The sequence below is a fragment of the Symphalangus syndactylus genome, chromosome 4, assembly GCF_028878055.3.
Source record: "Symphalangus syndactylus isolate Jambi chromosome 4, NHGRI_mSymSyn1-v2.1_pri, whole genome shotgun sequence".
Taxonomy (NCBI): Eukaryota; Metazoa; Chordata; class Mammalia; order Primates; family Hylobatidae; genus Symphalangus; species Symphalangus syndactylus.
Window position 1 is genome coordinate 61,892,303 of NC_072426.2, and position 72,089 is coordinate 61,964,391.

The 72,089-nt window shown below is 38.0% G+C and overlaps 1 protein-coding gene across 1 annotated transcript; it reads right to left on the reverse strand.

Moving 5' to 3' along the window:
* Window positions 1–248: 248 nt before the first annotated feature.
* FAM241A (family with sequence similarity 241 member A) lies at window positions 249–54,500 on the reverse strand. The gene is made up of 2 exons (XM_055274865.2): window positions 54,175–54,500; window positions 249–6,719 (listed from the first exon to the last, which is right to left on the reverse strand). The coding sequence occupies exons 1-2, from the start codon at window positions 54,325–54,327 to the stop codon at window positions 6,474–6,476; spliced, it is 399 nt and encodes a 132-aa protein (XP_055130840.1). The 5' UTR covers window positions 54,328–54,500; the 3' UTR covers window positions 249–6,473.
* Between the last annotated feature and the right edge of the window lie 17,589 nt (window positions 54,501–72,089).

Genomic DNA, 72,089 nt, shown 5'->3' on the forward strand with positions numbered 1-72,089 from the left:
GAAGAAAAACATAGCTTGGAGGCAGAGGTTGGTCTTGATCTTGGTTTTCCCACTTCTCCTTTCCTGGGAAGCCATACATGTTATGTCTTGGCATTCTGTTCCGGCAACAGGGATGAGGAAAAAAGATAACCTCTGTTCACCCTCAGATGTTTGTTGTTGCTTTGGTCGTTCCAAACTGGATGTGGCAGCCATTAACTGATAAGTACAACATGTGATAGGGAGTCGGAAGAGACACTCAGAAGGCAGAGTTGTAAAAGAGTATTATTTATTAGAAAGAATAACAAGGTATATACATGTCATTTAACACATATGTCTGGGCTACTAGGACACTGTAATCGTGGATTTCTTCTGGAGCCTAAAATACCACACGTCGAGACTTGAGAATTTCTGCTCACAAAAAAGCTTAAGAGTTTTTTGTAAAAATTAAAATGTAGGCCGGGTGCAGTGGCTCACGCCTGTAATCCTAGCACTTTGGGAGGCCGAGGCGGCGGATCACGAGGTCAAGAGATCGAGACCATCCTGGCCAACATGGTGAAACCCCATCTCTACTAAAAATACAAAAATACAGGCATGCTGGCACGTGCCTGTAATCCCAACTACTCCTGCTGAGGCAGGAGAATTGCTTAAACCCGGGAGGCGGAGGTTGCAGTGAGTCGAGATCGTGCCACTGCCCTCCAGCCTGGCAACAGAGTGAGACTTTGCCTCAAAAAACAAAACAAAAAATTAAAATGTAGTAAATAAAGGTCTATTAAAAAATACTGAGCAAATGTGAAGTTTTGGTAGTATCAGTGACCGTACGTATTGTTAAAATATCCTTTTTGGAAAAATAGTGAATCAACCAAACACTGAAAATACATTTTCTCCTAAAATACACAAGTGTATAGTGGAAATACTGTATATGTATCCAAATAACAGCAGTATTCTTTTATCAAAAGTGAATAGCTTTATAAATTATAATGTATACATCAACCCATGCTCTTTGTGCACAGTAAGTATACTTTTGGAGTCAAAGAACTTCAAAGTACAACAAGCTCTAGATCTTTTTTGTTAGTGGTCTATATGAAGAGCATGAGTAGATGAAGTGGGTTTACTTGATAAATATTTTGACGGCCTATTATGTCCCAGGCATTATGTTAGGCACTAGCAATGCAATTATAGAATGACAGACATGTTCTCTTCCCTTGTGAAGCCTATTAATTTAATAATTAATCAATTATTAAAGCAGCAGCTGACAAATAAGCTATTGCAATATAGCATGAGAAGTGCTGACTTGGAAAGCACAGGGTTGCACATGGGAAACCAAGCCATAATGAAGAACCAAAACTGGATTTAAAGGAGTCAGAGAAGTTTCCCTGGAGGACATGATGTCTCACTTGAGGTCTTAAGGCTGTGTAGATGTTGGTCAGTCTGGTGGGGAGCAGTTAAAGAAGTAAAGCATGTACAAAGTTCTGGAAGTAAGAAAGCATGTCTCTTTAAAGGAACTGGGGAAAAGTTCAGTATAATTGAATCTTGGAAATGGAGAGTGGCAGTAGAGAGAGATGAGGTATGGAAGAACCAGTACATGAAGAGCCTTGTAAAACATATTAAGGCATAAGGACTTTATCATAATGAAAACAGAAAGCCATTGAAAAGATTTAGGTCAAGGATATCAGAATCGTGTTAGAATAATGCTTTAGAAAGATCTGTAACTACAAAGTGGAAAATGAAGGTAGGGAGGCTAATCAGGATTCTCAGCATGCCAGGTCTACAAAGTGGAAAATGAAGGTAGGGAGGCTAATCAGGATTCTCAACATGCCAGGTTCTCACCTGATGGCAGAATGGACTCAGTTAGTGATGCTAGGAATGAAGAGAAGTAGAAAGATTGTATTTTTAGAAGTAAAATAGACTTGGTACTTGGTTATAGGTAGGTAGTGTAGGAAACAGAGTCAAGGATGTCACCTACGACTCCTGCTTGAGCAGTTAGGGAAAGGATTGTGTCATTTGCTGAGATGGGAAACAGGAATTAAAGATTTGGGAGAAGGATGCTGCGCTCGTTTGGACATGCTGAATCTCGAGTACTATGGGATAACCAAGTGCAAATAAATATTGGGCAAGCAATTGAATGTATGAGTCTTAAATTCTGAACAGTGCTCTGATCTAGAGATGCAAATTGGGGAGCTGTTAGGATGCAAATGGTAACTCTGCAGCCATGGGAGTGGTGACATTGCTGAGCTGCTGTGTGGAGTGATGTGAGAGCAGGCTGTTGGACTGAACTCCAACGCATACCAAAAATTAGATGTTGGGCAGAGAGACAGGAGTTGCGAATGACCTCAAATCCACCAATACTACTGAAGCCATAGTTTGTAAATAAGTTTATATTCTTCTCGGCCAACTCTATTACCAGGCATGAAAGTCTTAATTTTTTTTTTTTTTTTTTTTTTTTTGAGTTGGAGTTTTGCTCTTGTTGCCCAGGTTGGAGTGCAAGGGAGCAATCTCGGCTCACTGCGAACTTTGGCTTCCGGGTTCAAGCGATTCTCCTGCCTCAGCCTCCTGAGTAGCTGTGATTACAGGCATGTGCAACCACACCTAGCTAATTTTGTATTTTTTTTTTTTTTTTTTTTTTTTTAGTAGAGACGGGGTTTCTCCATGTTGGTCAGGCTGGTCTCGAACTCCCAACCTCAGGTGATCCGCCCGCTTCGGCCTCCCAAAGTGCTGTCCCAGCACTTTTATAGGCGTGAGCCACTGCGCCCAGCCGTCTTACATTTTTCTTCTTCTCCCTTCAATTGTAAAGCCATAAACTGGTAATGAAAGCATTTAAAATGCCTGAAATAAACATTGTAAAATAACTATTAAAACATAATCTATGAACCACACAAATAGCCTTTGATTGCTCCATACCTGGCTTTGACTATTTTGAGCTTTCTATATTACAGCAGATCTTTACTTATACTGTAATTTTTCCTCTATCATTCTGTAAGTTTTGCCTTTCCTGATTGCCTGGATAGTCTTTAGTGGATTTGCAGCTTGCTGACAGCCTAGAGAGATTTTCTGTGGTCAAAACATGATTAAATAGAGATTTGTTGGTCAGAAGATAACCATGAACCATAATACCCACAAGGGAAAGATCCAGATGCAGTTTTGGGTGGGTCGATGGGGATTTACCTCATATGCTTTCTTTTATTTCACAAAATGTGTTCTGTTCTTTACTTTCGTATCTGTAGGAATAGAAATGGGAATGTGGCCTCTAGGGTGTGCTGATGTATGTTTAACAGCTGGCTTTCAAGGAAAAAAAAAATCTGATTTGTAGTGTTTACTAATTTTTTTGGTGTAAATACTCCCACCATGGCCAATTTCAAACTACCAACTTGACAGCACTGAAGGCAGAAAAAATGTTCACAGTTGGTTCTTGTAAGCCAGTGCAAGCTTGCTCCAGCACACTAATGGACTAAGAATGATCTGCCTGTAGCCAGGAATGGGAAAATACCTTGCCCATGACAGCTTAAGGTATGAGAGAACAGAATTCTACAAAATACAGAGTTTTATTTTAAGAAAAATGGATTTACTCATCTACAGTCCGTTTATTTGTAGACTTCGACCTTTTTCTTTTGAATTACAGTAGGACTGGCTGTATGAGTATGCATTATATAATAACCTTAGCATTGTAACTTCTATTTCTTTATTCATAAGCAATAACAGTTTCTAAAACTGGCTTGTATTTGAGATTGAAATGATGAGAATCATTTTCAATCTAATTTTTTTTTTTTTGAGATGGGGTCTCGCTCTGTTACCCAGGCTGGAGTGCTCACTGCAAGCTCTGCCTCCCGGGTTCACGCCATTCTCCTGCCTCAGCCTCCTGAGTAGCTGGGACTACAGGTGCCTGCCACCACGCCTGGCTAATTTTTTTGTACCTTTAGTAGAGACGGGGTTTCACCATGTTAGCCAGGAAGGTCTCGATCTCCTGACCTTGCGATACACCTGCCTTGGCCTCCCAAAGTGCTAGGATTACAAGTGTGAGCCACTGCGCCCGGCCCATGGGTATACCATGAACCAAATAAATTACCAGTTTTATTTCAGGATATTAGTATAATCTGCATTCTAATATATTTCATAAAAGAAAATATTTTATTTCCATTACATAGGCAAAGTTCGTTTTTTCCCATATCAAAGCCAAATATTTGATGGTATACTGTACTAACCAACAATATATGTAGAAAGAATAACAGCAAAATATCTTATTTCTTTATATAATTTAATATATACCCTATTAACACCAGTATGCAGATATACAGTATTGACAGTATACTAAATAGTTGGTATTAAAAATTACTTTAAAAATGTTTTCAACATTAGGTACTGGTGGAACCAGAGCTGTTACTTTGTACATCGTATCGTTTATGTGTTCCAAAGGAAAAGTAAAGTTTCCAGTAGCATTAGAAAAAAATGTACTTATATTTTATGTAGATATACAAAATCTCATGACATCTACTGAAAACCTCACAATTCTACTGTGCACCAATAAAAACACCTTTTCAAACAACTTGCACTTATACTGAGTTCATAAAGGTTACTATAAAAATATTGCAAACGCAATAAAAACACAATATCATACGAAGTCTTTTGTTTTTTAAAAGTCAAATTTTTTTTTTTTTTTTTTTTTTGAGACGGAGTCTCGCTCTGTCACCCAGGCTGGAGTGCAGTGGTGCAATCTCGGCTCACTGCAAGCTCCGCCTCCCGGGTTCAAGCCATTCTCCTGCCTCAGCCTCTCCAAGTAGCTGGGACTACAGGCGCCCGCCACCACGCCTGGCTAATTTTTTTGTATTTTTAGTAGAGATGGGGTTTCACCGTGGTCTCGATCTCCTGACCTCGTGATCCGCCCGCCTTGGCCTCCCAAAGTGCTGGGATTATAAGAGTGAGCCACCGCGCCCGGCCTAAAAGTCAAATTTTAAAAGGCCTGTATTTATATAAATGCGCAATACTTTTTAGTAACCTTGACTAACATTTTTGTTTAGGATTATCTGATTTTAGAAAACTAAGTTAAATGTTTTTCCTTATTTTCTGTTTCAGAATGAGAAGACACTGAGAATGCACAGAGGTTTAGAAATAAGATTGGGTAAAAGCTTTATAAAGTGGGATAGCAAGCACTCTACATGTTTTACTTGTTGCCCTACCAAAGATAAAAATGCCTGACTACCCCAATTTTCTGAAATTTAACTTGAATTCTAAATCTTAACTACCTCTTTACTTTATAATCTTTGAGATGAAAGTGTAAAGGTTTTAGGTTCTCTAACAAACCCAAAATATCACTAAAGCCATTTTCCATTTTCAAAGAATATTTAAAGAAATGCGTATTTCAATATAAAACCTGAAAATGCTGAATTAAGACACCTTAATAACATGGCTAGCCAATTACTGACGTGACTTTAGCATTAGAAAAATATTATCAAAATTGGCTAAGTTCTAAATTTAAGCATTTGGTTTTATACTGTTAATATTGTAGCTTTCTGATATAGATATCAAAGAAAAATGATCTGATTTTTTTCCTGAAAACAACAGTAAAATATAAATTTTTTGTGAAAAAATCCATGTCAAGATAGCAAATACATTGTTTCAAAATTCAGAATAATTGTTATGAAAGAACTATAAAATTATAAATTTCTAAAAAAAATACACTGAAAATGTCTCTCTAGGAAAAAATATGTAACTTGTTAGACACAAGAAAATATGGCATTACCATAGGGTGCAGTCAACTAGGCTATGAGACTTTAAAAACTCACAAAAAGTAATTAGCACCAAAATTGTCTGAAACTTCAAATGATATACTAAAGTAGGTCTAGGTCCAAATGCTACATTTTAAAAACGTTATATTTAACCTGGGAGCTTTCCCCAGCAATAATAAATATATTATTTTCAACCTTTAGAAAACATTCTATCTTTACTGATTTTCATCACAATATTAAGGTAGTGTATGCTAATTATCATTTACCTTAGTTTAGGCTGGGTAAGGACAATTGAAATCCAAATATTTCCCAAATAATATGAGATTATTTGGTGGGGAGGGTGAATGGGGAGCAGTTTTCTAAGTGAAACTTACTTTTAGCTTGTTTCATACTTTTTCTTCTAAAATGTTTTATTGGAACTCTTTATAAGAACTATATTGCTTGATTTGAATTCCATGTCCTGTTATTTTCCCTGTTCAATTTCTGGTGGTGTTACTTAAGATTTGGCATGGGGATATAGGTGTATAAAGGAGACAGAGATCATAGTAGTGAAACAAGAGTTTTGAATAAGCTAATGTATATTCAAAATATATATTCAACCCTGTTATGATCAAGAGTTTAGTTTTAAGTGACATCCATGTATAAATTTACTTACAAAACAGCCAGCACACAATTTGAAACAAGGCAAACTTTTTCGGTTGTCAAAAAGTGAAATATATAACTTCTTCAATTACATATATGGCTACCAAATGTCAAACAATTCAATTCGGCCATGTTTTACTGTTGCACATAAATAATAACAAGGCAAAGAACAGCAACAAGCCCAAGGGCTTGCAGGCCAAGGAACCACAGCATAACCCAAAAGAAAATGACTATTACTGGTTCCACAATTCGTTCTCCAAAATACATCCTTGTGAAGCCCATGTTGATAAGGTTTTTGTTCAGTTCACCAAAAAGTGTTCCCATTTTCTTGTAGTCATCTCTAACAGGCTCACCAGTGTGGTTTTGTGAGTCTTCAACATCCTTTAAAAAAAAAAAAAAAAAAGACAAAACATGAACATAACATGAGAAATATGTAAACGTCTTTAAGAACCTTAGTTCTTCATCTTCCAAAGTGTTGGGCATGCTTCTGATAATTATTCTACAAGTACCTGTTAATACAATCGGAATGTTCTTTTTGATCCTGGAATTGCACAAAAATGACTGCTTAAGTGAAGAATCATGTTTGTATTTCTCTTGTGAGTGACCATGATTTCAGAACACCCTTTTCTGCCACCCCCATTTTTTGTTTTTGTTTTTTTTTTTTTTTTTTTGGGACGGAGTCTCGCTCTGTGGCCCAGGCTGGAGTGCAGTGGCGCAATCTCGGCTCACTGTAAGCTCCGCCTCCTGGGTTCACGCCATTCTCCTGCCTCAGCCTCTCTGAGTAGCTGGGACTACAGGCGCCCGCCACCACGCCCGGCTAATTTTTTGTATTTTTAGTAGAGGTGGGGTTTCACCGTGGTCTTGATCTCCTGACCTCGTGATTCGCCCACCTCGGCTTCCCAAAGTGCTGGGATTACAAGCGTGAGCCACCGCGCCCGGCCTGCCACCCCCCTGTTTTATGAGGCAAGGCCTGATTGCTCTGTCCTGGTAAGATTCTGTTTAGACGGTTTCTTTGACACTAAGACTTTAAGAAACCGAGCCTCAGTTGACCAAAGCATGTTTGCTGTTACTATTGAGCAATCCTCAGCCACTACTGCTGTGATCTTTGTCTTAGGCTCAGCTAAGCAGACTTCAGCGCAGGCCCCTGCATAGTTTCCTGTTCATTATATAGATGCCCTAAATGCCTCTTATTAATTTCATCAGGAGAAACAAATAGTTTTAATACAAAGTTTTTTTTTTTTTACAATAAGGCCAAATGTCTACCCAGTAGTTAATATCCCAGAAAATGTCTACATGCACCCAATTATACATACCAAAAGTATTATTTCTATTATCTTCTGGTTGTATTACAATTAAGGCCATGACAGTTAGTAAGCTACTGTTTCTTGGCTTCAAACCCACTCTTTGGAACTCTGCAAGCATTTCTGTCTCCCTGTTACGCTCTGCCAATAGAGGGACCAACGTGACACTTCACAGGTAGAGAAGGAAGAAGGAATTTGCTGTTTTCTTCAGATGGGTTTCTTAATCCTGTTAAGTCTCACTCTAGCAATAATTCTTCACTCTGACAGCAATAGTGCCTGCTAGTAGTAGCAGCTGATTGCAATTTGGGGGTTTTCCAACACTTGTAGAACCGATCTCAATGTGCCTTCTTGAGATGCCAGCTCCAATTACTCGGTGCTTCTTCCTCAGATACCCGTTCCCAGGTCTATAGGCTCCCTCCTCTGAACTCAGAGAAATCAGCACCAGACAAGCAGTGACCTGTTCTTGAAAGTCTGAATTTCAGCTCCATGGGGGCCTTTTTTAAGCTTCTCAGTTTCAGTAAGTCCATCTATCTCTTTTTCTTTCTGCCCAGTCCTATGAGTGGTTGCCTTGGTGATATTTTAGTGCAGTGGTTTTTAAACTTTAGCATGCGTTAGAATCCGCTGGAGGGCTTGTTAAAGCACAGATTTCTGGGCCTACTACTAGAGTTTCTGATTCAGTAAGTCAGGTTGAAGCTTGGAGTCTGAGAATTTGCATTTCTAGGAAGTTTCTAGGTGATGCTTATGATGCTGGTCTGGTGACCATGCTTTTCCAATACCCGGTTAACAATTACTTACATTAAATTATCTTTGTTAAAATAATTGGTATAGTTTCTCCCCTGCCCCGACCCTAGCAGAATCACAAAAGAAAAACTATGTCATGTAGGTGAGATAATTATAATTTATTAAATCTATTTTATTTAGGAGGCATGATTCAAATAATTATTCAATTATTTGCTCATAGTATGTACACGATGGATAATTTATTATATGTTTAAAAAGCCTTTAGATATACGCTTCACATAATAAGTATTAAATACCATTAAGTATGCTGTATAGGCCAACAGAAAGCAAAATTAATTATCTTATAAGGGAGTGTCACAAAAATCACCTGCCACAAAGAGCCAATGAATTTGAGGAAGTTTTAAGACATTCTTCAAACATCTGAATCAAACTTACATTCTTTTAGTAGAAACCAAAGCTTGATCATTTCAGTCATCAATCAGTAAATAATTAAAAATATTTTTTCATTAAATAAATGAGGGCTATATGAAGCCTTATTTTCTATTGTACACATAGAGTTTAAAATAAATCTTTAAGGGAAGAGTGAAAAAAATCTAACTTTTGTTTAAAATAGAAAATCAGACAAAATGATTTTCAGTATGACTTTAAGAAATGGGCTTTTCCCATATACTAGTAATTTATGTACAGTAATGAGTACCAAGGGGGACTGATGAGGTAGTAGAAAAATGAGACTCACTGGGGCATCTTTATTGAGTCTACATCGTGTGTTCAAGCCAGATTTACTTTTGAGCTATACTTTTATATAATTTTTTTTATTATTATTATACTTTAGGTTTTAGGGTACATGTGCACAATGTGCAGGTTTGTTACATATGTATCCATGTGCCATGTTGTTTTGCTGCACCCATTAACTTGTCATTTAGCATTAGGTATATCTCCTAATGCTATTCCTCCCCACTCCCCCCACCCCACAACAGTCCCTGGAGTGTGATGTTCCCCTTCCTGTGTCCATGAGTTCTCATAGTTCAATTCACACCTATGAGTGAGAACATGCGGTGTTTGGTTTTTTGTCCTTGCAATAGTTTACTGAGAATGATGTTTTCCAGTTTCATCCATGTCCCTACAAAGGACATGAACTCATCATTTTTTATGGCTGCATAGTATTATATAATTTTTTTTTTTGAGACAGTTTCGTTCTTGTTGCCCAGGCTGGAGTGCAATGGCACAATCTCGGCTCACTGCAACCTCCACCTCACACTTCAAGCAATTCTCCTGCCTTAGCCTCCCAAGTAGCTGGGACTACAGGCATGCACCACCATGCCTGGCTAATTTTTTGTATTTAGTAGAGACAGAGTTTCACCACGTTGGTCAGACTGGTCTCGAACTCCTGACCTCAGGTGATCCACCTGCCTTGGCCTCCCAAAGTGCTGGAATTACCAGCATGAGCCTCCGTGCCCGGCCTATTTTATATAATTTTTAAAATTACTTTTGGATTTTCACTTCTATCAGAAAAAGAGTGAGAAAAACAAAATGTTGTAGAGTTATCCAGGGAGTTCACATCCAGGCTGCAACACTTTAACTGAGTGACATGACCTTAGCCAAATTACTTCACTTTTCCTGAACTTCAGTTTTCTAATCCATAAAATGATTTATGTGATCTTTTTTGATATTGATAGTTTTCTCTTAAGTTATAATTTGTGGATCTTTTCTGTTTTTAAAAAATTGATTTCTAAATTATTTTTTCCTTCACTGACATATTACGACTGGGTCAATTTTATGTTTCTTGTACTTTGATATGATCCATAACATTATATTACATTTAAAAAAACCCCTTATTCTTGCCTAATATTGAAGCTTTCTTTTCTTTAGGGTAGAACTTGAAGAGTCCTCAATTTAGTATGTAATTCTGCTGATCCCTCATCCCTCCCTATTTCACCAGTGTTTAGCATGTTGATACTGTTTCTGGCCTTTTTTTTCTTCATTTTTTATTAAAGTTTAAAAAAAAAATTTTTTTTTTTAACTCTTCCCAATTTCTTGTAATCTATGCACTCATTGTACTTTGGGGTTTTTTTGTTGTTACTGAAGCTTTTTAAGACTTTTTTTTTTCAGTACTTTTGTGGTTTTAGTACGAAGAAAGTACCCTAATCTGGTGTGGTAGGTACTGTCTGAAGGTTTAAATTCTTTGTAAAATAAATTAAATCTACAAATGCTTGTGGGTTTTTCAGGGGAAGAAGGAGGTGTTGCAACACTTAAATCAAAACAGAGAGTTACTAAATCAGGCCAGGCGAGGAGACAGCAATGCTCACATTATCTCAGATCTTGAGATCAGCTGGTGGGATTGAGACTGGAAGCTGAAGACCCAGTAAGGACAGGTCTGGGCAAGCTGTGGCTGTCGCAGCCTGCTTCTTCTTCTTCTTCTTTTTTTATTATAAAAAAATTTAAGCACATACAAAACTAGAGAAAATAGTATAATAAACCTATATACGTATCAACTAGATTCAGTAATTTCTAAAACTTTGCCACCTTACAGAAATACTTCTTAATCTGGGTAATCTGATGAAGAAGAAAAAAGTTAAAAAAAAAATCACTAGGCTAATGCCTAAAAGTAACGTATCTTCACAAATGAAGTTCTGTAGAAACATCAAATATATCCAGCAATGAATTGGATAGGGGGTTCAAACAACCCTAAAGGAAGACATTTAAGAATGTGGAAAGGGTGTCAGTTTCCAGGCAGGCAAAGGAAAAAAAAAAAAAAGAACGTGGAAAAGGAAAATGAGCAATATTCTTCAATCAGTGAGATTACAGTCAATCTCATTACAGTATTTTATGCATCTAGGCTATCCTCTCAAATAACACAGTTCTAAAGGATACAAAGACTGGTGTGTTGGTAAATGTTTAACAATGGGCTTTGTTGGGGGTTGGGGGAAACTCTATTTTACAGTGTTTGCCAATTCTGTTGTGATTTCCAATTTCTGTAGTGTTAGTACTTCCACCGTGGCCAATTTCAAACTATTAACAGCCAGCTCACAAAGTTCCTGAAAATTTAACAACTTGTTCTTTGAGGACTGGTAGGAGCCAGCACCAGCACTTCACTGTAGGAATAAGAGATACTTGAAGTAAGTTGAGGTAAAGGCCTGCATGGTTATAGTCAATGAGTTTGATCCCTCCCTTCTTTCCGTCAATTGGTGCATTTCTATGTGTGTGTGTTTTTTTTTAAGTTTACAAAATTGACAAGCTGAGATAATTAAGTAGAATTAACTTATTACAAATATATTGCAAGTGGGTAAATTGTATTAAGGACTATATTATGACTTGAGTTATGAGATACAATGAAATGCATGTGGTGTCACAAAACTACTACAAGTAACAACATATTGCTTTTTCTGGATTGTCTCATGCAGCTATCAAAAGGTCATCCAATTCAATTATTTTTAGAAGTTCTTGTTTACAATAAAATTTAAGCCATCTGGCTGATTTGTGAGGAAGAGGGCTCTCTTGATGCTCCCTAGGTCAGTGAATGGCACCATCATCCATATGTCAGATCCAAAGGTCAGAACTCTAAGGCATTCTTGACCCCCTCCCTCTCCCTCTTCCCCATGACCCACATCCAGCTCATCACCATATCCTCTTTGTTTTACCTCCTAAATATTTCTTTAAAGTGTATATACTATTCCATCTACTGCTATAATCCTAAGAGTCTACTAAGATCTCTTGACTATTCCAATAGTTTCCTAACACTGCTACTGCACAAGTCCATTAGCTCCCCTATAATCTATATACCACAATGTAGCCACAGTGGTTCTTTCCAAGTGCAAATTCAACCATGCCACTTCCATCCTGCTTTTAGGATCAAGGCCAAAATCTTTACATGATCTATGAGGCCCTACTTAGTCTGGCTTCTATCTAGGTCTCTGGCCTCATTCTGTCATCAGCCTTCCTCTGTCTTTATTTCAGCCACAGAGGTCTTTCAGCGCTTGCTTGCCACAGGGATTTGCACATGCTCTTTTCTCTACTTAAAAAACTATTTCCGGGGGGTGGAGCCAAGATGGCTGAATAGGAACAGCTCTGGTCTACAGCTCCCAGCATGAGCGACGCAGAAGACAGGTGATTTCTGCATTTCCAGCTGAGGTACCAGGTTCATCTCAAGTGGGGAGTGCCAGACAGTAGGTGCAGGACAGCGGGTGCAGCGCACTGTGCATGAGCCGAAGCAGGGCGAGGCATTGCCTCACCCGGGAAGCGCAAGGGGTCAGGGCATTCCCTTTCCTAGTCAAAGAAAGCGGTGACAGACGGCACCTGGAAAATTGGGTCACTCCCACCCTAATACTGCGCTTTTCTAATGGGCTTAAAAAATGGCACACCAGGAGATTATATCTCGCACCTGGCTCAGAGGGTCCTACACCCACAGAGTCTCGCTCATTGCTAGCACAGCAGTCTGAGACCAAACTGCAAGGCAGCAGTGAGGCTGGGGGAGGGGCGCCCGCCATTGCCCAGTTAGTTGTTTGATTAGGTAAACAAAGCAGCTGGGAAGCTCGAACTGGGTGGAGCCCACCACAGCTCAAGGAGGCCTGCCTGCCTCTGTAGGCTCCACCTCTGGGGGCAGGGCACAGACAAACAAAAAGACAGCAGTAACCTCTGCAGACTTAAATGTCCCTGTCTAACAGCTTTGAAGAGAGTAGTGGTTCTCCCAGCACGCAGCTTGAGATCTGAGAACAGGCAGACTGCCTCCTCAAGTGGGTCCCTGACCCCCGAGTAGCCTAACTGGGAGGCAGCCCCCAGTAGGGGCGGACTGACACCTCACACGGCCGGGTACTCCTCTGAGACAAAACTTCCAGAGGAACGATCAGGCAGCAGCATCTGTGGTTCACCAATATCCGCTGTTCTACAGCCACCACTGCTGATACCCAGGCAAACAGGTCTGGAGTGGACCTCTAGCAAACTCCAAGAGACCTGCAGCTGAGGGTCTTGTCTGTTAGAAGGAAAACTAACAAACAGAAAGGACATCCACACCAAAAACCCATCTGTACGTCACCATCATCAAAGACCAAAGGTAGATAAAACCACAAAGATGGGAAAAAAACAGAGCAGAAAAACCGGAAACTCTAAAAATCAGAGCGCCTCTCCTCCTTCAAAGGAATGCAGCTCCTCACCAGCAACAGAACAAAGCTGGACGGAGAATGACTTTGATGAGTTGAGAGAAGAAGGCTTCAGATGATCAAACTACTCTGAGCTACAGGAGGAAATTCGAACCAATGGCAAAGAAGTTAAGAGCTTTGAAAAAAAATTAGACGAACGGATAACCAGAATAACCAATGAATACAAGTCCTCAAAGGACCTGATGGAGCTGAAAACCAAGGCAAGAGAGCTACGTGACGAACGCAGAAGCCTCAGTAGCCGACGCGAACAACTGGAAGAAAGGGTATTAGTGATGGAAGACAAAATGAATGAAATGAAGCGAGAAGTTTAGAGAAAAAAGAATAAAAAGAAACGAACAAAGCCTCCAAGAAATATGGGACTATGTGAAAAGACCAAATCTACATCTGATTGGTGTACCTAAAAGTGACGGGGAGAATGGAACCAAGCTGGAAAACACTCTGCAGGATATTATCCAGGAGAATTTCCCCAATCTAGCAAAGCAGGCCAACATTCAAATTCAGGAAATACAGAGAATGCCACAAAGATACTCCTCGAGAAGAGCAACTCCAAGACACATAATTGTCAGATTCACCAAAGTTGAAATGAAGGAAAAAATGTTAAGCACAGCCAGAGAGAAAGGTCGGGTTACCCACAAAGGGAAGCCCATCAGACTAATAGTGGATCTCTCCGCAGAAACTCTACAAGCCAGAAGAGAGTGGGGACCAATATTCAACATTCTTAAAGAAAAGAATTTTCAACCCAGAATCTCATATCCATCCAAACTAAGCTTCATAAGTGAAGGAGAAATAAAATACTTTACAGACAAGCAAATGCTGAGAGATTTTGTGACCACCAGGCCAGCAAAAGAGCTCCTGAAGAAAGCACTAAACATGGAAAGGAACAACCGGTACCAGCCACTGCAAAAACATGCCAAATTGTAAAGACCATCAAGGCTAGGAAGAAACTGCATCAACTAATGAGCAAAATAACCAGTTAACATCATAATGACAGGATCAAATTAACACATAACAATATTAACTTTAAATGTAAATGGGCTAAATGCTCCAATTAAAAGACACAGACTGGCAAATTGGATAGTCAAGACCCATCAGTGTGCTGTATTCAGGAAACCCATCTCACATGCAGAGACACACATAGGCTCAAAACAAAGGGATGGAGGAAGATCTATCAAGCAAATGGAAAACAAAAAAAGGCAGGGGTTGCAATCCTAGTCTCTGATAAAACAGACTTTAAACCAACAAAGATCAAAAGAGACAAAGAAGGCCATTACATAATGGTAAAGGGATCAATTCAACAAGAAGAGCTAACTATCCTAAATATATATGCACCTAATACAGGAGCACCCAGATTCATAAAGCAAGTCCTTAGTGACCTAGAAAGAGACTTAGACTCCCACACAATAATAATGGGTGACTTTAACACCCCACTGTCAACATTACACAGATCAACGAGACAGAAAGTTAACAAGGATACCCAGGAATTGAACTCAGCTCTGCACCAAGCAGACCTAATAGACATCTACAGAACTCTCCACCCCAAATCAACAGAATATACATTCTTTTCAGTACCACACCACACATACTCCAAAATTGACCACATAGTTTGAAGTAAAGCACTCCTCAGCAAATGTAAAAGAACAAAAATTATAACAAACTGTCTCTCAGACCACAGTGCAATCAAACTAGAACTCAGGATTAAGAAACTCACTCAAAACCACTCAACTACATGGAAACTGAACAACCTGCTCCTGAATGACTACTGGGTACATAATGAAATGAAGGCAGAAATAAAGATGTTCTTTGAAACCAACGAGAACAAAGACACAACATACTAGAATCTCTGGGACACATTCAAAGCAGTGTGTAGAGGGAAATTTATAGCACTAAATGCCCACAAGAGAAAGCAGGAAAGATTCAAAATTGACACCCTAACACCACAATTAAAAGAACTAGAGAAGCAAGAGCAAACAAATTCAATAGCTAGCAGAAGGCAAGAAATAACTAAGATCAGAGAAGAACGGAAGGAAATAGAGACACAAAAAAACCCTTCAAAAAATTAATGAATCCAGGAGCTGGTTTTTTGAAAAGATCAACAAAATTGATAGACTGCTAGCAAGACTAATAAAGAAGAAAAGAGAGAAGAATCAAATAGATGCAATAAAAAATGACAAAGGGGATATCACCACCGATCCCACAGAAATACAAACTACCATCAGAGAATACTATAAACACCTCTACGCAAATAAACTAGAAAATCTAGAAGAAATGGATAAATTCCTGGACACATACATCCTCCCAAGACCAAACCAGGAAGAAGTTGAATCTCTGAATAGACCAATAAGAGGCTCTGAAATTGAGGCAATAATCAATAGCTTACCAACCAAAAAAAGTCCAGGACCAGATGGATTCGCAACCAAATTCTACCAGAGGTACAAAGAGGAGCTGATACCATTCCTCCTGAAACTATTCCAATGAATAGAAAAAGACGGAATCCTCCCTAACTCATTTTATGAGGCCAGCATCATCCTGATACCAAAGCCTGACAGAGACACAACCAAAAAAGAGAATTTTAGACCAATATCCTTGATGAACATTGATGCAAAAATCCTCAATAAAATACTGGCAAACCAAATCCAGCAGCACATCAAAAAGCTTATCCACTATGATCAAGTGGGCTTCATCCCTGGGATGCAAGGCTGGCTCAACATACGCAAATCAATAAATGTAATCCAGCATATAAACAGAATCAAAGACAAAAACCACATGATGATCTCAATAGATGCAGAAAAGGCCTTTGACAAAATTCAACAACCTTCATGCTAAAAACTCTGAATAAATTAGGTATTGATGGGACTCATTTCAAAACAATAAGAGTTATCTATGACAAACCCACAGCCAATATCATACTGAATGGGCAAAAACTGGAAGCATTCCCTTAGAAAATGGGCACAAGACAGGGATGCCCTCTCTCACCATTCCTATTCAACATAGTGTTGGAAGTTCTGGCCAGGGCAATGAGGCAGGAGAAGGAAATAAAGGGTATTCAATTAGGAAAAAAGGAAGTCAAATTGTCCCTGTTTGCAGATGACATGATTGTGTATCTAGAAAACCCCACTGTCTCAGCCCAAAATCTCAAGCTGATAAGCAACTTCAGCAAAGTCTCAAGATACAAAATCAATGTGCAAAAATCACAAGCATTCTTATACACCAATAACAGAGAGCCAAATCATGAGTGAACTACCATTCACAATTGCTTCAAAGAGAATAAAATACCTAAGAATCCAACTTACAAGGGATGTGAAGGACCTCTTCAAGGAGAACTACAAACAACTGCTCAATGAAATAAAAGAGGATACAAACAAATGGAAGAACATTCCATGCTCATGGGTAGGAAGAATCAGTATCATGAAAATGGCCATACTGCCCAAGGTAATTTATATTCAATGCCATCCTCATGAAGCTACCAATGACTTTCTTCACAGAATTAGAAAAAACTACTTTAAAGTTCATACGGAACCAAAAAAGAGCCCACATCGCCAAGTCAATCCTAAGCCAAAAGAACAAAGCCAGAGGCATCATGCAACCTAACTTCAAACTATACTACAAAGCTACAATAACCAAAACAGCGTGGTAGTGGTACCAAAACAGAGATATAGACCAATGGAACAGAACAGAGCCCTCAGAAATAATGCCACATATCTACAACTATCTGATCTTTGACAAACCTGACAAAAACAAGCAATGGGGAAAGGATTCCCTATTTAATAAATGGTCCTGGGAAAACTGGCTAGCCATATGTAGAAAGCTGAAACTGGATCTCTTCCTTACACCTTATACAAAAATTAATTCAAGATGGTTTAAAGACTTACATGTTAGACCTAAAACCATAAAAACCCTAGAAGAAAACCTAGGCAATACCATTCAGGACATAGGCATGGGCAAGGACTTCATGTCTAAAACACCAAAAGCAATGGAAACAAAAGCCAAAATTGACAAATGGGATCTAATTAAACTAAAGAGCTTCTGCACAGCAAAAGAAACTACCATCAGAGTGAACAGGCAATCTACAGAATGGGAGAAAATTTTTGCAATCTACTCATCTGACAAAGGGCTAATATCCAGAATCTACAAAACTCCAATAAATTTACAAGAAAACAACAACCACATCAAAAAGTGGGCGAAGGATATGAACAGACACTTCTCAAAAGAAGACATTTATGCAGCCAAAAAACACATGAAAAAATGCTCATCATCACTGGCCATCAGAGAAATGCAAATCAAAACCACAATGAGATACCATCTCACACCAGTTAGAATGGCGATCATTAAAAAGTCAGGAAACAGAAGGTGATGGAGAGGATGTGGAGAAATAGGAACACTTTTACACTGTTAGTGGGACTGTAAACTAGTTCAACCATTGTGGAAGTCAGTGTGGTGATTCCTCAGGGATCTAGAACTAGAAATACCATTTGACCCAGCCATCCCATTACTGGGTATATACCCAAAGGATTATAAATCATGCTGCTGTAAAGACACATGCACACGTATGTTTACAGCAGCACTATTTACAATAGCAAAGACTTGGAACCAACCTAAATGTCCAACAACGATAGACTGGATTAAGAAAATGTGGCACATATACACCATGGAATACTATGCAGCCATAAAAAATGATGAGTTCATGTCCTTTGTAGGGACATGGATGAAACTGGAAACTATCATTCTCAGCAAACTATCGCAAGGACAAAAAACCAAACACCGCATGTTCTCACTCATACGTGGGAATTGAACAATGAGAACTCATGGACACAGGAAGAGGAACATCACACACTGGGGACTGTTGTGGGGTGGGGGGAGCAGGGAGGGATAGCATTAGGAGATATACCTAATGCTAAATGACGAGTTAATGGGTGCAGCACACCAACATGGCACATGTATACATATGTAGCAAACCTGCACGTTGTGCACATGTACCTTAAAACTTAAAGTATAATAATATTAAAATTAAAAATAAATAAATAAAAATAAAAATACAAAAAAAAAAACTACTTCCTCTCTCCTTTGCTTAGTTAAGGCATCCTCTTCTTGGTCTTAGCTTAAGTTTCAACTCAGTCTCACAGCATCAGATAATGCTCTTTCAGTGCATTCTAACTCAATGCCAATGTGTGTTGTTATTTGATTAATGTCTACCTGTACTATAAACTTCATGAAGTAGGAGCAGTATTTATTTTTGCTGGCCACTGATATCCTCTGATATGAATATGTAGCAAAGGCTATGTCCTGGGAATAGCAGCATATAGAAACATCTCAATAAATATTTGTTGAATAAACAGGAATAATTTATCATGTGTTTTTCTGGCAGGCATTAGAGAAGTATTTGATAGATTTTCTACTTTGCTCCTTTTTTTTTTTTTTTTTGCCAAACAAAAGACGGGCACTATTTTCCAAAATATTATTTACTACGGTAATCTGAAAACAATGTACATGTTTTTATGGGATTAGCAGTATTTCTGTTGCAGACATTACTTAGCATCCAGTCTTCCTTCCTCTTCCCTATTAGAACCTTAAATCCAGCCTTCATTCTTCAAGTGAAGTGAATTCTACCCACTCTGTTCCAGAGATGATTCTAAGTGTAATTTTCTCTTCACTAGAGCTAGTTTTGGAAAGGGCATGTGATCCACTTTGGAACAATGACTTTTGCATGTCTTTTGAAAAAATTATTCCTAGCTCTTCTGGGTCAACTTTGGAAAGTGATCCTTATTTTCTTTTATTTCTCCACATATATTCCTCAAGTAAAGAGAACTTGTACTTAGTATTAGTTTTCTATTGCTTCCGTAAGAATTATAAATGTAATGGTTTAAAACAACACAAATGTATTATCTTACAGTTCTGTCTATTAGAAGTCATGTCGGCAGGACTGAATTTCTTCCTAGAGGCTCAAGATAATCTATATTCATACTTTTCCTGTTGCTAGAGCTGCCCACATTCCTTGGCTCCTGGACCTCTTCTTTCATCTTCAAAGCTAGCAGTACTGCACCTCTTTGACCATTCTTCAGTAGTTAACATTTTCCTCTGACTACAGTGAGAAAATTTTTTTTTAAATTTAGACACTTTTACAGCAATTTTATACCACATCATTTTTACTATATTTTACAAATGTATCAGTCAGCAATGAATTGAAAAACAAAAACCTAGCTTTTCACCACGTTTTGAGAAACACTGGTATAACGAACACCTGTATTTTTTACTGCCTACATTTAACTGTTGTTAACAAACAGAAATATAGAATTCTTCATAGAGAAATACTGTATAAAGAGGACATAAAATCAGGGGCCTCAAAAGTTTTAATTTTAAATTATTTCTTTAGCTGTTTTTAAAATAATTTCGACTTTTATTTTAGATACAGGGGGTACACGTGCAGGTTTGTTACAAGGGTATACTGCATGATGCTGAGGTTTGGCGTATATATTCCATCACTCAGGTAGTGAGCATAGTACCCAATAGGTAGTTTTTCAACCCACACTCCACTTTCTTCCTCTACCCTCTAGTAGTCCCCAGTGTCTACTGTTGCCATCCTTATGTCCATGAGTACCCAATGTTTAGCTCCTACTTATAAGTGAGAACATGTGGTATTTGGTTTTCTGTTTCTGCATTAATTTGGTTAGGATAGTGGTCTCCAGCTGTATCCATGTTGACTGCCACAAAGGACATGACTCTGTTCTTTTTTAGGATGTGCAGTATTACATAATATATATACATTATGTAATATATGATATATATATATATCACATTTTCTTTATGCAGTCCACCATTGATAGGCACCTAAGTTGATTCTGTCTTTGCTATTGAGAATAGCACTATGATGAACATATGAGAGCTGTGTCTTTTGGTAAAACAATTTATTTTATTTGGGTATATATGCATTAATAGGATTGCTGGGTCGAATGGTAGCTCTGTTTGAAGTTCATTTTTTAAATATATATATATTTTTATTATACTTTAAGTTCTAGGGTACATGTGCACAAGGTGCAGGTTTGTTACATATGTATACATGTGCTATGTTGGTGTGCTGCACCCATTAACTCCTCATTTACATTAGGTATGTCTCCTAATGCTATCCCTCCCCCCTCCCCCCACCCCACTACAGGCCCCGGTGTGTGATGTTCCCCTTCCTGTGTCCAAGTGTTCTCATTGTTCAATTCCCACCTATGAGTGAGAACATGCAGTGTCTGGTTTTTTGTCCTTGCGATAGTTTGCTGAGAATGATGGTTTCCAGTTTCATCCATGTCCCTACAAAGGACATGAACTCATGATTTTTTATGACTGCATAGTATTCTATGGTGTATATGTGCCACATTTTCTTAATCCAGTCTATCATTGTTGGACATTTGAGTTGGTTCCAAGTCTTTGCTATTGTGAGTAGTGCTGCAATATTAGACCTAAAACCATAAAAACCCTAGAAGAAAACCTAGGCAATACCATTCAGGACATAGGCATGGGCAAGGACTTCATGTCTAAAACACCAAAAGCAATGGCAACAAAAGCCAAAATTGACAAAGGGGATCTAATTAAACTAAAGAGCTTCTGCACAGCAAAAGAAACTACCATCAGAGTGGTTGAAGTTCTTTGAAAAGTCTCCAAACTGCTTTCCACAGTGGCTGAACTAATTTATATTCCCACCAATAATGTATAAGCATTCCCTTTTCTCCACAGCCTCACCAGCATCTGTTTTCTGACTTTTTAATAACAGCCATTCTGACTAGTATGAGACGGTATCTCATTGTGGTTTTGATGTGTATTTCTGTCATGAGTGATGATGAGCATTTTTTGATGGCTGCTTTTATGTCTTCCTTTGAGAAGTGTCTGTTTATGTCCTTTGTCCTTTTAAAAAGTGTTGTTTTTTGCTTGTTGATTTAAGTTTCTCACATATTCTGTATATTAGACCTCTGTCAGATGCACAGTTTGTGGAAATTTTCTCCCATTCTGTAGGCTGCCTGTTTACTCTGTTGATAGTTTCTTTTGCTGTGCAGAAATTCTTTAGTTTAATTAGGTCCCACTTGTCAATTTTTGTTCTTGTTGCAATTGCTTTTGGGGGCTTAGCCAAAAATTCTTTGCCAAGGCCGACATTGAGAAGGGTATTTCCTAGATTTTCTTCTAGGATTTATATAGTCTGAGGTCTTACATTTAAATATTTTGATCTTTGACAAAGCAGACAAAACAAGCAATGGGGAAAGGACTCCCTATTTAATAGTGTTGAGGACTCCCTATTTAATTGGCTAGTCATATGCAGAAGAATGAAACTGGATCCCTACCTTTCACCATATACAAGAATTAAGTCAAGACAAATTAAAAGTTCTCCGTATTTAAGAATCCATGTGATTAGGTTTGATCCACCTGGAAAATTAGGATACTCTCCACATCTCAAAAGTCCTTAAATTTAATCACATCTGCAAAATTCCTTTTGCCATGTAAGATATCATATTCTCTGGTTCTGGGGATTAAGATGTGGACATCTTTGGAGAGACAATTATTATGCCTAGCATAGTATTTTATTATAAAATTATTTCTTTATATATCTATTTTCTGTCACTAGCTTTGAATCCACTAAGGGTATTAAGGGCAAGAGACATGTCTTACAAATTTTACATTAGTACTTTGTATATTGCACTGTGCCTGGCCCATCATAGACTCATAATAAGTATTTGTTGAAGGAACAATGGAAATATTCTACAATAACATACTATGCAAAAAACTCACAAAAATTTAAAACAAAGAAAACTTAAATGTAATATCAATATTCATCATATTCTTCCATGAACACAGTTGTGGATTTTTTCAATATTTTTCAAATATTTATAAATTCTAGACTAAATTACAGAATATGACAGCTGCTAGCTAAAATTTACATGCTCAGCATAATTCCTAACTCACTGCGTTTTAAGAGCAGACACTAATACATACAGATGAGCTCCTGTGGGTCTGATTCTCTCTCAAGATGCTTGTAATTTTCAGAGTAATAGTAGTGGTAGTGCTATTAATGGTAGAGTAGGAAAGCCAACCCAAGTGCCTCCTATGTAACATGAATTGTGTTTTACATGCATTATCTTGTTTCATCTTTGCAACAATCTGTAAAGGAGGCACTATTATTTCCCCCCATTTATAGATAAGGAAACTGTAAAGTTTAAGAGGAATTAAATGTCTGGACACTGACCTATACTTAGTAATTGAAAGATCTATGATGTGAACCTAGATATTCTTACTCCAGGGGACCCACCATTAATCCCTATACTGTACACACCCTCCAGTTATTATTACATTAATAGCTAGCATCTAGTTAATGCTGCTTAGTTTTCAGAGAAATTTTATGTATTCCACCTCTGAAAAGATAAGTTATATAAATACACTTTCACTTTCCACAGAATGAATACATTTTACACAGCAAAATGAGTATCAGTACCTTTTTTCCTTTACATCTTTTCTCAGTTTACAGAATACCTAAAAGTATTCAAGCAGAAAAGTTGCTCAAATTCTCATTTTCGTCATGTACAAAAATTTAAACTAAGTAAAGCTATTTGCAGCAAGTTAGTACATTTTCATAGCTTTCAAAAGTAGTAATGAATTCAGATTCAAATGTGAAAAAAAAGACAGCAAGAATGAAGAGATACGTGGTTGGCAGAATTGCAATAAGACAACAAACAAAAAACCTCCCCAACAAACAATAAGCAAACCCATAAGACTTCACATATAAACCAGTACATGAGTGCAGAAATACAGATGGAGCTTTTTTCCTGTTCTAACGTTAATCACTTTTGTCTTTGCCAAAATTTATTCTTTGTATGTGAGGTCCCAATGGAAAAACATTTGTCAAATGTACAGTTTCCTTTGTGGTTACACAGAGAGTACTGACTATGACATGCACATGAAGAGTGTTCTCACCAAAACAGTGATATTCTTTTTTTGGTCCATGATTAAAGACATACGTAAAAATAGAGGGGTGTTCTAATTGATTCAAAATCCTTCTTAAAAGATACCCCAAATTAATGAGAAATTAAAGGTAAACCCTTAAGTAATCACTGGATTTTTGAGAAGCATCTTCAAAGATAATTAAATCACAGTCTCTTACTTTAGAAATTAGGAATGAAGAGGTTAAGTCCCATAGCCCATTAACAAAAAACCAAGGCTTTGGTAGCAAACAGGACAGATTCAAATCCTGCTCTGTCATGTATCAGCTGTGTGACATTGGGCAAATTACTTAACCGCTGACTCTCAGTTTCTTCACCCATAAAATGTGTATAATAATACCTACTTTATAGAGTTGTTGTGATAAGAAAACCGATAAAAGCTTTTTGAATAAGCACTCAATATATGGTAATTATTATTACTATATTTTTGGCAGAATTTATATCTTGTGATTTTTACTTCTATTATCTATTGTACCATGCTGCCTGAGATAATTAATGCCTTAGTGATTATCTTTCTCATGATAATTAAGTTCAGTTGTATTTTTTCAAGTGTTACAACAATTTAATTATATAGAAATTGAAGTGGGATGTTTTCTATGGAACATCTCTACCCAGAGAACAATCTGTGCACGTTAATATTGGTAGAATCTGTTTACTCACTTTGGAAAGGGCACAAGCTACATTCTATAAACAGGCTTTTGCTGAGTGAGTTGACAATTTAAGATTCACTTATAACTGTCTTCCTGTGTCCAGTATTACATGTTGTTGTGTTAATGCATATCATTACATATGCAGTATTGAAAGTCTGCATATGTAGAAGTTTTTGCCTGTCTAGTATATATACCATATATTCTACTTGATTTAACTTTGGGGAAACCATACTTCACCTGCTCTTAGTCCATGTGTTGGTTGAAGATGTCTCCATTCCCCAGCTCCAAGCCTGCCCAATAAGAACATTTCATTTTCTTTCTTTTTTTTTTGAGACACAGTCTCACTCTGTTGCCCAGGCTGGAGTGCCATGGCATGATCTCGGCTCACTGCAACCTCTGCCTCCCGGGTTCAAGTGATTCTCTTGCCTCAGCCTCCTGAGTAGCTGGGATTACAGACGCCCGCCACCACACCCAGCTAATTTTTGTATTTTTAGTAGAGATGGGGCTTCACCATGTTGGCCAGGCTGGTCTCGAACTCCTGACCTCAGGTTATCCACCCACCTCAGCCTCCCAAAGTGCTGGGAGTACAGGCGTGAGCCACCACACTCGGCTGAACATTTCATTTTCTTGGGCACGTATTTACTAAATGAATGAGTATGTAACTCAAAACAGGCCAATGAAAGCTCTAGCCAAGACTTTTACCGCAACTATTGAAAAAGAGACAGGTTTTTTTTGTGCTGTTTTTGTTTTTTTGAACAAATAAACAAACTGTAGTTAGATAGCGGGTGAGTTGTAGGCCATCATATTACTGGGGGGAAAGCTTGCTAAGAACAAAGCCAACATAAAGTAAAGCCAAGAAATGGATAGAGACAGCTTCATTGACATAATTTGAGTACTCAGATATAGCTAGCATATCTACTTTTGGTCTTTTTCATAACATAAGCCAGTAAATTCCTATTTTCCAAAATCTAGTAGGAGTTGGATTTTTGTTACTTGAAACCAAGAGTTCTGACTATACATGATGATAATAATAATAGCTACCACTAATCAGAATTTACCCATATGCTAGATATTGTGGTAAGCACTTTACACATTCAGCCAGGGACTAGTAGCTTGGAGATTCCCACTCTGGCAACTGACAGAGAAATGCCTTGGGCATATACAGTTTTTCAGACTGCCAGGGATGACAGTGATGTCATTTTAAAGCCTGGTGTCCAAGGAGTAAGGGGTCAGAATAGTTTATTGTTCAATTGGTGTTCAGTCAGATGTTGAATTTAAGCCCTTGTGCCATTGAGGCTATTGTCCTGTGTTGATGGGTCTACGTACAGCATGGAGAATGCTTTCAAGTCTACCCCGTATCCTACCATAATTGTTCCTGAGTGGGTGCAGCCTAGCACATGAGCCCTGCTTTCTCGAATTCTCACAGTTGACTTTGATCCCAGGAAGGCTCTTCTTGGCTCCTTCCCTGGTTCTCTCTTTAAAACTTCTGGCTGCTGTGTTGTTTTGATGGTGCCACTAGTAATATGTTTTGATATATTATGGAGCTATCAGCCTCCTATTAATTGCTCTTCACCAAGATCTGTATTGCTTTCAACAACAAACTTAGCCATGAAGTTCTCCATTCCCTTTCCCAAGTAAACAAAGTCCTCTCAGGGAAATCTATGGAGCTCTTCACTCACCCGCTTCGGCCACCCAAAGTGCTGGGATTACAGGCGTGAGCCACCGCGCCCGGCGAGATCTGCCTTTCCTCCTGGGCAGGGCTCCTGCACCATTGCACCATTCCCTGGGGTGACACCCTGCTGTAAAATTAGACACTTGAGGTTGGGGACCAGCGCCGGGTTTCCGGGTTACCTCTCCTGGGAGGGAACCTCTGCCCTACAGCGAGTGTAGGGAGGGGAAGGTGGGCCTCCGTGTTCTCGACTTGCTGTGCCTCACTTAGAGACTGGTTGGGGGAAGAGAGACTTGGTCCTCTCAGCTATGCCTACCTGGAATTGAGATTCCATAACATGGAGCTAGGAGGAGGAGGGGCAGAGAGCTGAAAAACACCAGAGGCCTACTTCTCCAGGGTGAAACTGTAGCCTGATATTTAGTATATTTTCTTGAATGAATAATTCTCTATTTGCTGTATACCTTGAGGATGGTTCTTGGAGACTTTAAAAGATTGTTTTATTTTGTTTTGCTTAATAATTTTCAACAGTTAAATTGCTGCTTTGCTGAGGAGACAGTCTGCTGAATTCCTTACCTCATTGTTGGGGAAGCCCTACCTTGGTTATTTCTGGACATTACTTTTGATAGTGAACTGTGAGACTACTTCTGTGAGGCTGAATTAGAGGATGCTGTATGGTAGGTAGCTAGTTCTCTGGAATCAGTCCTGGGACCGTAAGCACCTTCAAGAGTGTTTATTATTCTTCACATGTCCTGTGATCAAACTCTTAGTATAAAAGTTTGACTGATAAGGATCCATTTAATCAGGCAGTTCTTACTAACATTAAAAAAAGGCTTTAAATATATACTTGAAGTTTAAATGAATTTAAAAATGGCTCCCTTTTTCTCCTTCTTCACTATCCTTTCACACATATCATTAAGTGGGCAATTTTCCATCATTGTGCAGTAGCCTACCATGTACTTTAGCTGGTAATTAACTCATTTTTTCATTAAGCGTAAAGAAAGTAAACCAGAAACCCAAATCTCAGAATAGTCCTGTTTTTTCCTTAGTTGCTTTCACTACATTAAATGTCACACTCAAACCTATTTTTTAGAAAAACTTTTAGCACAATTAAACTACTTTCTATCATTACTTATAACTCTCTGGGGAAGTTCTTAAAAAATGTAGAAATATAAAAAGTAAATCAAGAATGCTCTGTGAACATTAAAATGGTCTCCTCCTTCTATGGCCCACATTAAATCTCTGGCAGGGCTGGGCATAGTGGCTCACACCTATAATCTCAGCACTTTGGGAGGCCGAGGTGGGCAGATAATTTGAGTTCAGGAGTGTAAGACCAGCCTGGGCAACATAGTGAGACCCTGACTCTACAAAAAAATACAGAAATTAGTGGGGTATGGTGGTGTGTGCCTGTAGTCCCAGCTGCTCAGGAGGTGAGGTAGGAAAATAGCTTGAGCCCAGGAGGCAGAGGCTGCAGTGAACCAAGATCACACCACTGCACTCCAGACTGGGTGACAAAGCCAGACCTTGCCTCAAAACAAACAAACAAAATATCTGGCAGCCCAGAAAGAAAAAAACAGCAAATAAATAAACATATTAATGCATAAATGAACAAATAAAACTATGCTGTCATTTATATTCAGTATAACATTTATAATTATTTTGCTTTAAAAACACTTTACTCTCTAGAACCAATTCAACAAACATTTTTTCTGGTACCTATAAAGTATTAGATAAATAATACTACATCCTTAACTTTGAAAAGCTAATAATCTAGTGTGGAGGTTAACATTTATAAACAAATACATATATTTTAAGGCAAAATGTGATCAACATTTAAGAGCTGCAAAATGCTTGGCATTTAGTTAAAAAAAGGTCAATTTGGTCAAAAACTAAATCAAAAGAATTGGCAAAAAACCCACTAATGCACTGCTTTCAAATATTTAAATGATATTTTTAAAAATGATATGGTGTGTTTAACTGCTTTTATATTATTATATAAAAGGATAGCTTGTTATTGCACTGATATACCACAAACTGATTCTGTGGTTTACAAAACATCTTCACTTCAGAATTTAGTCACCTGCAAAGACTGATTTCTTGCTTTTTATTCCTCTTCATCTCAAAGGTTATCCCTATGTAGATATGCTCTGAAATATGTAAGCCTTGAAAACAACAAGTAATATTTAAATGAAATTTTTAACTTATTTCATGACACATTTATTAATTTAAAAAATGAACACTAATTGAATAGTATGTGCTGGGCAATGCTTTAAGTACTATGATCTTCAAAACATAAAGGAAACTGAGGAAGAGAGATTACATAATTTAGTCAAGATCCCTTAGTAATTGGTGAAATCTAGACACATTCAGGCAATCTGGCTCTAAAGCCTATGTTTTAAAGCCTACACTATAGGCTTCGTTATAAATACAAAATCAATCTTGTGATGATTCACATTCTAATTGTTTCAATGTATCAGTTTTTAAAAGCAGTTTAGTTATACTTGTCTTGATTCACTTATATCAGCAAAAATAATACATTTTTTTGAATATAAGCTCAAGATTTTTTTTTTTTTTTTGAGACAGAGTCTCACTCTGTCGCCCAGGTTGGAGTGTAGTGGCACGATCTCGGCTCACTGCAACCTCCGCCTCCTGGGTTCATGCCATTCTCCTGCCTCAGCCTCCTGAGTAGCTGGGACTACAGGCGCCCGCCACCGTGCCTGGCTAATTTTTTATATTTTTAATAGAGATGGGGTTTCACCACGTTAGCCAGGATGGTGTTGATCTCCTGACCTTGTGATTTGCCTGCCTTGGCCTCCCAAAGTGCTGGGATCACAGGCATTGAGCCACCGCACCCGGCCATAAACTCAAGATTTTATAGTCTCCATAATAAAACAAAAGATGACACTTAGAACGGAATCATTTGGGCCTTTTTCTCCTTATCTCCTCCCAGTTCAAAATGCTTGCATCTTTTAATAGTCAGCATTCTCTTAGATCTGCAGTTGGCTCAACATACTCAAGCCTTAGCACAATCATCTTTGTAGTTTTTTTTCCGGAAAATTGGCTTAGCTTGCCCCCCATAGCCACTCTGCTTCCTGTCATAACACCGCTTTCCCTGGGCATACAGATAATCCTTGCCCTTCTTGTACTGTGTCATTTTGTGGGGTTGGTGCTTGCCACACTTCGTACAGAAAGTCCAGTGGGTTTTAGGAATGTTTACCATGTTTGCGGGAGCGCTGTCGGCACAGAAAGAAAGTAAAAATAATAATTTTAAAATAGTTTTGTGGTTTTTGCATTTTTTTTTCCTGTACAATAACAGCTTCTTGTTTTTATACACACATCTGGCTCACTGTAGTATAGCACCTGGTCTCAATTGTCATACTTACCATTTGACCAGGATTTTAAAAATTTCATCTTTTCTTAAAAATAAAAAACAAAACCAATCTCTAACCTTTAATCTCATTCCTACCCCCCAGAAGAAAAGAAAAACTATAGAAGCTGGCACAAAGACTAAGCACATTGAGCACTTCAAAGGTGGGCTTTTTTTTTTTTTTTTCCTATTTTTAACTGTATCCAGTTAAGAGAGAAAATGTATCATATTTGGCCGGAAAATAACCACTTGTTTTCCCCTGAAATTTTCTTGCGTTAATACTACAGTAGTCCCCCTTATCCAGCCTCTCTTTTCCCAGTTTCAGTTAGCTGCAGTCAACTGTGGTCTGAAAATATTAAACAGAAAATTCTAGAAATAAATAATTTGTAAGTTTTAAATTGTGGGCCATTTTGAGTACAGTGATGAAATCTCACACCATCTTGCTCCATCCTGCTCGGGACATGACTCATGCTTTTGTCCAGCATATCCATGCTGTTGACATGATCTACCCATTAGTCGCTTAGTAGTCACCTCAATTATCAGATAGACAGATCACAAGAAGGGTGACTATGATACAATAAGATTATTTTGAGAGAAAGACCACATTCATACAACTTTTATTACACTATATTATTATAATTGTTCTAATTTATTCTTATTGTTGTTAATCTCTGTGTCTTTAACTTATAAATGAAACGTTATCATAGGTATGTACACATAGGAAAAACAGTATATATAGGGTTCAGTACCATCATCAATTTCAGGCATCCACTGGGGGTCTTAGAATGTATCCCCTGTGGATAAGGGGGGACTACTGTATGTGCTTAATGACTAAAAACAAAGAACAACGAACTTATAACATGAGCAGAATGTGCTCCAATGATCATGGAAAGGCTGCCTTTATAGATAACATAATTTTAAACTAAATTTAGTTATAGAGAAACCAAAAGAAGGAAGAAGAACGACAGAAAGAAATTAGTTTGTAGTGAGTCTCAGAGGGATTTTAGACTAAAAAATATTTTCCCCCAATAAAACTGGAATTTTGTTCCACTTAATCCACTCTACCATCCCACTCAACCTCTCCAAAGAAAGGCTTTTTGAAAAATGCCTTCTTACCTTCTTATAAAAGGTCATGAGTCTCACATTTGTGAAACACAAGTAAGACACAGTATCATACAGAAAGCGAAGATAAACAAATACATGACAATACATACCAAGAAAGAAGCAGAATTTTAAAAGCCTCTGGATTAGTTATATATTTAGTCTTTTTGGCTTCTATTTTCTCCTTGCAGTTGAGAATACATAGTGTCTACCATTTCAACTATGAATTCATAGCTACGTTTTCTCCCCATGCCCTGACTTCCTACAGTCTCCAATTTCCCTGTTTCTTTCAGGCTGCTAAGTATTATTGGTAAAAATTGTGCTGAGATGCTTCACTATAAAAATTATGTTGTCTCAATGTTCCTGGTACTCCTTCCATACTCCCAAATCCTTTCAGTCACCTCTTGATAATTGTCCATCCAATTCCTGAAGATTGTTTTGGATCTTTCTCACTCTTTTGTTGTCTCTTTCTTAGAGGTGTTGCTATTTCTTTTTAAGATTAGCATTTACTCATAATCCCAAATCCTCTTATTCATGCACGTAAGTATAGAAATAGATTTTATACTTTAACATATACCTTTTCATTCCTAAAGCAAAATAAGCAAAATATAGATCCTGATTGGAACTGGATTAGTTTGTGTGTTTGATGAGTCACTTTCTTTTAGGACAAAACGAAGAAAAGCAATAATATTCAATAAGCTTTTTGAATATTGAATAAGCAATATTCAAAAAGCAATAATATTCAAAATCAGCGGCACCAGAAAGAATCTGAGGCACTAACTAGATGAGGGCTGATACTTAAAAACATTGAGTATATCACTGATGCCGCTCTTCTGGTAGTTTGGCCAGCATCTGTTGAAAGAATGATCAACATTCATGATTTTGTAAATACTTCTTTTAAATTACATTTTAGGATAGGAGTTTTAAGTTTGTACCTAGCCCAAGGTAAAGCTATATGGAAGATTGAAGACTATTTTGCTTACGCTGTTATATCTTTCCCATATTATATTTAAAGAGTTAAACATGTAGGCATGACTAATAGAAGTATCCACGGCTAGGTGCCATGGCTCACGCCTGTAATCTCAGCACTCTGGGAGGCCAAGGTGGGCGGATTACTTGAGGTCAGGAGTTCAAGACCAGCCTGACCAACATGCTGAAACTCCGTCTCTACTAAAAATACAGAATTAAGCCAGGTGTGGGGGTGCATGCCTGTAATCCCAGCTACTTGGAAGGCTGAGGTGGGAGAATTGCTTGAATCTGGGAGGTGGAAGTTTCAATGAGCTGAGATCGCGCCATTGCACTCCAGCCTGGGCAACAACAGCCAAACACTGTCTCAAATTAAAAAAAAAAATACAAACATAGGAACTATCCTTGTTAGAACTAAGTTTCCTTTAAAATTAACTTATCAATAATTTCTTAGTAAGATCTATAATGGAATTTTGTCTCATAGCAAAGTTAACAGTACTTATGAATCTAACAATTTTTCAAAAAGCTATGAAAATGCCATTTATATATATTAATTGTTTGGGAGTTTATTGTTTCCTGTATATAACAGCTTCTTGTTTTATACACTTCACTTTTTGTCAAACCCATTGACTTGGCTGATTTTTTTCTTTGCAGTTCTGAAATAACCACTGCTGTACCATTCTTATTAAATAAAATATCTATTAAGCTATCAATCATTTGGACTAAGTAGGGAAAAAAGTTTAATTGCTTTTCATTATTTATAGAACTAAAGAGTCTGTAGGAATCTAGTCTTGTAGATAAAGAAAAGAGTGTGAATCTGTGACATTTCTTGTGAAAAAACTCTTTGAAAAACAGTATATCTACATAAAGTCACCTTATTTCATAACAAAGTATATTAGTTGTTTTAATTTTAGGTGAATGGTGATATAGTGAAAATTACTAGAAGTTTTCTGCTTACTGTAATAAAGTTTGTGCTTACATGCCAAAGTTATGATCCTCTCCTCTCAGCAAGTTTTGCACCTGCATTTTATGCAAGATGTGCTGTGCCCTACTTGTGGCAAGCCTGCACAGACCTGACTGATTTGTCAGACTGATGGCTGCTTACTTTCAGGAAACCACACACTGGTTCTTGATGTCTGTCATGTCCTCATTGAGAATCTTTGATTACGAAGCCCCAACTCAGATAATCACAATCCTTGATTCACAGAATAGGCTAGCTTGCAAAATAAATTATTTAGTCAATTTAGTTCAATTCAACAAATAATAATTGAATGCTTATCAAGAGTAAGGTTAAGTACTGTGGGGTATACAAAATAATAACCCATATTCCCTGATTAAGCTGCTTAATATACAAAGATATGTACCCAAATTACCATATAAAACACTGCTGCACTATCCCTTCCTAATTCAAATGACCCATAAAAGATTCATAGTTTTCCTCTTATCTTTCAGAACATTACTTCTCAGCTCAGGCAACTCTTCAGATTTCTAGACTAGAATGCTCAACTACATATTCAATATTTCTACATGAATGTCTTATAGAAACCTCAAATTCAACATGCCCAGTACCAAGTTCGTAACCATCTGCTCTAAAATTGGTCTTCCTCCAGTATCCTCTACCTCGATGAATAGCACAGCCTGCAGTGCAAGCCAGAAGCCTACTAGTCATTCTAGGTGTCTTCATCTCCCTTTTTCTCTTTGGTCTACTTCCGCTGGCCCATTCCCTTCTGAGTTTAGTTACAACTCCTCAGGGGCTTATCTATACGGCATTTTATCTTTTTACTCTATGTTCTCTTCTGATGGAGAGTTCATCTTCTCTAATGATTTTTATTAATACTTACATAGTTTATATGCTGAAGATTCAATTTGTAAATCATACCTTGGCCAAGAGAAAATTATTAGTATTTTTAATATCTTCAGAAAAAAAAACCTTGTAACTTTGATCTTTTTCCATCTTCCTTTGCTTATAGCCATTTGTTCAATAAACTATTAAACACATATATTCCAAGCATTAGCTCCTCACAAGATCAGTCAGGTGGGTGCTATTAGACTCCAGAGGTCTAACTGACTCCAGAGGACTTCCCCCAAATCAGCCAGCCAGGATTTGAAAGCAGGAGTATTCTGACAACAAATTCTGAGCTCATTCCAATAAACTGTAGTACAGTTTATTGGAAAATTTCTTTTTCAGAAAACATGCTTTGCTGTAAATAACTTACATTCTCCTTCTCAACCTCACCCCTTCACATCAAATAATCAAATTTCTAAATCTCTTATTGTAAAGGAGTTGAACCACATATTTAAAGGAAAGCAGAACAAACAAATTCATTTTAAGGTATGAGTATATAATCTTCATTAAGAAATGTACTTTTAAAAAACATTTAAAAAATTTTTCCCAGAACTTTGGGAGGCTGAGGCGGGCGGATCACAAGGTCAGGAAATCAAGACCAGGAGATAGAGACCATACTTGCTAACACTGTGAAACCCCATCTCTACTAAAAAAAAAAAAAAAAAAAAAAATACAAAAAAATTAGCCGGGCGTGGTGGGGGGCACCTGTAGTCCCAGCTCGGGAGAGGCTGAGGCAGGAGAATGGAGTGAACCTGGGAAGCAGAGCTTGCAGTGAGCTCAGATCATGCCACTGCACTCTAGCCTGGGCGACAGAGCGAGACTCTGTCTCAAAAAAAAAAAAAAAAAAAAAATTTCTGAGTACATAGTAGGTCTATATTTGTGGGGCACGAGATATTTTGATACAGGTATACAATGTGAAATAAGCACATCATGGAAAATGGGGTATCCATCCCCTCAAGCATTTAATTTTGTTACAAACAATCCAATTATACTCTTTTAGTTATTTTAAAATGTACAATTAAATTATTTTGACAACACTCACTCTGTTCTACTATCAAATACTAGGTCTCATTCATTCATTCCATTCTTTTTGTAACCATTAACCATCCTCACTTCCCCGTCACACCCCACTACCCTTCCCAGCCTCTGGTAACCATCCTTCTACTCTCTACCTTCATGAGTTCAATTATTTTGATTTTTATATCCCACAAATAAGTGAGAATACACGATGTTTGTCTTCCTGTGCCTGGCTTATTTAACAATATAATGACCCAGTTCCATCCATGTTGTTGCAAAAGACAGGACCTCACTCTTTTTAATGGCTGAATAGTACTCCCTTGGGTATAAGTACCACATTTTCTTTATCCATTCATCTGTTTATGGACAATTAGGTTGCTTCCAAATCTTAGCTATTGTGAACAGTGCTATAACAAATATGAGAGTGCAGATATCTCTTTGAGATACTAATTTCCTTTCTTTTGGGGATATATCCAGCAGTGGGATTGCTAGGCTATATGGAAGCTCAATTTTTAGTTTTTCGAGGAACCTCCAAACTGTTCTCTCCATAGTGGTCATACTAATTTACATTCCCATCAACAGTATATGAGGCTTCCCTTTTCTCCACATCCTCACTAGTATTTGTTATTGCCTGTCTTTTGGATAAAAGACATTTCAATTGGTGTGAGATGATATCTCATTGTAGTTTTGATTTGCATTTCTCTGATGCTCAGTGATGTTGAGCATCTTTTCATATGCCTGTTTGCCATTTGTATGTCTTATTTTTGTTTTTGCTTTTGAAACAGGGTCTCATTCTGTCATCCAGGCTGGAGTGCGGTAGTGCGATCATGGCTCACTGTAGCCTTGAAGGAACTCCTGGGCTCAGGTGATTCTCCCACCTCAGCCTCCCAAATAGCTGAGCCCATGCCTGGCTAGTTTTTTTGTATTTTTTGGAGAGATGGGGTTTCACCATATTGCCCAGGCTGGTTTCAAACTCCTGAGCTCAAGTGATCTGCCTGCCTAGGCCTCCCAAAGTGCTGGGATTACAGGCGTGAGCCACGGCACCTGGCCTGTATGTCTTCTTTTGAGCAATGTCTATTTAAATATTTTGGCCATGTTAAAATTGAATTATTAGACTTTTTTCCTATAGAGTTGTTTGAGGTCCTTATATATTCTGGTTATTAATCGCTTGTCAGATAGGGTAGTTTACAAATATTTTCTCCCATTCTGTGGGTTGTATCTTCACTTGGTTGATTGTTTCTTTTGCTGTGCAGAAGCTTTTTTTCATTTTATTTTATTTTTTAAAATTATTATACTTTAAGTTCTAGGGTACATGTGCACAACGTGCAGGTTTGTTACATATGTATACATGTGCCATGTTGGTGTGCTGCACCCATTAACTCATCATTTACATTAGATGTATCTCCTAATGCTATCCCTCCCCCCACCACCCCACAATGGGTTCCGGTGTGTGATGTTCCCCACCTTGTGTCCAAGTGTTCTCATTGTTCAGTTCCCACCTATGAGTGAGAATATGTGGTGTTTGGTTTTCTGTCCTTGTGATAGTTTGCTCAGAATGATGGTTTCCAGCTTCATCCATGTCCTTACAAAGGACATGAACTCATCCTTTTCTTAAAAAAATTATATTTTAAGTTCTGGGATACATGTGCAAAATGTGCAGGTTTGTTACATATGTATACACGTGCCATGTTGGTGTGCTGTACCCATTAACTAGTCATTTACATTAGGTATATCCCCTAATGCTATCCCTTCCCCTTCCCCCCAACCCACAACAGGCCCGTGTGTGATGTTCCCCATCCTGTATCCAAGTGTTCTCATTGTTCAATTCCCACCCATGAGTGAGAACATGTGGTGTTTGGTTTTCTGTCCTTGCAACAGTTTGCTCAGAATGATGGTTTCCAGCTTCATCCATGTCCCTACAAAGGAGAGGAACTCATCCTTTTTTATGGCTGCATAGTATTCCATGGTGTATATGTGCCACATTTTCGTAATCCAATCTATCACTGATGGACACATGGCTTGGCTCCAAGTCTTTATAGCAGCATGATTTATAATCCTTTGGGTATAGACCCAGTAATGGGATGGCTGGGTCAAATGGTATTTCTAGTTCTAGATCCTTGAGGAATTGCCACACTGTCTTCCACAATGGTTGAACTAGCTTACAATCCCACCAACAGTGGAAAAGTGTTCCTATTTTTCCACATCCTCTCTAGCACCAGTTGTTTCCTAACTTTTTAATAATCGTCATTCTAACTGGTGTGAGATGGTATCTCATTGTGGTTTTGATTTGCATTTCTCTGATGGCCAGTGATGATGAGCATTTTTTCATGTGTCTTTTGGCTGTATAAATGTCTTCTTTTGAGAAGTGTCTGTTCATATCCTTTGCCCACTTTTTGATGGGGTTGATTTTTTTCTTGTAAGTTTGTCTGAGTTCTTTGTAGATTCTGTATATTAGCCCTTTGTCAGATGGGTAGATTGTAAAATTTTTCTCCCTGTAAAATTTTTTTCCCATTCTGTAGGTTGCCCGTTCACTCTGATGGTAGTTTCTTTTGCTGTGCTGAAGCTCTTTAGTTTAATTACATCCCATTTGTCAATTTTGGCTTTTGTTGCCAATGCTTTTGATGTTTTAGACATGAAGTCCTTGCCCATGCCTATGTCCTGAATGGTATTACCTAGGTTTTCTTCTAGGGTTTTTATGGTTTTAGGTCTAACATGTAAGTCTTTAATCCATCTTGAATTAATTTTTTTATAAGGTGTAAGGAAGGGATTTAGTTTCAGCTTTCTACATATGGCTAGCCAGTTTTCCCAGCACCATTTATTCAATAGGGAATCCTTTCCCCATTGCTTGTTTTTGTCAGGTTTGTCAAAGATCAGATGGTTGTAGATGTGTGGTATTATTTCTGAGGGCTCTGTTCTGTTCCACTGGTCTATCTCTGTTTTGGTAGCAGTACCACGCTGTTTTGGTTACTGTAGCCTTGTAATATAGTTTGAAGTCAGGTAGTGTGATGCCTCTGGCTTTGTTCTTTTGGCTTAGTATTGTCTTGGCAATGCGGGCTCTTTTTTGGTTCCATATGAACTTTAAAGTAGCTTCTTCCAATTCTGTGAAGAAAGTCATTGGTAGCTTGATGGGGACGGCACTGAATCTATAAATTACCTTGGGCAGTATGGCCATTTTCACGATATTGTTTCTTCCTACCCATGAGCATGGAATGTTCTTCCATTTGTTTGTGTCCTCTTTTATTTCGTTGAGCAGTGGTTTGTAGTTTTCCTTGAAGAGGTCCTTCATATCCCTTGTAAGTTGGATTCCTAGGTATTTTATTCTCTTTGAAGCCATTGTGAATGGGAGTTCACTCATGATTTGGCTCTCTGTTTGTTATTGGTGTATAAGAATGCTTGTGATTTTTGCACATTGATTTTGTATCCTGAGACTTTGCTGAAGTTGCTTATCAGCTTGAGGAGATTTTGGGCTAAGACGACGGAGTTTCCTAAATATATAATCATGTCATCTGCAAACAGAGACAATTTGACTTCCTCTTTTCCTAATTGAATACCCTTTCTTTCTTTCTCCTGCCTGTCTGCCCTGGCCAGAACTTCTAACACTATGTTGAATAGAAGTGGTGAGAGAGGGCATCCCTGTCTTGTGCCAGTTTTCAAAGGGAATGCTTCCAGTTTTTGCCCATTCAGTATGATATTGGCTGTGGGTTTGTCATAAATCGCTCTTATTATTTTGAGATATGTCCCATCAATACCTAGTTTATTGAGAGTTTTTAGCATGAAGGTTGTTGAATTTTGTCAAAGGCCTTTTCTGCATCTCTTGAGATACTCATGTGGTTTTTGTCTTTGGTTCTGTTTATATGCTGGATTACGTTTATTGATTAGTGTATGTTGAACCAGCCTTGCATCCCAGGGATGAAGCCCACTTGATCATGGTGGATAAGCTTTTTGATGTGCTGCTGAATTCAGTTTGCCAGTATTTTATTGAGAATTTTTGCATCAGTGTTCATCGTGGGTATTGGTCTAAAATTCTCTTTTTTTTTGTTGTGTCTCTGCCAGGCTTTGGTATCAAAATGATGCTGGTCTCATAAAATGAGTTAGGGAGGATTCCTTCTTTTTCTATTGATTGGAATAGTTTCAGAAGGAATGGTACCAGCTCCTCTTTGTACCTCTGGTAGAATTCAGTTGTGAATCCGTCTGGTCCTAGACTTTTTTTGGTTGCTAGGCTATTAATTATTGCCTCAATTTCAGAGCCTGTTATTGGTCTGTTCAGGGATTCAACTTCTTCTTGGTTTAGTCTTGGGACGGTGTATGCGTTCAGGAATTTATCCGTTTCTTCTAGATTTTCTAGTTTATTTGCATAGAGGTGTTTATAGTATTCTCTGATGGTAGTTTGTATTTCTGTGGGATTGGTGGTGATACTCCTTTATCATTTTTTACTGCATCTATTTGATTCTTCTCTCTTTTCTTCTTTATTAATCTTGCTAGCAGTCTATCAATTTTGTTGATCTTTTCAAAAAACCAGCTCCTGGATTCATTGATTTTTTGAAGGTTTTTTGTGTCTCTATCTCCTTCAGTTCTGCTTTGATCTTAGTTATTTCTTGCCTTCTGCTAGCTTTTGAATATGTTTGCTCTTGCTTCTCTAGTTCTTTTAATTGTGATGTTAGGGTGTGAATTTTAGATCTTTCCTGCTTTCTCTTGTGGGCATTTAATGCTATAAATTTCCCTTTACACACTGCTTTAACTGTGTCCCAGAGATTCTGTTGTTTCTTTGTTCTCATTGGTTTCAAAGAACATCTTTATTTCCGTGCAGCTTTTTAACTTCATGTGATCCCGTTTGTCCATTTTTGCTTTAGTTGCCTGTACTTGTCTGTATTACTCAAGAATTTTTTGTCCAAACCAATGTCCTGGAGCTTTTCCCCAATGTTTTCTTGTAGTAGTTTCATAGTTTGAGATGTTAAATTTAAGTTTTTAATTCATTTTGATTTGATTTTTGTATATGGCGAGAGATAGGGATGTAGTTTCATTCTTCTGCATAATGGATATCCAGTTTTTTCCACAGCATCATTTATTGAAGAGACTGTCTTTTCACTAGTGTATATTCTTGGCACTTTTGTCGAAAATGTGATCACTATAGGTGTGTGGATTTGTTTCTGGGCTCTTTAGCCAGTACCACACTGTTTTGGTTACTAAAGCTCTGTAGTATAATTTGAAGTCAGGTAATGTGTTTCCTCCAGTGTTGTTCTTTTTGCTCAGGATAGCTTTGGCTGTTCTGGATCTTCTGTGAGTCTAAATAAATTTTGGGATTGTTTTTTCTATTTCTGTGATGGATGTCATTGGTATTTTGATAGAGATTGCATTGAATCTGTAGATTGCTTCGGGTAGTATAGATATTTCAATAATATTGATTCTTCCAATCCATGAACATGCAATATCTTTCCATTTTTTTTTTGAGATGGAGTTTTGCTCTGTTGCCCAGGCTGGAGTACAGTGGAGTGATCTTGGTTCACTGCAACCTCTGCCTCCTGGGTTCAAGTGATTCTCTTGTCTCGGCCTCCGAGTAGCTGGGATTACAGGCACTCATCACCATGCGCAGCTAATTTTTGTATTTTTTAGTAGAGATGGGGTTTCACCATGTTGGCCAGACTGGTCTTGAACTCCTGACCTCAAGTAATCTATCCACCTCGGCCTCCCAAAGTGCTGGGATTATAGGCATGAGCCACTGTGCCCAGCCAGAAATGCTACTGATTTTTCTGTGTTGGTTTTGTGTTATGCAACTTTATTGAATTTATCAGTTCTAACAGTTTTTTGATGGAGTCCTTAGGTTTTTCCAAATATAACATCATATCATCTGCAAACAAGCATAATTTGAATTCTTCCTTTCCAATCTGGTTGCCCTTTATATCTTTCTCTTATTTGATTGCTCTAGCTAGGACTTCTATTACTAGGTTGAATAACACTGGTGACCAGTGGACATCCTTCTCATGTTCTAGATCTTAGAGGAAGGACTTTCAGTTTTTCTCCATTCAGTATGACATTAGCTGTGGGTCTGTCATATGTGGCTTTTGTTATGTTGAGATATTTTTTCTATATCCAGTTTTTTAGTGTTTTTTAATCATGAAGGATGTTGAATTTTATCAAATGCTTTTTCAGCATCAATTGAAATGATCATATGGTTTTTATCCTTCATTCTGTTGATACATCACATTGATTTGTATATGTTGAACTATCCTTGCCTCCCTGGGATAAATCGCACTTGGTCATGATGAATAACCTTTTTAGTATATTGTTGAATTTGGTTTGCTAGTATTTTGTTGAGGATTTGTACCTCAATAGTCATCAGAGACACTGGTCTGCAGTTTTCTTTCTTTGATGTGTCTGGCTTTGGTATAATAAATGCACTCTTTAAAAGAGGAAATTTGCTAACTGAAATAAGTCCATAGTTAGTTTACTTTTTCCTCCTATCTTTCCACAAAGAATTTGGGTTTGCTTACAGTAGGAGCAAATAAAATAGCAACAAAATATAGAGAACTGGAAGTGGGGACTGTGAGAAAGAATTAAGAATCTAGATTGAAGAAAGATATGTTACCATAGTTACTAAGACTGGGACTTAAATTGCTTTACCCTACTAAAGAGTCAAAGCAAACGGAGGGGCATAGCCAAGTAGGTAATTCTCACTTACTTTGAGTCTTTGCTCAACTATTACCTCAGTGAGCTCTTCCATGACCACTTTATTTAAAAGTGAAATAAGCCAGGCACAGAAAGACAAATATTGCATGTTCTCATTCATATGTGGGAGCTAAAAAGGTTGATTTTTTGGAGACAGAGTAGAATGACAGTTAACAGAGCTGGGAACTATGTATGTATGGGGGGAAAGGGGTAATAAAGCACAATCATACAGTCAGAAAAAAATCTAGTGTTCAATAGCACAGTTAGGTCACTGCAGTTAACAGCAATATACTGTATATTTCAAAAAAGCTAGAAGAGAATATTTGAATGTTCCCAACACAAAGAATAATAAATGTTTGAGGTGATGGATATCCTAAATACACTGATTTAATCATTATACAATGCATGTATCAAAATATCACATGTGCCCCATAAATATGTTCAAATATTATATATCAATAGCAATGAAAAAATAAGAATAACAATAAAAATAGCAATCCTAGCTCATATCCACACTCCCTGCCTACCTTCCTGCTTTTATTTTTTTTTCATAGTGCATATAACCCAATGATTTACTTGTTCGCTGATAGACTTGTTCATTTATGCATTGTCTCTCTTTCCCTACTACAACACAAGATTAATGAGAAATGAAATGTGGCCTGTTTTTATTTGTTTCCTTCTATCTTGACTTAGATCAGTGCCTGGAAAAACAGTAGGAGCTCATTAAATTTTTGAAATGAATGGGTTAAAAGCTATCAAGAAAGTATATGCTAGCCAGAAAAAGAAAGAATAATAAATATAGAAACATTTATATAATACAATGATTACAATCAGTTGTTAATTGATGTTCAATATTATGTAAATGGAGAAAGTAGCTTCAGTATATGGCAAGATTGTTAGAGCAACTTAAGCCTGAAAATCGTAGCCAAATATAGAGTGCCCAAAGACTTTGATTTCCAAATAGCGAATCATTTAAACTCCAAGAAGAAAATATTATCATCCAGAAATGGCAGAATCATTATACCTTTTTCAATATATTACTGTTAAGTAAACGATAATAATAAATTATAATAAAATAAATAATGAAAGACAAAGTTTGATATCTATTTTTTTCTTTATGTAATTTTTCTCAAGTGTTTTACATTGGATATTTTTATTGATGCCAAAGATAGTCATGCTAATTAGTTAATTACCTATGGAAAAAAGATCACTTCGTTCTTGCCCTTCTTTAAAAGCTTAAATGAAATGTGCCTCTACATTGCTGTGAAACTCTGGAGTAGACAAAGTTGTCTCTGAACCAATGACCACTCAACACTCGGGGAAAATATGCTAGGATGACATGAACAAGCAGTTGGGATTTCTGTGCTAAATAAAACTAGACATAGATATGGAATCCTTTGAGCAGCAATCTTGTTCTCACCAAAATTTTTTGGAAGTGTTTGGGGTGTTTTTTTGGGAGTGATCTCAGATTCAGGTTAATTTTAGTTATCTAATAACTCAACAGAAGAATGTCAAAAAGAAATCAATTTTTACTTTTTTCATATAAATCATGCACATGTACACTTTCACATGTACACTGAATGTATGCATTCAATTGTACTAGGAAAGAAGACTGGAATAGAATTAACATTTTCTAGCATCACATGACACTCTAAAGAGACATACGTACCCCTGCTATCCAGAAATTAATCTACTTAGTGTAGCAAATTTTAGAAATTATCTTTATTACTAAATTATCTTTCTCTATCTATTTAGAATAAGCAAAAAAAAATTACTGGGTGTCTCTATGGCATTGTTTAGAACATTATTAGTCTTCATGGTCTTTGAGTTATTTTAAGGTCCATAAATTACAGATAATTGAGAGCAATGCAAAAATATTCTTATCTGTAGGAATAAACTCTGTTCCAGCGAAGGTTCAATTGACTTCCCTCTCTCTGAGTGTGGAAAAAGCCAGTTTTGAAATCCGTTTCAACATATATTCTCCATAAATATTTTTAGTTCTTTGATTTCTTCTTTGAATAGATTGTAACATTTACTGGGTTCCCTCTTAATGATGAGTTACATAAAATCTTTAACACGTGTTCCTTTTATGTTTAATGAGAACCATAATTTTACCTTTTTGGAAATTATAATTTAACATTGTCACAATTGAAATGGCTGATAAGAATTTTATTCACTATCTTTCTACTAGCTCTGGCCTTCATTGACTATCTGGGTTTCTTACTATCCTATTTTCAAAAAGCAAAAAAACAGAATTCAAAATTTAGAGCAATACAGGTTAATATCCCCAGTTCCTATGTGTGTTAGCCTTTTACCTTCTTTATATTTAGTTTTTAAATATAGCATTTCAAGGACTACAATCCTTGCCTACAATTTTACAGATGTTTTAGAGAAATCTTTTAAGCTCAATGCACAACTAATATCACTAGTTCCTCTTCTGTTGATTCTGATAAGAAGACATGTTCCTGTTATACACAAAGTCCAAGTTTCTCCCTCTTGAATACTAATTTCTGTCATGGTAATTTCACCTAGGAAGTCACACTTCTTCAGCAAAAACATCAATTGAGTTTTTACTAGCAAGTGTGTTTTTGGAGAAGAAGTTTTGACAGATTCATCTCTAGTAGCTCAGAGATGCCCAAATAACATTTGCCATATAATGTAATCTCTGTCCTCATGGGGATTATGTTTTAGAGTGTGCCTGTGGAGAGGGCAGTGAGGAGTGGCAGAGAATAAACATATTAACAAGGAAGATAATTTCAAATAGCAAGAAGAGCTATGAGGAAAAGAAAACAGGCTAGTGGAATAGAGGATTATGGGGTGGGAGGTTCTTTCCACAAAGTAGTCAGAGCTGAACTTTCTGAGGATGTAATAGATAAGCTGGGATATCAAGCTCTGCCAAGGGAAGATCTGGGGGAAGAGTTCCAGGCAAATGACCTGAAATAGAATTGATCTATCTATGCTACTACAGTGATTGTGACTGTCATCCACAATAAGAAATATACAGTATTTTATATCCTGAACTAGTACATATTAAGTTCCACAAAGTGACACTCATACTGTGTGTGATGCATTCTAATAATTTCTATATTACTCTATCCTGTTTAAAATCCACTAAATTGATTTCATGGCCAAACACTAGCTTGGTAGTTTAGGGCTTTTAAGCATGGGTTTGAATCTCAACTCTGCAACTTACTAGCTGCTATACTTTCACTATGTTACTTAACCTCCTTGCTCTCCAATTTGTATATCTTAAAGTAGGGGCAATAATAGTATCTGTTCATAAGGTTTGATATCATATTTCCTTTTAGAAATACTGAACTAACTTACAACTCTAATTTTTAGTGTATTTTATACACTATATCTCATATAGCCAAATATAGTATTTTATACACTATATCTCTAAACCCACACCATTCATCTTTTTAATCTTTGACAACTTGATAGGTGAAAAATCATTCCTAATTGTTTTAATTTGCATTTCTTTTCTTTCTAGTGAGGCTGGACATATTTTCTATTTATTGGACTCTACATGAAGCTGCAGTTTTCATTTCCTACAAAACATTAAAAAATGATATAATTAAATGTAAAAATTTACTACCTATATAAGGCTTCATCTAATAATAGCATTATATTACATATTATATAATTTATAACTTCCTTATCATTATAACTTGTTTGTCGCTTATCAGTAAATGAAAAATTATAGCATTGTTTTATACTTACCTCCCACTAAACTACATAGACCCAATAAAAGAAAAAAGATTTTTTTGAGGGGATGGATAAAAACAATGAGAATATCAACTAGAACTTAGTCTTTGAAATGATTATAAACCAAAAAATATCAAAATTTGCATTCATTTTTCATTTTAACTACCGGGATTCAATATTTTTAAAATTATAAGTCATAATTGCAGACACACAAATGAAACCACCAGGTAGTCAAAAAGATACACTCAATTTCAGTAGTATCAAACAGACATATTGGAACAGCTGCCTATTGTAGCGAAAGAAATGGTTATGCAATGGAAAAATAATTAAATAAGAGAAGGGCTTTTCATAAACCAATGATATATAATTGTTGGCCACGAATTCAAGAATATGCCTAACTCAAGCCTCTTTTTTTGTGGCGGGGGAGGGTGGTGGGCGCAGACGGAGTTTTGCTCTGTCGCCCAGGCTGGAGTGCAGTTTGCGATCTCGGCTCACTGCAACCTCTGTCTCCTGGGTTCAAGCGATTCTTCTACCTCGGCCTCCTGAGTAGCTGGGATTACACTCGGCTAATTTTTGTATTTTTTTATAGAGGCAGGGGTTCGCCATGTTGGCCAGGCTGGTCTCGAACTCCTGGCCTCAGGTGACCCGCCCGCCTCAGCCTCCCAAAGTGCTGGGATTACAGGCATGACCCACCACACCCTGCCCAAGCCTCTTTCTGATTTCAAACTGCAGGTTAAGACATTTCTACATTTTATGCTTTTTCAAGAATCTATTTTTTTTAAAAATGAAATCTCTGGTGACATTACTTAGTACCTCGTATATGCAGGACAATATGCTAGATGCTACTACAAGATGGGTAAACTTATCCATTAAAAGTAGCCAGGCTGGGCACGGTGGCTCATGCCTGTAATCCCAGCACTTCGGAAGGCAGAGGCAGGCAAAGTGCTTGAGGCCAGAAGTTCATAACCAGCCTGGGCAACACGGCAAAACTCCATCTCTTCTAAAAATACAAAAATTAGCCGGGCATGGTGGTATGCACCTGTAGTTCCAGGAACTTGGTAGGCTGAGGCACAAGAATTGCTTGAACCTGGGAAGTGGATGGAGGTTGCAGTGAGCTGAGATCCTACCATTGTACTCCTGCTTGGGCAACAGAGGACGACTGTCTCAAAAATAAAAAAAAAAAAACAGAAATAAATTTTAAAAAATAAAGTATCAAACTTTGGGAAAAAAAGTAGTCAAAATCAAGTATCTCTCCTGAAAAATGACTTTCCTTCTCAATTCTCAATTTGTGGCAGTGAAAATTTCGCTTCTGCTGTTATTACCTCTAAAACTCATGGAGTAAGAAATCCTCAATTCAGTCAGACTGATGGAATTTGCAATCATGCAACATCAAACTTAAATTCCCTACCTCTGTAGGCCATCTGCAGACATTCAGGTAAAATTTAATTAAGAGGATACAAAACAAAAATTATTTTGGATTAATTGGAAGAGGAAATAAAAGAAATTCTCAAACACAGATATTTAAAAAGTTACATGAAAATAAATATAGTAAAAACCACAATGGGAATTTAACTTTCTTAACATTATGTTTAGATATTAAGTATTAATGATGATTTTATCCTTTATTTTCCATAAAGTTAAAAACATTCGTACCACGCTTTCCTTTTGATTAGAACTCTGATAAGCTGCAGTTGTTGCCATAAGAAAACGGCAAGAAATAAAGCCAATCACTTCCTTTTCCTATGCCAAGATAAGACTCAGCTGCCAATGAAGTTAAATGGCTGGGGGGTGGGGAGAAACACTGGGTATGGGGAAAAAGATCAGAAGATAGAAAGTATCTCCTGCATCAGGTTAGTTAGAAACTCGGTTTATCTGCTCAAAAGAAGCTACACTTCAAATGTCTTATTAATTCTGTTAAACACACACAAACACAATGAAATAAAACATAACTAGTAGGAACGAGGTTTTTGGAGATAGGTGGCTGTTACTGCAAGATAAGATTATGACTCCAGAAAAGGCAGAAAATGAAGATAGTGTTGCTAAGTCTTAAAGAACACGTGAATAGAGACACAGAATTTCTACATATTTCTGTTACAGCAAGACTGATGTCATGGTACTTTTAGTTTTTCCCTTTAATCTTGCCTTATCATTTCTTTTGAATAGGAAACTGAGAATAGTTTGCACAGAGGAGGTGGGTATTTTTCCTCTCAAGGACTAGTGAGCAACAAGGGGGAAAAAACCAACTAGAGATCTACATAAAAAATAACATAATTTAGGTTGACAGGTTTAATTTTTTCTTTAGAGATTGTCTATTCTAAACATTAGATACATTGTTTCACAATCTTAACACTTTGTTCAATAAATATTCTATAAATTTGAGAATTACATGTACTAAAAACACAGTTCTATGATGTGTTAGTTGAGGGAAATGAGAGGAGGAAAACCAGAGAAAAAGATGAAAAATAGAAAAGGTGAGGGAGAAATAAGGAGCAAATATTTATTGAGCACCTACCTCCCATGTGTTAGGCATTTTACATACAAAATGAGACTGAATCCTCATAAAAACTTTAAGAGGTGGGTAGCATTATACCCATTACAAATGAGGAAATTGAATCTCTGACGGATTAAGTAATCAGGATCACGGGGGCTAATAAAGTAGTAAAACCAGGATTCAAAATTAGATCTGTCATACTTCAACCCCCTTTTCATTGTTTCATAATGCTCAGCTTCTGCACTGAAGTGGAAGAGGTAGGGGAAGATGTATGCAGAAGAAGAGAAAGTGGTTGAGATGGGTGGGGAGGGATAAAACACATGGGAGAACGAGACTCAACAGAGACAGAAAGGAGATGGGTGGTAGGAAAGAAAGGCCGAAAAGGAACGTGCGAGAAAGCAAAATACAGCAAGTTGCATATGAGGAGTTGCTAGAAGAAACACAGAGAAAAGGGATCATTTGAAAGTCTGTTTAAAATACAGGTTTTAAGCAAATAAACAATTTTAACCTATCTATTGGAATATCTATTATCAGAGTAATTACTTTTGACAACTCAAAGGACTTTAACCCTTACATATTTTGAATATTGTTTCTCAACTTTTGGCACTATTGAAATTTTGTGCCAGATAATACTTTGCTGTAGGGGACTATGGCATTATACGATGTTTACCAGCATTCCTGGCCTTTTCCTATTAGATGTCAGTACCACCTCCTTAGTCTCAACAATAAAAAAATGTCCAGACATTGTCAAATGCCCCCTATGGACAAAAGGCCCCCAGTTGAGAACCACTGATTTAGAAGTTCCAGTCTGGATGATTTAAAAAAATGAAAAAAAGATGCCTATCAAATGCAAAATTATTCCCTGAGTTACTCTAGTGACTGGATGTCCTTAGGAACAAGATGAGATTAAGTTAGGGCAGAATTCATCTAAGCTCATAGCATTTATTACAATATTGCTTGCAAACTGCTTTTAAAATATGTGAAAGGAAGTGAGTATAAACTAATATTTAGTTTTTAACTACACCATCTAAAGAAGGGCAGAAAATTTGTCAGACTGTTCTTCCATCATGTAATGTGCTTTTTGTATTTATGAAACAAACAAAAAACACTAGCTTTGGTGTTCAGAAACCTGGGTTCTAGTCTGCTCTAGTATGAGTTAGCTGTAGTACCTACAGCAAATAACGTGGCCTAGGGAACAACTATTGGCTTCTCATATTTTACCAAGAGTTTAAATATACACTTCTAAGGAAATAGTTAAAAAACTTCATATGTATATATTACTGATACTATGTTGAAGGGCAAGTGTGGTGAATACAGTATATTGGCTTGCTTATTCTCCATTCCCTTGCCAAAATGTGGTCCATGGGCACAGCATTAGCATCACTTAGGAGTTTGTAGAGATGCAAAATCTCAGACCTCACTCCAAACCAACTGAATCAAAATCTGCATTTAATAAGAGATGATTCCTATGCACATTAAAGTTGAGGAATACTTGTGTCAGTTTCCATTGCTATAAAAAAATCAGACACAGATAATATAGCACTGGATAATTTATAAAGAAGAGAGGTTTATTTGGCTCATGGTTCTGCAGGCTGTACATGAAACAGTGCTGGCATCTGCTTCTGGTAAGGGCCTTAGGAAGCCTACAATCATGGCAGAAGGTGAAGGGAGAGCAGGCAGTGTCACATGGTGAGAGGGAGGGAGAGGGAGAGAGGTCCCAGATTCTCTTAAACAACCAGATCTCTTGTGAACTAAGTGGGCGACAATTTACTTATCACCAAAGGGATAGCACTAAGCCATTTATGAGGGATCTACCCCCATGATCAAAACACCTCCCACCAGATCCCACCTCCAACACTGTAGATCACATTTCAGTATGAGATTTGGAGGCAACAAACATCCGAACTATATTAACACTGTTCTGCTTTTCGCCTCTGGTGGTTTTCTAATTGCAAAGGCTGGAAAACTTAAAATTGCCTTTCTCAGATTTCGTTTTGGTTAGGACTTTGGTCCAAAATTAGGTCTAACAGCTAACACTCACATGCTAGCTATGTGCCAGAGACTGCTCTAAGTACATCTCATATATTATTAATTCATATAATCCTTCCAATAATCCTATGAAGTTGATACAATTATTCCCATTATGCAGATGCAGAAACTGAAGCCCAGAGAGGTTAGTTACTTGCCTAAAATTACAGTCAACAAAAGGCAAACCCAGGTATCCCTGATCTAGAATCTGTACTGTTGATCATATTTCTACTGATAGATCAAAAGGCATGGACCTCCTCACTGAACCCCCCATTTTGTTTTCTTTTCTACAGATCATCTCATGGAACACACTTTGGCAAATGCTGTTACAGAAGTTCCTTCATTTATTTACTTAAATTTATCTATGAGCCAGCATTGTTCTGAAAGTTCTAGGCATTGCAAAAGGCAAGAAATAGAAATGAGACATTATCATTTGAAAGGAAGCAAAATCATTCTTATCTATAAACTGGATAATTATATACTTAGAAGATGCAAAAGAATCAAGTCTAAGAGCTACTAGTATTTATTAGTACCAGTATAAAAATTTAGAAAGGTGGCCAGTTAAAAATGAAATACATAAAAGCCAATAGCTAGAAACCAGCAATAAAATATGATATGGAAAAAATCCTTTTCATAATACCAACAAAAATATAAAAACTTCATACAGACTTTTATATAATCCTTAATACTGTAAAAGATTACAAATAAAGCAAGGCAGAAAGTACATTATTCAATGATTAGGACAAAAAAAGATCAGCTCCATACTTCATACAATATAGAAAATCATTCTAAAGAGATTAAATATATAGAGTAAAAAATTAAACCATAAATGCACACATACAAAAGAAAACAGGCAAATATTTAACTGATTGTAAGATTAGAAAAAATTTCTTAACAAATATGTATAGAAAGAGATATGTGTATACATGTGAGTGGTGTGTGTGTATACGAAAAACAATTCCTTTAATAAAAATTCAAAGCATTATCAAATTTTAAAAAACATAAATAAAATTATAAAGTAAATAGCTAGCAGAGAAAATATTTACAGCCAATGTGAAATAAGGGACTAATATCCTTATAATGCCAAAAGGAAAAAAATGACTAAAAAGAAATACAAATGCCTAATAAATATATGAATGGTTTAGTAAATCTCTCCAGCAACAGCTTACAATATGATAGAATTTTTACCTATGAAATTGGCAACAATTATAAACTATATTGTTCATTGCTGGCATGGATGGTTTCCAACTGGCCTTTTTACACACCAATGCTGCAAGTGTAAATTAGTACAACCTTTCTTCAATTAAATTCTTAGGACGTTTCAAGAGGCTTCAAAGAGTTTGACTCATTGACCTAGTTCTTCTACTTCTAGGAATCTATACCAGAGTAGAAGTTTAAGGATTTACAAGCAAATATTTTCAGACAGCATGATTTATAAAAGAAAGCTTGAAGCAACTTCAATGTGCGGTGTTGGGGAATGAATTATTTGGCAGCCCTAAAGACAGTTTTCATATAGAATTTCCATAACATGGGAAAATGACACAACCTTTTGTAAAAGAAGACACAAAATTATATTTATATTAAAACATGTTAAAAATACGTGCGTGGCTGGGCACAGAGGCTCAGACCTGTAATCCCAGTACTTTGGGAGGCTGAGACCAGAAGATTGCTTGAGGCCAGTAGTTTGAGATTAGCCTGGGCAACATAGCAAAACCCTATCTCAAAAAAAAAAAGTGTGTATATATGCATATACACATAGACAAATGAATATACTGTAGTAATACCAAATGTTTCATATTTGATATCAAAATATTACTGAGTGGGATTTCAAAGGTTTTTTTCTTCTTTAGATCTTTTTATAGTTCTAATTTTCCAAAGCACACATTACTTTTATAATCATAAAGATGTTAAAGCTAGAGTTAATAATTTGAAAGTCAATCTAAGGATAATGGGACTTCCCTATTCTCTAGGTAAGAGGGTCATGTTAGGTTATTTCAGATTGTGAGTGACCTGTACATTGTGCCACATCTAAGCAGATGCTATTGACATTTAAGGCATATAATAAGGAACTGGAGATGTTTAGCCTTCCAGCTATGCATGAGGGCACAGAAACTCTTACATAAAGCCACCTGGCATTCACCCTCATGAACATACTTGGATCACCTCTCATGCACACAATTACCAACACATATATGGAATAGCTGTGTCCTGTCCCTTCAGTTCCTTGGACATTCCCTGAAATTGCTTCTTTCCCTTGCTTATCTCTCTTTAGACACCTGATCCTATTTCAAACCTGGCAGAGTTTCTTCATCTACAGGACTTGATTCATTCTCCCAAGGCCTCCTTTCTTAAGTGACTTGATTTTAACTAGGCCTCCTTTGTCAATAGCCCTATCTGGAAAGACTCAGGGCAGAATGACATTTCTTGCTCAAATGGAGTAGCATCTAAGGACAAATTGTTAAAAAGGATGCAGACAATATCTTAACTAGTAATAAAACACCTATATTAATACTAGGTATTATATATATATTTCATATATATATGAAATAAGTAACAAAATAAAGATACATTTTGTTCTGGTATTATAATAACAAGCTGATGAGAGAGCCTTCCAGGTTGAGGAAAAGGAATGAACCTTTCAGATAGAAGTGGAAAGAAAAATCAGTGAAGGAAGGGATGTATGTGGACGAGGATTTAGCTTGAGAAATAGCCCAAGAAAGAAACCTCCATCAAATTATTAGGAAAGGGCAAACTCTGTGAGGGGAATAGAAACAGAAAGGAACTTACTATAGAAAATTAGGTGTTGAGAAAACTACTGAAAGAGCTAGAGGAGCACAAGTCAGGTGCCCCTGGGGCTATGGCGTTCAAGAGCATACAACCATAGCTCTTTTCTGGGTTAAAAGGAGCGCCTCTGCTAGCTCCTGCCTCTAATTTCCTCTCAATACCCATGAGGCTATCCATGACTCTGGAACACGAAGTGAGCGTGCCAAGTAGAAAAGACGGCAGGAGGATGGCCTCTGTCTCATTTCCAGCTAATTAGTTTTGGTTCTGTTTCTGTTTACATCATTGTTTTCATGGAAAAGTTCACCTTAAGTTCTAAATCATTAACTTAGAAACCAATCTTTCAAAAATATTCCATTTGTAATCTGGAGTCCTTGTATCCTTAAAACAACCAACAGGACAAACAAAAATCATCTCCCTAAATAAAAACTAAATAAAACGAGTCCTTGGGATATGTTCCATAGTTGTTAATTTCATTTCTTCCTCAAATATCTTTATACACGTAATACTATTTCTACCATCATTACATGGCAATTGCATAATTTCATTTACAGGACTTGAAAAAAACTAGAAAACAAGGCTTTGTGATAATATTACCAAGAAACGTTTTATCAGAAAAGCTTGCTTTTTACACCAATGGGTTGGGTTGCACCAATTTTTTGCTTATTTTTGGCTTCTTGACAAATTCTTCTTTGGTGCTAATGTAGTAGGAAATGCCTATCTCCGATGTGATTTCCAATTATTGCGTATGGGGGCTTAGAATACATTAATAAATCTTGAGGCAAAAAGAGAATGATAAAAATAACACTTCAAAGGAGTACAGGAAAATGAACTTTCATGACATTCAACGAAGGAGGCAGGTATGCAAAGTGATATGTTTTCTAAGATGTACATTTCATTTTTTGTTTTATCCTTTTACTTTGTACCGTAAGCAATTTTAGAAAGACCACAACTATTAGTGATGTCTACATAATCATACTAATGAAGTACACAGAAGCTTAAAAGAAGTATTTTTATATGCTCCCTTACAGCTATTTCAAAATTAACTTTGGAAACCCCTGCTCCAATGCACCCCCTCCCCACCCCCAAAGGAATTCTTGTGCTGTCTTCTTCACTTTTCCAGTTGAGCAATTTAAGTTAGAGGAAATCAAGCCCTTGAGCAACTGAGTACAGTTAACGGGAAAAACCACTAGGAAGGGAATCCGAAGAACAAGCTACCAAATTATTTGCTTGAGTCACTTTCTCTTATATTGTCACAGATTAAAAATTACACTCCATGTAGTGATCAAACCTAACGCTAAGGCGTATTTTGTGTGCCACACAGTGTTACTCTGTTTCCTAAGTAACCTATTGAAACAATATAAGGTATACATCTATTAATGCATTTAGTGATGATACTGGAATTTGTGAAATGTGACAGAAAGCACAGATGAAGAAAGATGAGGAGACACAGGTATTAATTGTCCTAACAGTACAGGCTGTAATAAAGGCCAATAATCATTTGAATTCCTGCTCCTTAACGTGAGTCTAAAGATCGGCTTACCTCAGGTATTTGGAAAGTCTACTGTATTTGCTGTAGAAAATTCATCCAACGTATAATTCAATTTTTAAAATTAAACCTTTTGCCTAATCTTTAAGATATTTGATGTTATAATGCCCATTATCACACTTTATTTAAATGAGATAAACTCAGCGAGTTTAAAAAATTACGCAACTTCTCTTTTCCCTTACTATGGCTGGCCTTATACTTCTTTCTCTTTAGTATAATACTAACCGAAAGCAATATTCTTGCCTCTCCACTTTTTAGCTGAAGCTTTGATCTCATCTGTATTTATGAAGAACATGCTCTGGGAGAGTCCCTGTCAAGACATCCATTGTAACACCCGCTCCTACTCATGCTTTCAGCGCTGCCCGTGGACGGAATCCACCCACACCTTCCAGACACGCTAGGTGTGGGCTCGGAAACGCAAGATGGAGGGCGGGAGGGGAGCCGCTGTTTCCTAAACCCGGCGCAGGGCACGGACTCGAAGTTGAAAAAGAAGTGTTTACAAGTGAGGCTTTTAAATAAATCACCGCTATGGAGGGCATTTCCTCCGAGCCCTGGGCGCCAGCCTGAGAATCCTCTGCCGGACGCCAGGCGACGAGCCACGCTGACCCCGCCAGACACGCGACCCCGGGGCCGGCGCTGGCGTCTGCACTCGCGCGACCCAGCCGCTCCCCCCGGGAGCGCCGTCTAACCGCTCCCGGCGGCGACTTCCCAGAGCGCCGCGGAGCCAGTGCCCACACGGGGCAGAGCGGCGGCGCGGCCCGCGGGCCGGGCCCCTTCCCTCCACCGCCGGGCGGGGCTCGCGGCCCCCGACCCGGCCGCTTCGTCGCTGCCCCTCCCCGCGCTCACCTGCTCGCTCTCCTTCGGCCGCTGTCCGAGCCGCCGCGGGCTCGCCCCGGGATCCCGCTCGGTCCCTGCTGCCGCCCGCTCCGCCAGCGCGTCCCCGTCCTCGTCGCGTTCCCCGCCGTCGCCGCCCCGCAGCAGCTCCCCGGCTGAACACATCCCGCAGCCAACTCCTGCCGCCCCGGACAGCCGCCGGAGGACCACGCCGCGACGCACCAGGCAGCGCCGCCGCCCGAGGGCTGCCCTGAGATCCGCCGCACCCGCCGCTGACAGGAGCCGCCGGAGCGCGCCCTGCCGGCCTCGGCGCCTGAAGTACCAGCCCGGCCCCTCCTGTCACTGGCTCGCCCAACCCCCGGCCGTCGGGGCGGAGCCATACAGGGGAGGGGGCCAGGATAGGGGGCGGGGCCAACGGTGTGTGTCTGTGCGTGTGTGTGTGTGTGTGTGTGTGTGTGTGTGACTGAGAGTGAGAGAGTCCGACAGACTGAGAGAAGAAGGGTGTTGTGTGAAAAACTATGGACATAGACTGCATGAGGGAAATTGTACATGATGAGAGAGGCTGTGCGTATGTATGAGGGACATTGTGTGTGTGTAAGAGACCGTTAGAGAGTGTGAGAGAGACGCTGAGCGTGATTAGTGTGTGTGTGTGTGTGTGTGTGTGATTCTATATAAAAGAAACTGCGTATAAGAGATTGTATGCACTTTGGGAGGCCGAGGCGGGCAGATTGCTTGAGCCCAGGACTTGGAGACCACCCTGGGCAACCCCATCTCTACTAAAAATACAATTAGCCGGGCGTGGTGGCGGCAGTGTGGTCCCAGCTACTCAGGAGGCTGAGGTGGGAGGATCGCTTCAGCCCAGGAAGTCGAGGCTGCAGAGAGCAGAGATCACACCACTGCACTCCAGCCTGGGCGACAGAACCAGACCCTGTTTCAGAGATAGAGAAAGAGATTGTATGTGTATGCAAGAGACTGCGTGAGAGAGAGATTGTATGAGGGAACAACAGAAACTGAGAGAGATCAAGTGTGAAAGAGAAACTACTTGTGTGAGAGAGCCAGTGGATATATTTAAGAGAGAGGGCATTAGTATAAGAGATGAGTGTGTGTGGGTTTGTATGTGAGAGAGAAACACACACATGCACCCAGTTACACTCTCCAGCAGGGTCCCCCTGTTCTTGCCTCAGTATCTGCCCATCCTTTTCAAGGAACACACATTTCACTGTCCCTCTTGTTCCTTTAGCCTCCTTTCCTAGTGTCTCACTGAAGGTCTGCGTATTTGTCCCTTTCTGTTGAGTGCTTCCTAGTGTGTGTTGTTTGTTGGAGCCTTGGGTCGTTTGATGGTTTATCAAATGATGTATCTTTCTGTAACTGGGTAAGAATATGTCTTTCTTAGTGGGTGGTAAGGGGAATATATCCAATTGATAATTATTTTTTGTACTACTCCATCCATTTTATTCAAGGAAAATGGAGGGATATTTAAATAAAATATCACATTTTTTCTGTGTATGCCTTATCTGCCATTGAGAAAACGACGGGTTATTGTACAGGTAAAATATCAGAAAAGTAAATATGGAAAGTAAACATGTGTACACATGGAGAAGAGTAAGAGTTATTTGGGATCTTCTGTTAAAATGTTTTCAGGCCCAGAGAAGGAATTAAAATAGGCAGAATCTCATAGGCTTATTTTAAAGAACTGTTTCCTGTTTTTTGTAGTCAGGAGATTCTCAGTCTTTCTCACACAACCACAATCTCTCATATACCCAATCTCTCTGATACACACATGATTTCACATATATACAGTATCTCTCATACATATACAACCTCTCGCACACACCATCTCTCACACATAGTTTCTCACACCCATCCTGATTGTCTCTCCCCCACTAACAATCTCTCTAGGGGCCAGAAAATATGCCGTTGGATATCAAAAATTAGAAAGAAAATGAATCTGGTTCATTCCCTTTCTTAAAAGTCTTTAAAACCCCAGAAAAGAGTATTTAATATTATATACGTACAATCAGAAACAAATGTCACCATGGGAACCCAGTAGCCTGTCTGATGGGCCTCATTTCTTTTCCCCTGAAGGCAACATTTTCATTCTTGGAATTTTGGTTGGGCTATTCGTAGTGTTTCTTATAAAAACCAACTTTTTTTTTTTGGCTGGGCACGGTGGCTCACGCCTGTAATCCCAGCACTTTGGGAGGCCAAGGCAGGCGAATCACAAGGTTAAGAGATGGAGACCATCCTGGCTAACATGGTGAAACCCCATCTCTACAACAAATACAAAAATTAGCTGGGTGTGGTGGCACATGCCTGTAGTCCCAGCTACTAGGGAGGCTGAGGCAGGAGAATCAGTTGAACCCGGGAGGCGGAGGTTGCAGTGAGCCTAGATCACGCCACTACACTCCAGCCTGGCGACAGAGCAAGACTCCGTCTCAAAAAAATAAAAAAAAAAATAAGCTTTTTTGGATAAAACTTTAGAATTATATACAGCAACCCAGAGAACATCAGCTCTTTACTGCCAACCTCATGAACTAAGGCACATTTTGAAGTTCTCCCTCTTGGCGTTTGATTGGCAACTTGATAAGTCAAACAACTATGCACTTTTCAATCAGGCTAAAGTGAGCAGAAATTCCTTATATATAAAAGGACTCAGAAGGCACAGAGTATTTATATAGCTGGGCAGGTACAATACAGAGGTTAGCTTTGTTCAGCTTAGGGGACAAGTCTTACAAAATTCCTTTAGAGTATACTGTCTGGTCTTTTGTAGATTCCGGCTTCTTGAGTCTTTGAGAAGTGTATTAATTCAGTTTTTTAGCAGGTATTTATTGAACGCTACTAGGCCTTAGGCCCAGGTCTAGGTCCCTATTCTCATGAAGCTTCATTTTAATCCAGTTCTTGTGTTATTTTCTTGGCAGAAGCCAAGAACTTTTACCAAAGAGTAGCCAGAATCCTTGGATCTCCACCTAGGACTGAAGGCAGAACCTCTTTTTTTTTTTTTTTTCCTAATATCATTTACCTTTAATTTAGTGAGTTTTTCTTTAAACTGTTATTCTTTTGTTCACAGAGTCTGGTTTTTCCTGGATATCCGGAGAACCACCACTTTAAATAAATCTAGCATTTTACACAAAAGACATTAAACAGATTACATCCTAATCTTATGGGAGGAGAGGGCTGTTTTCACTCTGCTGCACAATGTGAAAAATATACACATAAAGCTAGCACTGCCAGTTTCCCATGGGAAATATAAGATTGTTATTACCTAGGCAACTATAACATGTTGGTCTCAAATCATATCTAGTGGTTTTTTTTGTTTGTGTGTTTTTTTTTGTTTGTTTGTTTTTGGTTTTTTTTTTTTTTTTGACAGAGTGTCGCTCTTCCACCTAGGCTGCAGTGCAGTAGCATGATGACAGCTTACTGCAACCTCCACCTCCCAGGCTCAGGCGATCCTCCTGCCCTGCCTCAGCTCTCTAAGTAGCTGGGACTACAGGTGTGTGCCACCACGCCAGGCTAATTTTTGTATCTTTGTAAAGATGGGATTTTGCCGTGTTGGCCAGGCTGGTCTCGAACTCCAGCGCTCAGGTGATCCACCTACCTTGGCCTCCCAAAGTCAAATCATATGGAGTTTTGTTGTGATTTTATTAGTGTGTCTCATGCTTTCCCAGAAATTAATAAGTGCAAGAAACAGATGCACATCTAAGGAATGGCCTGTCTAGTGCAAATGTGGCTTGTGCAGTTGCTATGGGAACAAGGTTTTTTAATCCTTCACTTTCATGCCTTTATTATTTTTAATGTTCTTCTATCCTTATTTCATTTGTACATCTTTCCAGAGGGAGAAACGAGCAAATCAGAGAGTTCTGGACTCAATTGGTAATATAATCTTAGAAAAACAAATGCAACAAACTTCATTTGTTGGTTTGATTTTTGACACACTATAATGTTATTCTAAGCTTCCTATATGCTTTAATTTTTCTCATATGATTTTCATCTGCTTCCTTTCTATTTAGCAGGGCACAGGGAATTATTTTTGAGCTGTTTGGAATCTGAACCAAAATTCCAGGAAACTCTATGGTTCTTGCACAATTTATGTAAATTTCAAGGAAAGGAAACTTAGAAAGCCCTCATTTCCTTTAGTGTTCTTTCTGTTTAAGGTAGCTGTATCAGCTTAAACAACGCTCTATTAATGCTCTCTTGCCTTCCCAGAGAGTCCATTCTGATTGGGAGAAGGAAAAATTTGGTCTTTCTGTTGGAATTAATTTTTGTTTTATTTTTTGAGACAGAGTCTTGCTCTGTCACCCAGGCTGGAGTGCAGTAGTGTCATCTCAGATCACTGCAAACTCCGCCTCCTGGGTTCAACCGATTCTCTTGCCTCAGCCCCCCAAGTAGCTGGGATTACAGGCGTGTGCCACCACACCAGCTAATTTTTGTATTTTTAGTAGAGAAAGGGTTTCACCATGCTGGCCAGGCTGGTCTCAAACTCCTGACCTTAGGTGATCCGCTCGCCTCAGCCTCCCAAAGTGCTGGGATTACAGGTGTGAGCCACTACGCCTGGGTTGGAATTAATTTTTATCCTCTCTGCTCTATTAACGTTCTCTAGTGTGATTTTGCTGCATTCAGATGCACTGCTGAGTTCTCTCCTTACAGTAGGAAGGTAGATTAACAGTTGTTTTATTTAAAAAAAAAGTATTGAGAAGGCTATTTAAACTCATTGCTAGAGAAAAAAGTGGAAATATAGACAATTATTAAGCACTATTTAATATCTGTTAGTAATTTTTAAAATGTCGAATAAAACCTAATGTGAACAATATTTTAGAGAAATGGTTAAACTCAGGCATTGCTAGTAGCTCTGAAAACTGATAGCATTCTTTTGGCAGTACATACTCAGAACCACAGAGATACCCGTACCCTTTGGCCAACTAACTCCGGTCCTAGAAAAGAATTAAAAAAGGAGTGGGGTGGGGGACAGAGAGATGTTGTCCCAAGGGTACAAAGTTTCAGTTAGACAGGAAGAGTAACTTTTTGAGATCTATTGCATAGCATAGTGACCATAGTTAATAATGATGCATATTTCAAAATTGCTAAAAGGGTAAATTTTAAATGTTCTTACCATTAAAAAAAAAAAGATATGTGAGCTGATGGGTAACTTAATTATCTAGATATAATCTTTCCACAATGTACACATATACCGAAACATCACATTGAACCTTGTAAATGTGTACAATTATTATTTAAAATAAAAGTAAAAATTAAAAAACAAAAAGGGGAAAAGGTTGTTTGCATAAAGATGTTCAAGGCAGAATTATAGTGAAAAGCTGAAAGTAGCCTAAATGTCTTCCTGTAAGAAAATGCCTAAGTAAACTGTGGTATACTAACACAAATATGTAAAGCCTTGAAATGGTAAAGATTTTATATCAATGTGATAAACATTTAAATATAATGTTAAGTGAAAAAGTGAAGATTGATAGTAACAGAGCCACTCAGTTATCCTGTACCCCAGGAGCTAGGCAGGTAAAAAGAGTAATTCAGGACTTAGCTTCTCAGCTTAGGAAATAAGTCTCACAGAGGTGAAATTATGTGAACAAAAAGATCAAATTTGGAAGATAAAATTTTAAAATGGCTTTTTGGACAATGTGACTCTGGGGGATGTGTTTCCTTGTAAAATTAATTTTAATGTTGTAATTTAAAAATAAATCATTTAAAAAGATCTATATCTGTTTTTCTTGTAAAATTGGATTGCTGGCACCCAAAGTCTGGTTGATTCAACTTCATAGCTGAAAGTTCTATTACCTTTTGTTGAATTATTTAGTTCTTGAATGGGTTTGGATCTTTTATTCATGCTGTTCTCAATAATTTAGAATCTTAGAGTTGGAAGGAATCTCAGAGGCAGTTCAGAGCAAGCTATCACCCAATGTAGGGATCCCTTCTATAACATTTCTGGTAGATGGTCACCCTTCTTCTGCTTGAAGGCCTCCAACTATGGGAAACTCATTACTTCATGATACTGCCTATTCAATTACCAAATAACTAATACTAATTGTTAGAAAGTTTATTGCATCTACTGAATTGAATCTGTATCCTTATCTCCTCTGCCCCTTGGTCCTAATTCATTTCCGAAGTACAAAAGAACAAATTAATTATTATTATTTTTGTTTTTGGTGAGAGTCCTTTCAATTTTTTTTTTTTTTTTTTTTTTTTTTTTTTTTTAGAGACAGAGTCTAGTGCTGCCCAGGCTAGAGTGCAGTGGTACGATCTCGGCTCACTGCAACCTCCGCCTCCCTAGTTCAAGTGATTCTCCTGCCTCAGCCTCCCGAGTAGCTGGGACTACAGGCGCCTGCCACCATGCCCAGCTAATTTTTGTATTTTTAGTTGAGATGGGGTTTCACTGTGTTGGCCAGGCTGGTATTGAACTACTGACCTCGTGATCCGCCTGCCTCAGCCTCCCAAAGTGCTGGGATTACAGGCATAAGCCACCGCACCTGGCCTCAAACTTTTTTCAAAAGTGATTTTGTCTTCTCTTAGACTTTATTCTTTTTACTGTTATTTAAGGATAAATGTTGGGTTTTGCTATTGTTATCTGTACCTACTTTTTTCTTTTAGGCGACGCACATTTATTACTCACAGATGAGCAGTAAGTTGTATCTACTCCTTTATTAACAATACCCCAGCTTTTCTTATTGACCAATCCCTCTCCCACTCCCAGTCTGTGATTGGAATGGAGAATATGGCTTTTCTAAGTGAATTAAATGCATTTTACTCTCTCCACCTCCCATGGCCACTGTGATTGGTTCAAGAATAGGCACAAGTCAGGCCAACCAGGGCCAATAAAACTCAATTTGGGGACTTTTGTTTGTATTATAGGAAAAGTATTGTCTACAGGATTGGCCTGTGATGGTATGAGCTTGGAACTGCAGGAGGACGACCATATAGGGCATAAGAATGAAGTCAGCCCAGCAGAATACATAATTGAGAGATGAATATTTTTAGCTAGCTACTCCAAATATTAGAGCTACACCTGCATGCTTTTTTCAGTTATGTTAGCCCATAAATCTATCACCATAATGTTGTCCCCAGTTTTTTTTCCATAAGCCATGTTGAGTTAGCTCTGCATCACTTACTGAAGGAATCAGAATGATATAAACTCTAAACTGGGATACAGGAGAAATGGCTAGTTCTGCCACTCTCAGGCTGCAGAAATTTGTGCAGTTTATTTAAAATCTCTGCTATTGAATTTCATAGTGAGTAAAATGAGCAGGCTGAACCAGACAATTTGAAAAATCTCTCTCTCCTTTAAAATTCTATGATTTCGGCCGGGTGCGGTGGCTCACACCTGTAATCCCAGCACTTTGGGAGGCTGAGGCGGGTGGATCATGAGGTCAGGAGATCAAGATCATCCTGGCTAGCACAGTGAAACCGCGTCTCTACTAAAAATACAAAAAAATTAGCCAGGAATGGTGGCAGCCGCCTGTAGTCCCAGCTACTCGGGAGGCTGAGGCAGGAGAATGGTGTGAACCCGGGAGGCAGAGCTTGCAGTGAGCCAGGATCGCACCACGGCACTCCAGGCTGGGCGACAGAGACAGAGTCTCGCTCTGTCACCCAGGCTGGAGTGCAGTGGTGCGATCTCGGCTCACTGCAAGCTCCGTCTCCCGGGTTCACGCCATTCTCCTGCCTCAGCCTCTCCAAGTAGCTGGGACTACAGGCGCCCGCCACCACGCCTGGCTAATTTTTTGTATTTTTAGTAGAGACGGGGTTTCACCGTGGTCTCGATCTCCTGACCTCATGATCCGCCTACCTCGGCCTCCCAAAGTGCTGGGATTACAAGCATGAGCCACCGCGCCCGGCCAAAAATTCTATGATTTCTACCTGACTTTTCTTCTAGATCTAACCTGAGTGCCTTGGCTGCTGTTATTTTCATTTATTCCAATTAGTCAAATTGTTCTGATCGGAGATACTAATTCTGAAAAGTGAAAGGATAGAAGAAATTTTTCTTATGCTGTGTCTTAATCATCATAATTAAATTATCTAAGGTTATTTTTGCCAACACCTCCCCAAAGATCTTTAAAATGTTTTGATGTACGTATAAGTTGTCCTATTATAATTCCAAAGTATCTATTATTTTAACACTCTGCAATGAGAAAAACCCTTTTTACTCAGTGAAAATTAGGTCTATTACATTTTTGCCTCCACATTTTTATTCTGAAAAAATTCACACCTTCAGAAAGGTTGCAATAGTTCAGTGAACATTCACAGAGTATTCACCTAGAATGTCTAGTTGTTAATATTTTTTCTATATTTGCTTTCCTGTGTGTGTTTTCCTGGCTAAGCCTATTACTCTCACTGAGTTGTTTTTAATTTGAGATAGGATCTCACTTTGTCACTCAGGCTGGAGTGCAGCAGTGCAATCTCAGCTCACTTCAACCTCTGCCTCCCAGGCTCAAGCAATTCTCATGCCTCAGCTTCTCGATACTTGGACTACAGGCAGGCACCACCATGCCCAGCTAATTGTTTGTACTTTCGGTGGAGATGGAGTCTCACTATGTTGTCCAGGCTGGACTCCAACTCCTGAGCTCAAGCTATCTGCCTGCCTTAGCCTCCCAAAGTGCTGAAATTTTAGGCGTGAGCCACCACACCTGGCCTTCAATGAGTTTTTAAAAATGGTATATATGAAGAGAATCAAGAAATTCTGGAAGGAATGCTGCACTTCTCCAGGATCTGGAGAAGTAAGGCGGAACAGTCCAGCAGTTAACAATTCTAAGACTTGAGACTTGACTCTGCCACTGGATTCCAATCCTGGCTCTTTCTAATCCGCAGTTTTTTTATTTGCAAAATAACGGGTATTATTGGCATCTAAGTTTATACTCGAAACATATTAGTTAGCATTAATATTACGTGAATGGAGCTGATAGCATGAGGTATGCTTAGCTTTTCCATTGCATATGGGAAATCTGTTATCTATGCTCTGCAAATGAGCTTGGATCTTGGGTTTCCTCACGTAGTAAATAACTTAGTGGTTGACTTAAAAGGGAATGCAAAAAGCTGAAACAGAAATTAAAGAATTCTGTATGTATCTCCAGCTGGGCAAGAAATCAGACCCCAAATAGTATCTGCTAATACGGTACTAGCAGATGTAAGCCTAGATACGGAGAGGCAGATGGGTTTCATCTCATGTTCCACTTACTGGTAGTAACTGCATGGCACACTGTATTTTCACAAGAAGGCTTGTGAAAATTTATTGGGAAAGAATGACTGCTATGGAATAGGAGATATGAGTGATGGCACAGTGTCATGTTGCTGTGGTCTGAATGTGTCCTCTAAAATTCATGAAACTTTTTGCCAATGTGATAGTGTTAAGAGGTAGGGCCTTTAGGAAGTGATTAAGTCATGAGGGCAGAGCTCTTTTGGATGAGATTAGGCTCTTATAAAAGGGCTTGAGGGAGTGGATTTCTTCTCTTCTGCTCTTCCACCATGTGAGGACATAGTGTTCATCCCCCTTTGCCCTTCTTCCTTCTGCCAAATGAGGACACAGTATTAAAGGTGCTACCTTGGAAGCAGAGACTGTATCCTCACAAGACAACGAACCTGCCAATTCCTTGATCTTGGATTTTTGTTCGTCCATTTTTGCACCTCTGTAAAGAAATACCTGATGTCAGGTAATTTCTAAAGAAAGAGGTTTAATTGGTTCTGTGGGCTGTACAGGAATCATGGCACTGGCATTTGCTCTGGGTGGGGGCCTCAGGAAGCTTACAATCATGGTGGAAGGCAAAGGGGGAGCAGGCACATCACATAGTGAAAGCAGAGGCAAATGAGAAAAGGGGGAGGCCCCAGACTCTATTAAGCAACCAGATCTCATGTGAACCGAGTGAGAATTCACTCATCACCACAGCGATGGTGCTAAGCCATTCATGAGCAATCCACCCCTATGATCCAATCACCTCCCCCAGGCCCCACCTCCAACATTGGGGATTACATTTCAACATGAGATTTGGAAGGGACAAACATCCAAACAATAGCAGACTTTCTCACCTCAAGAACTGTGAGATATAAATTTCTATTATTTATGAATTACCCAGTCTCAGATATTTTGTTATAGCAGCACAAATGGACTAAGACACATGCATTTGCCAATTCTGGTCTAGGTATAAAAGGCAAAGAAGGCAAGTTTCAATAATACGTGCATACATCTGTCCTAGCATTTACCACATCATAGCAGCTCCTTTGTTTATGTGCTTCTCTCTCCAATTAGACTACAGGTTTCTGGACGGGAGATCTACTACTATCCCTGTGTTTTACAAAGTGCCCAGTATGTAGTTGGAACATAATCAATGTGAGAGCTGATTCAGCTATAACTAAATTTTAATTAGGTTTGGATCGAAAGTCCTTACTCTGTAAAACTCATCCCATTTCTACGATTATTTCGAAGCCTCCTGCTCTGCTTAATTTCTAATTGAAAATATCTTGGGAAGAGTCTAATATTGTCTTAAGTAAACTAAGTGCAAAAAGATGTTTGCCAAACTTTGATCAATATAGAGAAAGAGCAATATGGGATTAGCCTGTGATTCCTCAGCCCTTTTTCAGATCTCATGAAGGACAGAACTTAGGTAGGGAATGGGGAAACCTGGGGACACTGGAGACATAAACTTTAGGCCATCTGTGAATAGTAATCAGCTCCCGCCTGCTTCTGCAACTTATTAGAAACTGAAAAACAAAATCAAAATTGAATGATTTCTTGTCTTCTTAATTATTTAAATTATAGACAGTCCTTAATTCTTAATTTCTGAAATTTTGTCAAACTTGGACCTTTCCACATCATTGACACTCCCAAATAAAATGTGTACTATGGTGTTCAGGAGCTGGAGAATAATTATTCTGAGCCATCACAGGAAACTGGTGAATTGCTCAGTTTTGGCCTCCTTGCCTTCTTTTTCTGAATAGTGACAATGTAACTACTTAATTAAATTTGTCATAAGTTTTTTTTTTGGGGGGGACAGGGTTTGGCTCTGTTACCCAGGGTGGTGTGCAGTGGCATGATCTTAGCTTACTGCAACCTCTGCCTCCCGGGCTCAAGCCATCTTCCCACTGCAGCCTCCAGAGAAGCTGGGACAACAGAAGTACACTACCACGCCTGGCTAATTTTTTGTATTTTTCTGTAGAGATGGGGCTTCACCATGTTGCTCAGGCTGGTCTCAAACTCCTAAGTCCAAGCAATCTGCCCACCTCAGTCTCCCAAAATGCTAGGATTACAGGCATGAACCACTGCACCCAACCAAATTTTGTCATAAATTTTATAGATATAAAAAGCAATGTGCTATAAAGTAATTCTGTTGAAACCAATATAAGAGGTATAGGCTTCATAATCTTAATGACAGTTGAGCAAAGTTCAAATCCTTAGGGATGTCTCCAATGGCACAATTTTGGAATGAGCAACACACTGTTTAGCTTTAACTTTCTTATCTGTGTGGTTTGTCAGGTAAGATAATAAACTTAAAGAGTTGATACAAACTGCTAGACATATATTTTCCAATTACACTTATAAGATTACCTAAAGGATGTTATAGTTTTTAACTCTCTGACAATGTACACGTTTGACTCTTACATAGATTTATCAAAATCCATTTAATTAAAAAGTAGATGACTGCTTATATTTACTTTCCATGATAGTTGCCTTTTTCTCAAATTGTACTTGAGTCATCTTAAGTTTTTCCTTCTTTAATAATATTTTGCTGTTCCATATTTCTGTCTCTTAATAACTTTATCTATCTTGAACACAGTTAAGAACAAGAAACTAAGCAAAAGGCTTTCTGAATGACTTTTGAACTGCCTTGAGCATTGTAGTTAATTTACTCAGAAAAAAATGCTTTTTGGGTCCTCACCCAGTCAGTTTATTCATAATCTATTAACAATTCTAATAATCTTGGTGCAAAAGAGACACCTATGCATTGTTTAAGTTCTGTATGCAAGGCACTGTAGGGGGTGATTTATATGAAACGGCACAAAGAACATTAAGAAACTCTTCTTGTTCTCAGGGGCTTAAGCCCAAATAGGATATATAAAGCATGTACACAACTAAGAGTAAAACAATGCAGAATAAAGAAAGTCTCAGAGGGAGTTACAAATGAAGGAGCATATAGCTCAGAAGAGAGGGAGATTACTCAGTTCTCTAACTTCCTTCCATACCTGCAGTATACAGAAAGAGCACATTTAGAAGAGGAGACTGCTATAGGCAGGTATGCTGTCAGCGGCTACTGTTACTGCTGACAAGTTCCATTTACGCATCACATCAAGAGAGAACATAATAATACTCGAGAAAGCAGATCCCTAAATTTCAAATATCCAGGAGCCCCTTAGTGTAAAGGCAAGCTCTACAAGATTTTGAAGACATAACTGAATAATATAATAATCACTATAATAATGATGCACAGACTTTTAGAATTAAAGTTATTTTAGAGGTCATTTAGGTTACACATTTTATTAGTGACACTTAGAAAGAGTAAATGACTTGCCTAACATGGTCTGAGGGTGTCATCCTTGACTCCTTTATTTCTCTCTCCCTCACCTTTTCTACCCCTTCCACCTCCTTTCCTCTTCGAATCAATCACTTTGTCTTTTCGCCTCCATTTTTCTCAAATTTATCTTCCCCTTTCCATCTCAATTTTCACTGCTTCTTATCAGACCTTCAATAACTCTTGCTTGAAATTGTTCCATGGGTTCCTAGCTCATTCTTCTCCTTCCATTTCTTTCTTTTTTCTGTTTCCATTTCTTAACTTCTTAAATCTATATTCCACTTACTTGGCCAAAGTCATCTGACTGAAATGTAAATCTGATCTCATTGACTTTATACTACAATAGCTCTCCACTGCCTGCAAACTAAACTTCAAACTCTTACCCATCCATTTCCCACTTTCTACCATCAACTACTGATATTACATGTATAATTTAGGAGGACTCAGAACATTGCCCCTTCTTCCTCCTCATTCTCTCTTCAAATTCACTTGACTAATACCTCAAACTTTGGGACTTACCTCAGATGTCTCCTCCAGGAAACCAAAACTAAGTTAGGAGCTCTTTCACTCTCCAGGATAGATTTTCATTACATCCTATTATATTTTTACCTCCTTGTACTTTAATGTATTTGGCCCCATTATTTGAATGTAGACTCTTTGGCAGACCATATTTTATTCATCTTTGTATGCTAAAGCCTATCTTAGGTGCTTGCTATAGACTAAATGTTTGTGTACTCCGAAATTCAAATGCTGACACCTAATCCCCAGTGTGATGGTATTTGGAGGTGGGGACTTTGGGAGGTGATTAGTTCATGGGTGCAGAATTCTCATAAGTGGGATCTGTGCCTTTATAAAAGAGACACTAGAGAACTCCTTTGCCCCTTCTACCCCATGAGGACACAATGAGAAGATGGCTGTCTATGAACCAAGAAGCAGGCCCAACCAGACACTGAATGTGCCAGTCCATTGATCTTAGACTTCCCAGCCTCCAGAGCTGTGAGAAATAAATGCCTGTTGTCTATAAGCCACCTAGTCTATGGTATTCGTTATAGCAGCCTGAATGAACTAAGACAGTGCTCAATATTAGGATATATTAGATGCTCAATAAACGTGTGTCAAATGCATTCACAGCTATCGAAGTAACACTGCCTGAATACTAATAGTCAGACAAGTGTTCTTCCCCTTATACTCCCCGTTCCTGAAACTAGCCATGAATCAGAATTACCTGGGAAGGTTTTAAAAAGCACAGATTTCTGGGCTTCATTCCTGTTGTAGTAAGTCAGAATCTTTTCTTTGTATTTTTATGAAGTTTCCCAGGTGATTCTTATGGGTCAGCCAAGCACCTGTGCACAGGCCAGAGTTTGTAAATCATTGCACAGCGCTTCCTTTCATGAACCTCTAAGAATAATCACATTTGGCTGGGCACAGTGGCTCGTGCCTGTAATCCCAGCACATTGGGAGGCCGAGGTAGGTGGATCACCTGAGCTCAAGAGTTCGAGACCAGCCTGGCCAACATGGCAAAACCCTGTCTCTACTAAAAATACAAAAATTAGCTGGGCATGGTGGCACATGCCCGTAATCCCAGCTACTCAGGAGGCTGAGGCAGGAGAATTGCTTGAACCCAGGAGGTGGAGGCTGCAGTGAGCTGAGATTGTGCCACTGCACTCTGGCCTAGGTAACAGAAAGAGACTCTGTTTCAAAAAAAAAAAAAAAATCACATTTAAGAAGTCAAAGCAATGATGTGTAATTGATTTTAGAAAGATCTGCATTAGATTAAATTTGGTTAAATTTGTTTTAAATGTGTTTTTAATATGAGTTAAAGGATAAACTCCTAGCTCTCCAGAAAACTCTGCACTCTATAGTAATTCATTTACTAATGGTTTTGGAGAGCCAATTTTTTTTTTATATCACTCAGTTGTTTACTTTTCTTCCTTTCCTAGCTCCTCTGAAATGGATTTTATTTCTTATATTAGTTTCCTTGGTGTGACCACTTCTCAATATCTTTTGCTCCTTTCTCCATTTACAGTTAAGGAAGCTCTATTCCTTTATTCCTCAAGTCTCTTTCGTAATGAAATGTACCTTTTCAGTCTTTGCTTTCTAAAACTCATGGTACTTCATTCAACCTGTCTGTGGGTTGTTTGAGTCTCTGCAATGTACCTAAAGATTTCTATTTACAAAAGAAGTGAGTCCTAGGTTTTTTCTTTCCATTACATTGAGTTGATCAGTTTCTGTGGCTTGTAAGGGCTCGGCTGAGGAGAGGAGCTGGTGTGGGTGGGAATTTGGCTGACTCCACGGTTTTCCATATGCACTGTGTGCTCTTTGTGCTTGAGCAGGAAGCTGGTCTCCACTGACAGACCTGGGAGCAGGAAAACAGCCACTGTGTAGGTGGTTTTGAAGAAACATCCCTCTGTTTTTCCTGTACCCAGCTGGTTTAAGTTTTTGAACGGTGGTGCTAAAATGACCTTCAAGTTTTGCCTTTGATTTAACAGGATTTCAGGCTTGTGTTAAAGATTGCCTGTGGTTTTGGACTTGTATTTTAATGCATTTTACAAGACAATTTATCTCCAGTTTTGGTTTTCCATGAGATACATTTTGTGCAAGTGTTTATTGTTTTTAATTTTGATTACACAATTTGATATAAATCCAATGATCTCTCAGTGGAAGTTTATACTACTTTCATTGTGGGGGAGGAAAATGAATTTGTTATAATTTTCACTAGTTTATGATTTATGTGATGTGAAGTTACATTCTAGATGAAAGAGACAAAACACATGTTATTTTCTAGATAATTTCCTAAGGTGTGTAGTTTTCAGATCACCAAAAATATTGACTAATTTAACATTTCCATCTTCCATTATTATTATTTTTGCTTTTTTTCTGCTAGCTAGCAAAGCATATTTGTTTAGATTCTCCTTGTTCACAGGTGCTTAAAATCTAATTGAAACGATACAGCATTTACAAAAAGAATACATGTTTTGGAGTTGAGAAAATGTCAAAATAAGTTAATGGAACATCTTTATGGTCTTCAAGGATTTATATTCTGAAAGAACATCTTCATTCTGCCTTGTCCCAGAAAATTAGCTGATTCATGTAAGGACAGGAGGGCAATTTCAGGTAGAAATCCTAGGATTGTTTGTTAACCTGTCGCTGCGTAGTCCTGAGCATATAGAATGGCATAGTCTTCAGTAATTATTAAGTTGGTGAAGTGGTTCACTTGGGTTATTTAATGAAATATCCCTTTCCAAGTTTTGCTTAAATTTTCCATATATCTCAAGGAAAATCTGCATTATAATCTTGTGTGCTCACTTAAAATATTAGGTTTCAAGGTTAAAACATTTAAACCTCTAATTAGTTAGGTTTAAAAATCCATAAAGGCCTATGACTGTCTCCAAGGTAGTATTTATATAACATAAGGTAGTGTCTTTTAAAGTAGCAGTAGTGGTAGCCATATGTTGTGCTAATGTAGCTTCTCAATGCTGAAAGCAATTGACAATTTTACATATACATGTTTTATGTATACATATTTAAAATTATATTTTAAGATTTAAGAAGTCTTGATAGCAGCTGGTTTTTAAGTATCACATGTAAAAATGCAGAGTATAGTTTTGGGGTTGTCATTTAAAAAATTATTTCAGTTGGAGTCATAGCCCTCACAATTAGAGCTGTTTCATATTTGACGGTGGTTCATTACGACCTGTTCCTTAGATAATTGGTCTCAGCCGACTTGGTATTTTTAATATGTACTAACAAATATTGAACATGCTTTTCCACTCTATTTAAACCCAGAGTGTGACCATTATCACTTACTGTGATAGGCAATTAAGTGATTGTGTAAGAGACACCTTTTATAATGTCTAGGAAATATGATATTTTTGCATATGTTGGGGCTATAGTAGACTGATAGCTAAGTTTAAAGCAGGGATGGTACGTGGTAAATTCATGAGCTTTAAGTTCAGCAGTGAAGTGTCCAAGCTCTGCAGTCAGATGGGGTTTTAACTTTGATTTTGTCATTTATCAGCAGTGTAACCTCAGTCAGGTTTCTAAGTTTATTTTTCTTGTCTTTAGAATGACACTAAGGTATCTACCTTATTGTAGTAATTACATGAAAAAAATACATAATCTGCTTAATTAACATAGTTACATTTACACTTCAAAGTTACAGACTATATTGTAGATTATAAGCTTGATTATAAACTATTAGGGACTTTTAATCAATTAAGTTTATTTGCTTTTTACAGAAATACTATGATTTTGAAGGTCTTTTTTTCTAAGTAGGGGGCCTAGAAACCTTTTTACTTAGCAGCATTTCTGATAAAAAATCTTCATTTTCAAATTGAATTTATAGGTGGTGGAGCTTGAGAAAAACCTTAAGAGCACATCTATTCCACCTGTACATTTATTGGTACGGAGGCTGAGCCCTGTAGAGTTTAACTGACTTACTCCAAGTTGAAGTATAAAAGGAAGAAAAATCCATGAATTTGATCATTGCTTTTTATGGGCTAATTATGCTAATGGGTATTAGCCCCTTATGGAAAGCAGAAAAATGAGACAGTCATCTAGACAATAGGGATCTGATACATTTAAAAAATAAACTCTCCAAATATTTAATGATATATATAGATCATAGTTTTGTTGTCTTGCTGTAATTATTGTCAGTGCCTCTTTCACCCTCAACAGTGTCTCAATTTGGATAATACATTATGTGCACTTCCTGTTTAACTGTGTTTATACAGGCAAAGAGTGGCAACCATCTGGTAAATTGTGGACTGGGTCGATCCCAAAACAGACTACTTTTTTTCTTGTTCTAAAACTGAAGTTCAGCTGGAATTACTGAACCATTGCTCAACACTTCTTTCATCTTCTGAATACAGTTTTCTAGAAGAGAAGTTATTAATTGTTTGGAGGAGATGAAAGGATCTACTAATCTGCTGGAATTATGTGCAAAATGGTGAGAGTGTACATGTGAGCATTTTTCTGGGAAGTGTGTCCATGTTTTCTGTCAGATTCACCCTAAGACTAAAAACCATTGCTCCCTTTATGTTCCATAAACAAATTCCTGGCCCCTGTTGTGCTCCTTATTATCAAATCTGTAAGAGACAGAAAGAAATTAATTTCAAATAGTCCTTTTACAATTAATATACCTCTATAAATTTAAAACTCTTCAGTAAAAATTATTAAAATGAGCCATATGAAATGTTGACACAATCCCTTGAATGTGATGTGCCTGATAGGAGAGCTCATTTACAAGGAAGGAGGAAGGCAACACCAAACAGTGGGTGTCTGAAATTCCTTTATGCCAGAGTAATAGAATTCTTGCCAGTTTTTGACCTGAGGAAATTAACATTTCATATGGTTTACACTGAATGATCTCACAAGCAAATTTAATTCAACGAATTGTATTGAGATCCCACTTTATGACTGTTCAAGGAG

Coding starts and splice junctions, on each gene's coding strand:
- FAM241A (XM_055274865.2), bottom strand. CDS start 54,327: ATGTGTTCAGCCGGGGAGCTGCTGCGGGGCGGCGACGGCGGGGAACGC. Junction 6,720..54,174: donor GGCCGAAGGAGAGCGAGCAG/GTGAGCGCGGGG, acceptor TTTTTTTTAAAG/GATGTTGAAGACTCACAAAA.